Here is a 72,089-nt window from a genome sequence, read left to right on the forward strand (position 1 = left end):
TGCTCTAATGCACTGAAAGATATTAGCATGTCCAGCTAACTAGTTACCGCTATTATTTTTTATGGTTACTAGCTTGGTCATGACTTGTACATGCAGAAGTTGATCCTGGATGCTGTTTTAGCTGATGTCTGCAGCTCTGTCCTAATTAAAAAGTAGCTTAATTGCAGTCAGACCTTCCATTTTTCCTTATCTTACACATGTACTTTTAGGGACTAACAAGCTCTACATTGCAACAAAAGAACAATGCTGTTGCTTTATTTTGCAAGTCCTCATTAATGGTGAGTTTCTCTCTGGGACATGTAGCTTTAGCCTCAGTCTTTTATCACAGTATTTAGATACATCAAGTGCATATTTTTAAACCTGTTTCTTTTTTCAATCTAACTTGTGTTAACATTATGATATATATGTATAACATTATATTAAACTAACAATATGAAGCTTAATCGGTTAGCTTAATCGGCTAGGTAGCCACAGATGATAATATTAATACCGATCTTGTGGGTTGAATTTTTGTCTGATAAAATTCATCAGTTGAAAATGTGAAGAGTGCTTCTGTCTGTAATCAAGGAACCATTGTTTTGAACATTTGTAAAAAAAATTGTAGCTCTGCTCCTGTAATCACTGTAAGCAGCATACGTGTCTTATTTGTAGGCATAGCAACAGTAACTTGAGGTTCATATATTCATGAAGTTTCTGTCTTTCTTGTATATGAAAAGGGGTTCTTTAAAAAATATTTATTTAAATTATAGTTTCATGATTATAACTGCAACTGCTTTTTACTACAGAAAAACATGCACTTCCCTGCTCAACACTGGATATATATATATATATATATATATATATATACAGTATATATATATATATATATATATGTATATATATATATCATAGATGAAACATAGATGAAACATAAAAGATAAAAATTGGCATGTGAAACAATCTGGCACATGTTTTAAAGTGCAGCACAAACTATCTTCCCTGTCAACAACACACACACACACATTCACAGACACATAAATACGAGCACATGAGAAAAAAACTTTACAACTGAGATACACATGCACATGCCCTGACAGAGGTACACAGATGGAGATCCAAGCAAGCATATTAGCAAAGAGGGATATTCTTGGACTTCTTGGCACGGACACACAGAGGCTTCTAATAAAATCTCAGACAGCACCCAGACACCACCTTCTGTTCCTACCATGTGGTCATGTGGAAAGCGCTGTGCTTAAAACACTCATCCCCAGGAAGCCCAAGTGATTCCCTCACCTTGTCTCATGGGCTCACATGTGCTGCAAGAGTAAACTGGCTCTAAAATCAGATGACAAGATCTGCTTAACACAACATACCTCTGTTCTTTTTTTGGTCTACATTTATCTCCTACCTTTATTTTCTCACAATCCATAATTAAGAGATACAGTATAAACTGGGCCAGCTAAGGTGTTTTGTTTTGATATAAAATATCTTATAATAACAGGGCATAACACATCACTGTGATGTTGATATGAGGATTTCATTGAGGAATTTAGTACCGCATTGCCAGTGCCGATTTGCACATTGAAATAACCATCTGTATAAATCTGTGGCACATCTGCTCTTTCTGCAGGATCTCACCACTCTTCGCTTAACATGGTGAAGCAGCTCAGATTACTTTGGTTGCATAAGTGCCACAAGACAGGCACTTCACCTACAGACGCACTCCGGCACGCATGTGAAAACACACACACACACACCAAGCAATGAGTGTATGAACAAGTTGTTACGTTGATGGAATCATATTTTCACACAACAGATTTTTCTCTGAACCATTTCTATGGACACACACACACACACACACACACACACACACACACACACACACACACACACACACACACACACACACACACACACACACACAAATATTGGCACAGAGCCTAAAGCAATAACTCTAAGTGCTTATGGTCTAGAAGATAGACGTGTGTTTAGGAGATCAAGTTGCACTGTGCTTATATGTGTGTGTTTCAGGGGGAAAGAGAGAGAGAGACAGAAAATAGAAACTGCTGTACTGATAACCACCACATGGGGGCAACAGATTGAAGTACATTAAGTACATTCATGTTTGCTGTATTGAGCTCACTCTGAGGCGCCGGGATGAGCGCCAGAGCTCAAACACTAATGCTTTTCAGACTGTCCTTGTCTTAAAAAAAACAAAAAAAAAAAACAAGACCTAAGTCATATCAGAGAGAGAAGATTCAGAGCCAGTCATAACTCTTAAATGTCCTGTCTTTTCATCGCTTCTTGTTTTTTGGATGGGTCGTTTGCGTTATTGTAATTTGAATCCCCACATTTATCATTTTAAGTGAAGGAGGCAGTTTTTATGGAGTCCCAAAAGTGACAACTTTCACTACTGAGCCTTGGGCTGAATTGAAAATATAAATGAATTTGGGAATACATAATTGAGTATAAGCTAAATAATGGAAAGTTGAATTTACCTTTTATTTGTCACAGTACTCATTCAGTCATTAATGTATGTTTCCTCAGACTATTTCATTTTATCCATCTCCGTCCATATCTCTAAGTTATCTCACATTTCACATTTTTTGTTGTTGCTTATGATAATGAGAGTTGATTGATTGCTCAAGGTGCATGTCTAATATCAGGGGTTGATAGTAGTAGTAATAGTAGTAATGAAACACACTGCGTTAATTAATAATTTATGATAATAATAATAAAAAGGTGCTGAAATATTAAATATGTGTTGGGACCAAGAAAAAAGGAAAAGCAAGGATTCTTGGAGGTAAATTTAGAAAAAGAACATGCGTGTTATGTGTTCACTGCTTCTTTTGATTCATCAGATAGCAGGTTATTGACATTTGTCTCCTCTGAGATTCCACACAATACCATAAAGTGTGGTGTAAACTTAGTTTAAGAGGGGACAAATGGAGAAAATCTAGATTTCTAGGATCATTGATCATTAGACTCTGTATAACCTCCTGCAGAAATAGGAGTCTTAACCACTACATGTCTCCAGGGAGCTCTGTCTTTTTTCTTTAACCTAAATATTCCCATTACAGTCACGTAAATGACTGAAGGACTATAAATCACCAGTGGCTCGCAGGCCAGAAATGGTCCTTGTGCAAATATTTTTTTTGCCTCAGCCCACAAAACCCATCAATATGAATTGAAGGCTGCAGGGGTAACTAGAAGTGAATTAATCTTTTTTAGACCCTTTACCCAAGTGTTTTTGCTCACCATGGGACCTGAATGTGGTGGTATGATGGCTCAGTGATTCACATTATCGCCTCGCAGCAACAAGGTCTATTAGCAAACCTGCTGCATGTTCTCTCTGTGTCTGTGTGGTTTCCTCAGGGAGCTCTGGTTTCCTCCTACAAACCGTACACGCAGTGGACTGGAGACTCTAGATTGAATGCGTTGTCTGTCTATTTGTGTATATAGACACATATATGTCCTGTAAATGTATACAGTACATCCTGTGATGGACTGGCAAGCTGTCCAGAATGAACTCTGACTCTTGGCCAATGCATTATGGGAATGGCCCCAGCCCCTCGAAGTAGTAGTTTGTGAGACTTGGGTCTATAACAGGACATTATTACAGATTTAATTTACAATGCTGTTTTAATTTAAGCCAAAAAGGAAGCTAAGACCCATCTATTCCTGCACGACTAATACCTGTAATATGCTGAGAACTTGCACTTGATGAATGGCCCCTATGTTATAACTTTTTGGAAACAGAAGAATAATCTGACCTACATTTACTCTTCGACAAGAGTACAGTGTGTCGAAACAATTGTAATGTGACTTATTGTTACCAGATGACAAGAAAGCAGTACTTTGTTCACAGACACCGGATAAAGTTAAAGTGAAAATGATTGATGACTTGAAAAGTGCCCATGATGTTGAATATGTTTAAAGCCAGACTTTGTTTCAGTCTATTATTTTTGTTGTTAGCTGGTCAAACCCCTTATGAAATATCTAGAATGAAACATCTGTTGTTTGCATCCATTTCACTTCCTTTTAAATCCTTATGAAAATCATTTCTGTGCACAAATATACCTTATAGATAGCAAACATTTGGCACAATTTAAACATTTGATTGAGCCAGTCCAAGCAGCCTTATTGCACAAGTCTTTGTCAAGGCTTTCTATCATTGATATTTCCCTTTTTAGATGAAGCACGGTCACATGATGTATGTATATCTTGCCTGTAAGAATAGGTGAAGGTTTCTCACCTGTTTCTCAGTACATTTTACCTGTGCCTCCTCTTGACCTTGTTCGCCAGGAAGTCGCTGCCCTAATTGTATTTGTGCTGTAGTTACTGCAGTATCATCCATTGACCGGGAGCATGAATATCCATGCACATCATTGATAATATGCAAATTCTGGTCATTACATCCATCAAAAACTGCTACTTTTTCCATTAGTATTTTTATTTTGTTCAGGACACCTTAGCTGGAGCCCCTGCTCCGGAAAAAAAGAGGAACACCTTTGTTGCTGATATATTAAGTCTGAGCTATGGTAAGTGCTTGTGCCTTTAAGTGAAGAGAGGTTTTTTTATACAGCATTTATATACAGCGTCTATACATACAACATTCACACCAACATGGGTGCTGTGGGCATGCCAGTCCACATGCACCCTCCAATTTTTCTTTACTCTTGAAAAAAAACAAAAAGAAAAGAAATAAAGGGCAGGGAAACAATGAGACATACATACACGCATTAACAAGAGATTCCAGAAAGCACCAGGTTCAAGTTGAAAGGAAAAAAAATAAGAGCATGCATATAAATCTTTGGGAATGGCTTCTGTTTAAAACATACATGGTTTATTCTACATTTTTTAGAAGCTATTTTCACCTTGTTTTTTTTTTTTGTTTTTTTTTTAACAGAACAACATACATGAGGAGAGGAACAGGGGATGGAATGTGATGAAGAAAAACTAAATAAACACTGAAGTAAGCACAAGAAATCACAATGTGATAGAAGTCACGTTGCTTTTATCTCTACTTGAATTGAATACAATACAAATAGAAGTTCAGAGTCCTTTTATGGAGTGCAGCGTGGTAATGTTACACTCTGAATGCTATTCCTAGTACACAGGTAATATCTAGTACATTCTAGTATACCAGTTGTTAAAGGTATTGTGAAACACAAGTTAACCCCTTGCTGCCTGCTCTACAGGCCAGCTTTCTCATAAGTCATACAATGGATAATGGGATTTATAACATTTGCCACTGAGTGAGATTTCAAATCTTTTTGGTTAGGGTTCACCTCTGAATTTCAATTTGTCCACTGAATGAATTGCACATATTATACACAATAATATGTTACAGTATGAATGTGAGAATGTATTTGCAATGTTAATGCTTGCTAAACTGGTCCTATGAATGATGTGCTGTGTGTGAGAGCATCACCATAGTATGCTGGTGTTTGCTGTAAGCTGTGTGTACTACTGTTGCACCAATGTCGAAGCTAAATAATGAAAATGATATGTTGTGTTTGAGGTCCATGTCCACGGAAGTTTTGAAATGTGTGCGTGGATTAATGACATCATCATTTGTGGGGAGGCAGTGTTGGTAAGGGGGGGTCAGTGTTTGGTGGGGGTGGCTGTGGTCAAACACGCACGCTTACAAAACTTTCACACACTCATTTACAAACACACACTTCCTTGCAGAGGTGCGCAGGACTCTCTACTTCTTCCTGTAGTTGCCGAGCTGGATGGCGGAGCGGTCGAAAACGCAGCGGAAGGTGATCGGCTGAACTTCCCAGTAAGGCACGGGGTTGCTGAACAGGCTGATGCCAGAGTACATGGCCTTCTTGGTGTTGAAGCCAGGAGGACAGAAGTCCTCTGTTCCCACAGCAGCAATCTTGTTGACATGGAGGTAGACCACCTAGAGAAGGGATTAAAATAATGACAACCTTCGGTCACTGACTAGGATGTGGATGGCAATAATTTAGATTTTCCAAAATAAAGCAGATAAAGAGGATAATAATAAGTCACCAAATGAATAATAACAGCTCAAGGAAGCCAAATAGAGTTTTTTTTTCTCTTCAACATGTTTAACTAAAAACAGTAAAGAAACTTCCTGTATGGTCATACTTCAAATTACCAAAGAGATGATGCTGCTTGATGCTTGAGAACGAGCATGGTTTTACATGCACAGGAAAAACAGAAGGGCATAAAAAGTATATGAACATGAGACTGGCTGAAAACATCATGCAGCACTGAGAGTGATGAGAAAGCTCCTAGAAATAAGAACAGAGGGAGGGAATTGCCACAAACTAACTGAGACAGACAATATAAGGCTAATTATAGATCCAAAAACACCAAACTATACATGGAGGAAGATCATAATGAATTACAACCGGCAAAATATTAAAGAGAGCAGGTAAGAAACGAAAAGATGATCAGAATATGAAAAGAGCACAAAAACTAAACATATCATAAAGTCCATTTGGATATGTAGTTCCTAAAATAAAAACCATGCTGAGCACTTGCTTTCTCTTTGAGGAGGTTTGACATTCTACTGTAATTGTGATAATATAGTTACATTTTAGATTAATTTAGATTTGTATTATATAGTTTTCATATAATACATCTGAAATTGAAAGTGTTGGTTGTTATATTAAAATATTCTCATATTAACACTATGTCTTTTTGGGTAACCAGACACTATTACTACAGTGTCCCAGTCTGTACTGGGAGAAACTTCAGTGTAGAAGAAACTGTACACAACATTTCTCTAAACTTTAAACTGAGTCCTTTCTTCCCACAGTGTGGTTTGTTATGTCTGCTGAGGACAATGTCATTAAAACTGGGGTGCTCACAAAATAACTGCAAAAAGATGGTTGAATCAATATATAATCCCAACCTACTACAGGAAATTACCCCAAACTGCTTTATGGGTATGGGATCGATGCAGCAGTTGCTGAGGCTTGAGAAGCCTAATGACATGATGAAATAAACTGAAGCAAAGCTAAAGTTGAAGAGCCTGGAATCAGGCCTGTTTACACTCCCCCCTACCGCCAAAAATATGTAATACTATAGTATGACAGGCTACTAACACTTTACTTAATAAACAAACTAAATGAATCCATGTGACTGTTGTTATGAAAGCCTTGGTTGACTTCTAATCGGGCAGTGTGATCCCAAACAAACCAAATGCAAAAATGCAACAAAGGAAACTTTTCCAGTATGGTTTAGATCAGAGAAAATGAGCTGTTTGTGATCACACCATAAGAAAATAAGTAACATAACTATAAGGCTCAAGCAGAGTTAATTTGCTGGAACTAAATGGTTGCAATAGCAATCTTCCTGTGATCATGTTGTGTATTCAAAACTGGATCAATAGCACTGACATATACAAGCACTGTACCTGGATGTACTTATGGTCGGGCAGGCCAGGAGGAACACCGGTCAGAGCATTGTTGTCGAGATGCAGCTCTCGCAGGTGGGGGACGTTAGCCAGTGTGCCGTTTTCCACAGAGCTGATCTCATTGTAGCTCAGACCCAGTCTGCAAAATAACAGCAAGTAGATGAGGCACTGAAATGTGCAAATGTGCAGAAGAACAAAGACACAAGAGCACAAAGTGCATGAGCGCAGAAACTGAGATAGTTACATCAGTGTTTAGCCTACTGCCAAAATTATAGCCAGTGAAGTAGTAAAAAAATGAAACAAAATATCAACATACTCTACTCATGCTGCAACAAAGCTCTCTTTGTTCGAACTTGGTATGTCATCGTTGGCACAATCTGAGCAGTGTTACGAATTTAATGAGCAAACCAGTTATTTTGATTATCCAAAACTACTGTTTAGGTCTTAGGTTTTGTTCTTTAGTACATCAGATGGATGGTAATGCCAGAGCTAGCATTTCAAGTAAAATTCATACATGTCAAACCAAAGACTAAAAACACGAGACAGCATGAAAAACTGTGCAATAGCAATACATGTTTTCATTTTTCCAAAGGGGAGTTTTAAAGCAAGACTATGTAACTTTTGAAAGATTGAATAATGCCATGTTCCTATTACAAATGAAAAGCTGAATTCAATAGCTATTGAATTCAATAACAGTAAAATGCACCTTGCTTAGTACACAACTTGTCTTGTATGAGTGGGCAAAGTGGGCAAAGTTAGCTAACCTAGCCAACTGTAAGAAATCAAGTTACATAGTTTAGCTTTAAAACTCAAAGTCAAAAAGAAATGGTAAGGCTATTATGGATTGATGTTTTATAGAAGAGTGGTAAGTTTCAGTACTTAGCCAGGTTCCTCAGGCCTTTGAGGCTGTCGGCTGTCACCTTGGTGATCTTGTTTCCATCCAGGTGGAGCTCAGAGAGAGAGCTAGGCAGACCTGACAAGACAATCCACAAGACAAGGATTACAATCTAAGTAACTAAGTGATGACTCAAGACATATACCTCCGTACCTTGGGAGCTTATATGACATTATGAAACCACTTTTAAATAGAAAGTGATAGTTACCGAGGAGTGGCTATTTCCAAGTCTGTCAAACCAAATTATTTTTCAAAGGCTTCTCATTACATGTATCATTTCACTAAATACACCTCACATGTTCCCACCATGAGATGGGGTAGTTTTGAATTACTATGCAGTACAGTTTGTGTGTTTTTTCACTTTGAGCCCATTGTTTGACTGTAGACTTAAATCCAACCGTGCATTCTTTTGATAGAAGATGGTTATTTTTGGCTGAGCCTGACTGGATAAAACTCAGATTACGCCAAATCCCCTAATTTAGGATATATTTGTGGAAAAAGATATCAGCACTGTACCTTTGGGGATCTCTGTGATGTTAGTGTCTGCAATACGAATGTAAGAGACTCTTTTCAGGTCAGCAAAAGCACCGGCTTCAATTCCGGCGCTCTTCAGAGGGTTGGACCCAAGCTCTGGAAAAAAAAAAGAGAGAGGAATGAATAGACCCCAGTAAGAAAGAAAGAAAGGAAGAGAACATCAGTAGTGGATCACGCCTATGAAGTTAATTCCCCTCCTGGTGTGTTACGGGAACACAGAGCTGAGTCATGAGTAAACAAAGTCTTGGGCAAGAGAATGGCGTGTGTTTGCAATGCGGCCTCTCTCCATGCCAGATTCCCCGATTTGTCATGGTGGGATAATAATTCTCAAATCATTGAATTGTTAGGTGACTGAATCCACATTTTCTGCTTTAGCAATGTCAGAGTGACACTTTTTAATTTATGGAACAGAAAGTTTTACAAGTGAGAGATAAACTGTGCAGTGTAAATCTGGTTTCAACAGTGAAACTTTCAGTCAAACTTTAGCTCAGTTTACAAGAGCCTTTTTTTTCCAAATGAAAACGAATCCCATTGACCATTCCCATGCATGTGTCTTTCCCTTGTTAACTTACTGTATGGTTCGGTTCACATACTCCACAGTAAAGGCCTTTACATGCATGTTACAGCTGTTGAGGTTGCACCATGTGACCTGGTAAGGTTGTATGTTCACATACACTTACTTTCACCGTTTGAGTGGTTCCATTGTGTGTCTTGCAAAATATGCAGCATGAGAGTATCTATGCTGTGTTTTTCAGTTAATCTTAATGGCACAAAGAGGTCAACTTATTTGTAGAGCACTCTGAAAACACTGAACAAAGGCTGAAAGTCCGAGCTCTGTAAAAGCTTTTCCCATGAAAGTTCTGTATGTAGCCCCATCTGTTACCTCGGTGTAGGACTCTGTGCCTCTATTCAAGCAAATAGTTCCAGGAAATAGGGAGCCCCAAGTCAAAATGAAAGACTACAAATTAGATCTTCATGCACATTCTAACTAAAAAAAGCTGCTGGGCCAAAAATGGAGCAAACTATACGAAACAAACAAACGGCTCGGACACTCCAGGACTCCAATTTTCACTTAATTATTGCACCACGAACCGGGTGATGTTTCAAGCACCACTGCTCTTCGTCAGACAGGTCTGATTTTTTTGATCCGGGTTTATAGTGCAATAAATAAGTGAAAATTGGAGCCCTGTAGTGTGTGAGCCCTTTGTTTGTTTCTTAAAATTAAAGATGCAATTTTTGCTAATGAAACTGAGTCATTGTGTTGTTCTCTTTAATATACTGTTGCGCAACTTGAATGTTTCCCGACTATTGCAAAGGAGACATACAGAGGCGGAGAGAGACTGAAAAGGTCTGAGCAGGGACATTTTGTTCTGAGGAATTAATGGCCCAAAAACTAAATTTAGACCCTGCATCTTATGGTTGAAACACAGGTAGAGTTCCTAAAAAGGTTCCTGCCTCCCAGGTAAAACTATTGTGATGGAAACAAATAATGCAATTCAATCAGACGGCCTTGCCTGAACCAACCTAAGAGACAAAATGATCCAAAAGTTTTTTTTTTGCCTATTTTTCAGCAGCACGTTACATCTTCAGAGGCATCAATGTGTTACATCTTTATAATTGACAATACTTAATTCAATATTTACACAGACTGCTGCAGAGAAAGGAACTCTTATTGTTGTGATGCTACTGAAAAACTCACTACAGTCACTACTACAGTCAAAATCATAGACATACCTCGGAGGATGTGACCTACTGCTGGAAAACATGTGCTATCCTCCGTAACTACTCTTCAAACTACTTGTGCTGTCCAAATAAATATCCCCATTCACAAACATATCAAGTGTTTTGCATTTCATACCCATGACGATGACATGGGACATGCCCTGAAAGGAGGCCTTCTTGATCTTGGTGATCTCGTTCTCATGGATGCGCAGCTCCTGCAGGCTCTTGGGCATGTTGGCTGGCATGTCCTTCAGCACGTTCTTAGACAGGTAGAGGCGCTGCAGCTTGGTCAGAGGGCTGAGGGCCTTGGCATGGATGATGGTGATTTTGTTGTTCACCAGGATCAGAGCCTATAAGGAGGAATATCAGGGAGATGGGATACTCGTGTTTAATATGTTAATAAAGTAGAGCTTTTACCATGGTCTCCATGGCGTTTCGGGTTAGTGAAAATGCTGCCGCAAAAGATAAATTCAAGGGATTCATTCTGGCACGAAACATTTAATGCATCAGTGAAGTAAAGTCAAAACTAATGGTATTAGTTTACAGCAGTTTTTTTCAAATCCAGTCTGTTCTTGTTTAAATTCACATTATTATGGAATTTGAACTTTATTTGAAACTGTACACGTTAGTGGTTTTCACTGCTCCCCCGCTCAGAAACATTCATTGCTACAAATGCACCATGGGACTGAAAAAAAAGAAGAAGAAAATCTGTACTTTCCAGATGAGACTCAACAAAAACACGACACTCAGTGCTCAGCAGCTGTTAGATTATCCAACCTGGTGCCTGCTCCGACAAGATGGAGAGCCAACTTCAAAACCGCTATGAGTTATCCCCAGTGCATTTTCAGAGGAATCTCATTCCTGTTGGTCCACTCTTGTGCAAGCGGACATGAGTCAATGTGAGGTATGACGTCCAGTCCCCTTGAGAGGCCATTTACATTGGAGTGGAAACAGCTATGGCCGTCAGACAGAGGTATTTATTGCCAGCAAGAAAGCTACAGAGTGTGTGCTCAGAGGTGTGAGGCTGTGAGACTGTAAGGCCTACGGGTGAATAGTTTCCATACACCTGGTGACTGTTCTGTATGATAAAGGTAATGTGAGGCCCAAATTACTTCTTGGTGAATGATTGAATTGTGCTCTGTGAGGCTGCAAATTGTTTGACAGTGTTTTGGCAGCGCACTTATCAAAGCTTGTTGATAACCGGTGTAACCTCTTCCCAACATCCTGGAAGACTTTTTTTTTTTTCTCTTGTTGCATCTGCACTTACAGCACAAATAATGCTTCCCCATGGGGATCATCAGGTTTTCATACTGAAGAGGGGCTGCGGTTAGTGTAACTGTTACATAAGAACACACATTACATAACTTTAGGAACAATACACAGCGAAAAGACATGAAGCTCTACAGATGGAAGTAAAATGTCTCTTACATGCAGTCCTTTGAGATTCTTGAAGTCGTTCTCCTTGATCTCAGTAATCTTGTTGTTCTGCAGGTCAAGCAGGGTGGTGTCATCAGGGATATCCCCAGGAACTGACTTCAGACCTGATGGTGAATTTTTAAGGAGACATTGTTTAATTAGATGTAGCCTTCTGTACGTGGGTTAACATCCAACCACAATAAATCCACTGGAATGATGGATGATGAAAAGTTTGACGCGAGATGGTGACAGCCCTGGTTGAGGTGATGAGAGGTTAACCACACTCTGACCTCAACAGGAAATGGATACAAAGTGCTAACCTCCTAGTTGGAGTCTCTGACAGTCAGTTTCTATCTGACTGTTCGTTAACAGTGGCAGATTCGACAAATGACATCCATTTTGAAAACAATGGATGTTTGATTAAACACAGAAGTAAACAAAATCAGAAAATTCATTTCTAGCCAGCGACTGTGTATTTTTTCAGCTTAAACAGTAGCTACGCTTGATTTTATCAGCTATAGCTAGTGTAAGCTCAACCCAAATCTGTGAGTTGTATCTCCAGCTTTCCTTTTAATGTTTCCAGCTGAATCATTTTAACATGAGAGCCCCGTGAAATTGTCTTAAATATACACACAATAGTTGCATTCGTAATATAATGCTAAAAGACTAAAGTTACACGCTTCAGGCAAAAAGTCAGCAGTTATGGTGACTAAGCTAATGACTATACAATCACTGTTTGCGGGCAGGGTTTAGTGAATGTAGAGATTGTAAATCAAGTCTAGTGAATGTTATGTCTCATTAAGTTTCTTACGAGCAGTTGGGTTCTGCATGAACTCAAACATTTCTGCCAGTTAAAAGTTAAAACAGTTTCACTTGAGCGATTTATGCATTTGTGTTTTCATCCTTGCTTTTCACAAGTTTGAAGTGGGCAAGCCTGCATTGGAAAAAGGTGATGTCACATATTTCCATGCACTAATCAGAGTTTAAACTGAACTCTGATGACAGTTGTTTGGTTGTTTGCTTTTGCTGCTGGCGTTATCAGTCCAACCAGATCCCACCACACCCACACGGTCCTGATTAAGCAGATTATCTAACTTTATGAGTGTTAAACTCTTTATAGTAACTAAGGGTGTTTTTTTCTGAACTTAAAATAAAAAGTTAATGTTATAGAGAAGCACTGTAGATTTCAGGGGCTTTAAGCACTTACAAACTATTATGGCCTGCACATACTGAAACAGAGAGAATCAAATCTGGAGGAGCAGGACACAGTAATGGGGTTTACAGTAGCGACACTCTGAAATAACAAGGTCTGCTTTGTCAACGTAGCACGCTACATAAAGTCTCAATGATAGGGACTTGTGCAGTGGGTTTTATGGTGACATTCCAAAGGGACCAAATAACTATTTGATGTGCTCTGAGGCACACATGGTGGAAATGGACCTTAAAACAAATTTCCTTTGGAGTAAGTAAGCGACTGCATACCTGGACACTGAGCTCACACTAAGCCGTTTTGCTTGGACTATAGTTTGGCAAGTCATGTGACATAGAAAGACTATTTGGTTGAGTGGACTGTTTAAAAAAAAAAACTGAGCGTAGACAGCTGGGAGTTATTGTGTATGCCCGTATGCATCCGTGGCTACACAAAAAATACACGGAGATTCATAATGTGCAGTTTACATTTCAGAGGAAGAGGCGTAGAGTAAACTGTTTAACAAAGAAGCTTACACTCCGTATCTCCAGTCTATATACGTATGTCTCTGTCCTAAAAGCTTGTGACGACTCCTGTTCAGCTCACCCAAACATTACTTCCAGCTAGGTTTGCTTTTCTGTCAGCTTTTCCAACTCGGCAGTGGATGACCCACAAACCATCACAGCTGTTTGTGGTCACCACCATCATTACAGCACCACACTGCTTACCTCTACAGTTGCACACACATTCTTTTTTATTGTTCTTCTCTCATAGTCAGACTTTCTCGGCCTTTACAGCTTCAATGTTGAGTATTCCTTTTTCAATTAGTATTAAATTTTTATTGAAATGCAAAACCAAAATAGCTGGGAAACCCTTCAACAGACTTTTTCTAGCCACTGTACAGTATAAATTAGTCTAGTGTGTGCAGCATCACTGAGAAGTTAAAGATATCATGATGTCAATAAGGGAAATGGTTTTCGATTTTTATGCAGCTTTCTCAAATAAAACCCGATTTGTGAAAAAAAGGCTTAAAACCAATTTATCACACAGATTTTATGCCCTTATGTATCAGTTTCTAACATCACAAAAAGTGATCAGTAAAATAACATCTGTCATGAAAAACAGCTCACAAATGCTTCCTGTAAGAGAAAATGGAGAAAAACTCAAGAACTGTACTCAAGAAAAACTCAATTTAAAAAAAAAAAAATTAACACAGATAATTTCTGACTTTTTAAGATGAAAAGTGATTGACATCCAGCTATTAAATGTACTCCTTTTTTCAAACAAATACTTGGTCATATGACACCAAACAATAAGTGGAACACTAAAAATCTGTGCAATGACGACAACAACATGAACAGACCAATCAGTATAAATGATTTGAATGTCGTGTTTGGGTCAGCATCTCACTTTTCAGGTGATAGCCACTTGGCAGGAAAAGAACCAGAGAACTGGGACTTTAAGTCTCGCCCCCACTATTATGATCACTATCTATCTCTCATTTTAAACAAAGTAATTGGGATATCAAGCGAATGATTGCTTTGGATTGGATTCATTTCAGCACTTCCAAGCATTAATGACAATGTTTGCGGTGTTTATTTTCTTGTTTGGCACTTGATCTGGTTGTCATCAATGGCCTGATTGCCTAATGGGTTAGAGTAAATTTGGAGTTTTTGGCGGGTCATTCGGAAGTGTGGGAATGTGACAGTGAATGTTACACAATCACTGAACATAAAATATATGTTGTTGTTTTTTTATTGAGGGAATTTGGTGATTGAACAGATGGTAAGGGTGAAACGTTACACTTCTAACCGAGAACAAAAGGTTGTTGTTTTAGTCTGTCCATCAGCAAAAGCTCTTTGTAACAGAACTAGCAATGTAATCACAACTCATTTGAACCTTAGGCTAAATTTTCTCTCCTGAATGTTTTAGCTGTCAACCTGCCAGCAGCAAACTCACTGAGGAAAATCCACATCTACAAAAGCTAAAGAGTGCTTTGGGATGGTGAGCAGACTCTCTCTGCCTTGCCCGGGCCTGTGTGTGTGCGTGCGTCCAAATATATACATGTGTTTATTCCTGTGTGTCTGAGTGTGTGTTTGTGTGCATGCCAGCAGGTCTGGGGAACAGATGGAGGCTTGGGGCCAACATTGCTGATGCAGAAGTTGAGAATCCAGCCATGGAGCTGCATCTCTGGGGAAAGTGCTGCTGCTGATGACTGGGGCCCCGGCTGGAGCGCTGATGTAATGGAACCAGTCTTTTCCTGGACAACACTCTCTCCAACTGTCTGCGTCTTTGACCGCCTGTCTATCGCTCTGACTTTTCAGCCACCTGTCCATCTGGGCCTCCGGTTATTCCTCACACTTTCTGTGATTGTTGCCCTGAATCTGTAACATATTTCACTTCACCGTCCCAACCCTAGTCGTCTTAAAGCTTACAAAAGGAAAGTGGTGATGAGCTGGTTATATCTGTCTTCTCCTCTTTAAAGTTTATCCTTCTGGTTTGTCCATCTGTGTCACTCCCCCTCTCCTTCATCTGTCTCCTTGAAGCTTGTGCCCCTCCCTTTGCAAACAACAGCGGAGCCAAAAAACTATCAAACCCAACTGCGCTGCAAAGCAGTTTTATGTAATATATGAGAATAATTGAGGTCAGGGACTTTTCTGCGACAAAGTTTGTGAGATTACTCAAGTTCTTGTATATGCTATTGATCAGATTAGACAAACAGAAATGATAAACTCCAAACACCGTAGATGACAACTGAGTAAATTGTTGTGACTGTCCTGAAGCAAAGAGCTGACTAAGTAATTGTAGACTTTGTGAATGAGTGTTACATTGAAAAACAAGTTTAGGAACATTTGAGGAACTGGGATTTGTTCAGGACTTTCCAGGCTATCCTTTAATCTTCACTGTTGTATAAGAAAACAAGTTGCCCAGCGAGAGCAAATAATGTAACTGTTACAGGATGTGAAATAAGACCCACATCTGTGAGCATTTAACTTATCAACACTGGTGTCTTGTTCTCTGGGTGACTTCACAATAATGTGTAACATAATACACCCCTCGAATGACCCCGTGGGTTTGGGTGGATTGGTGGAGACACAATAAAAGTACAGTAAAACTAGTGCAGACACCCGTCTGACCTCAGCCTCTGACCCATCAGAGTGAGCTCAGTTGCTTGGAATCCAGGCCAGTACACCAAATGGAGGCGTGGATGAAGAAAATGGATGCGAACAAGAGGCTTGTGACTTTTTTTCTTGACTTTTTAATTCAAATCAAGTCACACTGATAAATTAGTACTTAGGTCTGATAAAGCACACACACATTGTATGTGTCGCTAAACACCAGCAGCAAAGTTTTGAGGTTGTAATTTTAGCATTGCTTGAAAAATCAGTCTCTCCATTTTCTCAAATGTGAATTTGTTGCTTTTCTTAGTTTTATATGGTTGTGGGATTGAATAGACAAATTTTAGACAAAACAAACAATCTGAAGACATCACTTTCTGACACAAGCAAAATGATTGATTCAACAAAATAATAATCAGAGTTCTTGCCCTAATATATTCAGGTAAGAATAACAATAGGAAAATACTGATATATACAAGAATATAATGTAGGACTATCTGTTCTTCCATTATAAATATTGACTCGGGTTTTTGTAAAAATGTTACTTGATTTCTTTTCTTTTAGATATTTTGGATAGGCATGTGATGAGTATTTATCTAACACTAAGGATACTGCCATCTGTTCCTTTGTATGATGAAAATAAGAGATTTCTTATAAGGTAAATTTTTTACCTTTGTTTCCAGTAATTACACCTTTGCCTCAGAATCAGTGTGGTTAATGATTCATTGATGCTAAAATGCTGCACATTAAAACTTTAATTATAGGGATTAATAGTCTAAAAAGATGAGCGAGAATCCCACACATGTTGAGATAATGTGTTGGATCAGTTTTGTCTTTCTGTCATTTCACAGTAAAAGCCCCAAGTCTTTTATTCAAGATCACAGAAATATGCTTTTTATGAGGTATTAATCCTCTCCAATTATACGCTTGCATGGAGTTTGATTTTAACCCTGTGTGACTGCCTCACGACCACTGCATGCTTTGGTATGCTCACCTGTAACCCTAAAGAGGATATTGGGGGAAAAAAAATAGAATGGGATCACACACACAACCATCAACCATCAGTAGGTGTCTTGTCTTACCGAGGTCAGAGCACTGGATCACACGAAGGTGGCACTGACATCTGAAGGGGCACTTGGGTCCAACCGGCATGGCAGGAAAGCCAAAAGTTGTAGTATCTTCCACACCTGATCCCGCCTCATCCTCCATCATGAAGTCTAGGAAGCCCGACTGGCGGAAGGGCAGAGCCCAGCAGGCAGTAACCAGGAGCAGAGAGAGACAGGCCGACCTCATGGTGCTACTAGCAGGGAGCCTGGAGGACGAGAGGACACAGTTCAAAGGTTTGGGTGGATACACTCTGAAAACAGCCTGTCTATGATTACTTTTTAAATGACTCCGTATAACTATCTGTTTCTGATTTAATGTTATAATCGGAGGGAAAGTAGGCAAAGAGAAGAGGGAAAATAGATTTTCAGCATGGCAGTGATTCAAATGCAGACAGACGGACGCTGTGTAAGAAAAAACTGGACAAGCCACACTGATTGAATTCCAGAGAGGCAAAGGGCAAAGGTGAGAGGTGGAGGGTTGGGGGCTAAAAGGTTAAACACTTGGGTGTAACAGTTTAGTGGGGTTGGCCAAATAAGCTATTTAACTGTTACGTTTTTTTTGCAGAAGGTGAAAGGTGAAAGAGGAAGGGTTAGTGCAAAAGCCAAATGAGAAAATTACTTTGAATATTACTTTGTCAGAAAGGACAAGCCTTAGGGATAACTCATTTATGTTATTCAAGAATAATGAGCAAACAAAAACACACTAGTACTAAAAAATGTACTTGTGGACATACAATATCTACTAAAACTGTGGTTCACAAGTTTTTCGTCAGATCCCATTCCATCTATCTAAATGATTTATCCTTTATTTTTTTAGCTATTTCGTGTATTCAGCCTTTACTTTTAGCTAGCTAAAAGTTTCACTATTCCCTATTTCACTATCTATCCCTTTGTATTACTATTAGCTGTCCCTTTTAACCATTTTTTTTTTTTTGCTATTTCGCCCATTACATTTAGCTAACCATTTCACCATTTATCCATTTTTATTACATTTCAGTCATCTGTTTTAACCATCATCCATTATTTTTACCTAGCTACATCCATGGCCTTGACCATGCCTAAACCCAACCAATCCAACCAGCGAAGGCAACGACCATTAGCCAATCAGAGGCAGCGTCGGGCGGGTCATGTCAACTCCAAGTTAGGATTCGTAAGTTTACAACCGGCTACTGTAGCATTGATAGCTAATTGACGGATAAAGTCACAATGGAGGAAAACGTATTGCAGATTTTTTTTTTTTTGGCAAACCACCGGCTAAAGAGAGTGCAAATGACGTCCAGCCTTCCCAGGAGAGAGGCTCCACCAGCACTCAGTCGTTTTCGTTTGGTTGTAATTTTTCCGTCCTGATCTCCAGCTCAAAATGCTAGGCGATGTCACCAGAGAGTCTCGTGTCACCGTTCAAGATGAAGCAACACGTCCATTTAATTTCCATCCCCAAACAAGAGCTCTGTTTACAGAAGCTGAAAAACTCTGTTATGTCCATATCTTTGCTTGCCCATCTCTGTGGCCTCATCCGAGTGGGCCATCTGCACCTAGCATTGCGTGAAAACATGGCTACGCAATACCATGACCCAGAAAAGACAAACTCACCTCTCCTTGATGCATGCCCACACTGACATTTTGAACTCATTGGACATCCATGCCCTCATGAGAGACTTCATTTCCATAACACCTTATGGCAAGGCCGCATTTGGATTATTATAACTACTGGAGCACCTGACCTGCAGCTCAAGGTAAGTTATTTGGTTTAAGCTGCCGCCGAGCAGTTTAATATTCAGTTGTCAATTACTTGTAACGTCACACCGACCTACCTTTTTGAAAAAAAAGGTATTTTCGTATGTGTTTTTGAAAATGCGTCGTTTATGAATTTGCGGCTTGTTTCTCCCAATGGAAATGTTTTGGGCCGTTGCCCTTGTCGGCCACCGTAGTTATCTTTGATGGTGTATTATTGTCAGCTGCCACCGAGCGGTTTGATATTCAGTTGTCAATTACTTTTAACATCACACTGCTATATCTTTGTTGAAAAAATGAAATGTTCATATCTGGATATCTTCTTGTGTGCCATGAGCAATGGGCTTTTGGATATGTGTAGTGCAATGCCATGGCATTATTGCGCAATAGCATTTGCATTACTAGGTGTTTTATACACCTGGCTGCTGTTGTTGTTATTGCTGCTGCTTTTTTGGTCTGTGTTGCAGTAGTATTGCTGTAGGCCTATGTTGTAATTGTATGGGTTGTATTGTATGGGTTGGGGTAAAATGCTCCTCCCACTACAGCACCTGCAACTTAAAACATCTTACCGCAACCCTGGCTATATTCATTGCTTTTAGCTAATTATCTATTTAGCTGTAGTATCAGCTTTTTCTCTTGTAGTTTTCACACACTCTCAATCGCGGCATGTAGTGTTCAGATGTTACAACTGACAATATGCTAATATATTCTTAAATATATTAGTTATATATTTTTTTAAATTGTAGCTTTAATTTTCTCCAGTCAGTTGAGCTACTCTACCATCTACACACTGTGGAAACTGTAGGAGTACCCCAGGTTGAGAATCACTGTACTCAGATGCAGTAACGTTTCCTTTTTTCTTTCAAAATGATCTATATAATTCAATTTTACAACAGAGGAAGAACCAGCGCTGGCTGCTGAATAAGTAACATCTGCATTAGCTTTTACAGTAATACACAGGGGATACACATGAGACATTTCATGGCTGCCACTGTAAACTGCTTTACTACATTTTCTACTCCAAAGTAATGAATCACAGTGATGATTTGTTTGCCAAGTACTTCATGGTGTCAGCGTGTGTCACAAAGTGCAATAAAAGCAGAAGCAAGCATCCGGAGTCACTGGGAGAATCCTGCTTCCTTAGGCAGTTGTCTATTTCTAAACACAACCACAACCCAATTGATACATACACACACACTCTCTCTAACTTAAATCCAGCGCGGACTTCCACACAAACTCCCTGACCTTTTACATAGAGACGCACACACACAAGTCTCAAAGACCTAGCAATCTGCTTGTCATGCATAAAGCCAAAAGTTGCTCCTTCCCTCTTGGTGCCACAATAATTGAAGGGCGGATTTGAGCCACAGCTGCTAACAAATGATTGGGGAGCAGCTGGTCTGCAGCAGACCTTGACCTGAACATCATGACCAGGATGATGAAACTGACCCAAAACCATCAGTTGGCCAGAGCTGAAAGTGTCTCTGGGCTGGTTTATATGGCCTGTGTGCATATGATGCTTATGTGCTGCATCTTTGTTTTACTTTATTTGTGTGAGTATTTTCATGTTTTGAGGCGTACTAAAGCAGGTGCACATGATGTATATATAACTTTATAGGTGCACATATTGTATGTGTGAAAAGCAATAAAAGCACTGTTAAATATTTTTGTGCACTGTGAGAATGAGGGAGAAACCAAGAGAGAGATGTGCTGATGTAGTGTTATCCAGGTTAGGGTTACATCAGGTCAAGGGGATCACGGCTGAGAATGACTCTCAACACAAGCTGTAATTATAGTCCTTGTCCACAAGACAGCCGCCGCTTTGACACACTGTACAGCCTCAGTCCAGTGGTTACAGTGCTTGCATACAGTATGAGCAAGCTTGAAATCATTTCTATTCAGAGGGGAATTGTGTTGGATGGGATATATCTGCCTCATAATGTTTCTCTTTTACTCTTGTTCTGTTGCTATGAAGTGGAAAAAGCTGAAAAACACTCAAAAGGGTGATTTCATAAGTCGGCACTTGGAGACGGGAATTGTGTCACATCAATGTTTAATGCAGTTTTTCCACTTGGAAACATGGAGTATGTACTGTAAGAGGAGGTGCTGAAACAAAGAGCCCTGGTCTGAACATACAATAGATCCAGAGGACATGTTGTTCTAGTCATCGACACACTGAGTAATCTTGGCTGTGTCAGGCTCTCTTATCTAAGCGCAGCTGAAAGCTCTATCCAACAAAAACCTTGTCTGCAGACTTGGCAGGAATGTTCTGCCGTCCTTTTGGATTTAAGGATGTAAACCACTCTTGGGTCAAATAGTGCTTGTGGATGCATTTGAAGGTTTATTTTATCCTGTTTAGATACCAGATGAGTTGGTTTTTTTGTTGTAGTGTGATGCACTCATTTCCAGTACTGGAAAGTATTTGAAAGTCAGTTTATCAAACTTCTCATAGTTGTACGGATGTCGTGAACTCCTCACATCTGGCACATCTTGCAGGCTGAAACATCTACGGAGCCAGTGTACCAGCTCTGTTTGAAGGAACAGCAATGCACACAAAATAACAGAGGTTTCACCACAGATTACTGAACCTTATCTCCCTGCCTTGACCCATGGCCCAAAAGCACATAAACAGATATACATGCACATGTGCATTGTTACTGGATTTCAGGCAGCCCTCCATGTGTCCTGCCATCAATCCATCAACCTCTGTCTATAAACATCTCATCAGCTTTTAATGTGAGCCAGACAGGCAAGAAGAAGAAGAAGAAGAAGATGGCAATTTTAGACTAAGCTCTGGGAGCGTTTAATGGTTGCATCTTTACTGCAAAGTCAAGAATTACTGCTACTCTGTGAGTCATAATCAGACCCAGGAGTTGTTGATGAGAATAAAACAAGATTTTGAAATAAAACCAAGAAAAAGGAATACAAGAGATTTTCAGGGATTATTGTTTGTGACATTAACAAACAATTTGTAACTGCAGAGTAAAAGTGGTACTAATATTACTGAGTCTGGAGATTTTGGTTTTGGAACTGGAGAGCTGTATATTGTGGAAATATATGGCTTTGTATTGTAAGTAGAGCAGTGAAATAATGGGTACATGGTCATCCAAGGTTTGCCTGTGAACATAAAGGTCACTCTAAATTGAAAACACAGAACAAGTAATTACGGCCAAATGTTTTTGAACATATAAATTCAAGGCTACTAGCAGCTTTCCCAGCAGGGATGAACCTCTGAAGAAGATGCATGAGACAACCTGCTGTGCCCCAGGCATCGGTTCTTTCATTACCAGTCTGCTCAGATGTGCCCACAGGCCCTGCAGGATGGCCTGCTCTACGAGGATGCTCCCACCTCCATGTGCACATACAGACCTGAAGAATCTACTGAACACACGACACAGGCTCCTCAAACAACACACTTGTGTGTGTGTGTGTGTGTGTGTGTGTGTGTGTGTGTGTGTGTGTGTGTGTGTGTGTGTGTGTGTGTGTGTGCTCAATCCAGAGGGCTGTCAACACAGCATGCTGGAACATGACTTGACCATGTAAGCTGGTATCAGCTTTTCAAATCCCTTCAAAGAAGATGCAGCTTTCTGCTATGAGATAAAAGCCATTCACCTTATCATTTTCAGTTTCACAGAAGAATCCTAGTGATCACACCAAGCTGGAAATGAAACCCTGCTGTTACAAAAAGTTTCAGTTTTCTTCCCTGTAGCTTAGAAAATATGATCTGACTTAGTTTTTTTTTTTATCAAACGGATGCACTTTTGAGATGAAACATATATTATACACATATTTTGTGGTGATGTAATGTTTGTAGCCTCACCATTGATTCAGTGGTTTTGATATTTGGCTATTAAGGATTTTGAATATGTGAAAAACATCTGTATTATTTGCGTTAATTCATGCAGGAATATTCACAAAGAGTAATTGCATTTAATGTGTAATTTCAGTGTGGCTTCATTCGAACATGGCCAGTATCACGTCGTAGCAAGATGAAAATGGGACAGGCTTTATTCATGAGAAGTAGACTGACACTAATCAGTGCAAATGTGGCAGTAACTGGCACACAGTCAAGATTCCTAATGGACCTTTAAGAACCATGCAAGAAAAAAAAGTCTTACTGTAAAAACCTTTAAACAAATGCAAACTTTGAGGCTCAAGGACAACAAAAGAGCTCATACTGAAGTAAAAAGAAGCTGCACTTCACACAGTGTTGAAGAGACATCCGGTCTACAGTGTCTCACATACTGGAGCTGCAGTAAACACTGGAGGAGGATGCATCTGATGAGCTTGGCCATTTCAATTTTGACCTAATTCGGATACAGTAATGTTGAACAGGATTTGCATGAGGATGTTTATGTACCTGGAGAGTTAGTTTGTAATGTAGCCATTCAGGCATTGGTGAATTGGGGAACATTCAGCTGCACTGAGGCAAACTCTGGTTCAAGGCTCTCCAAAGAGTTTGAAAAGGCTTTGAATTATCAGCAGATGCCTGTTGAAGTGCTGCACATGAAACTATTGTAGGTAGAGAAAAAATTTATCAAAAAATAATAAGCACAGGTGGCTGTGATAAGGTTTAGTCTGTATTTTCAAAAGATTTACAACCTACCATGTTCCAGAAAAGGACATGTGGTAAATGGTACACCAACCATCTCTATCTTTCATTTTTCGTGTCTCCGAAACCTGTGATTCATCAACCCATGTCTGACCAAGAAAAAAGGGGCGGAGGTTGACATTTCCTGCGGCGGCGGCATCCTTGTCAATTCTCCTGTCTCCCTCTTTTGTCTCATCTCTCTCTCTCTCTCTCGCTCTTCCCTCCCTCTACTTTCCCCCAAGGCTGGCCCCAGCATTACTAATGATTCCCAGACAGGAAGCAGAGCTCGCATGAGGGAGTAAAGTAATTTTCCCTCCTTTTGCTTTGTCACTTTCTCCCCTTTGTCGCAGCCTTTCATTGAAACTTTAGAGCCTAGAAAATCAATGAGATACCCGAGGAACGATCACCACCTCAACCAAACTTAACAAATCATTCAAATGTCTGCAGCATGAAGGAAACAAATTTGAGCATTAAGCACCATGGCGTTTTGATTTTAGTAATTCAAATAATGTTGCAATGAAGAAAAAAATACAAGGCAGACACCAACTACCATCCCACCCTGCACCCATCCGCTACCTCCCCCCTCCCATCTGACTCTCCACAGGCCTGCGTCTGACTCTGCAGAGTGTCTGTCAGCAATGAATCACTGGAAGGTATTTACAAGGCCACAGGACATTTAAAACACGTGTGGCCCTTTTAACCCATCAGCAAATGAATGTGAGCTCCCCTCCCACATGGTTGCAAAAACACATCTTCTCAGACTCATGCGCCTGATTGATGACAATGCTAAGATGTAAAAATTTGTAATTTTTATGAGCTCTTCCTTTGGCAGTGGTCTGAGGAGTCAGTGGTCATTATTTTCACTAGATGTCTGATATATCGGGGGATTTTGTGAGTGAGAACATGTACATCTGAAAATATGCATAGACATAGCCAACAAACAACTTCAGAGCCAAAACATTCCTGTAATAGGAGTTTGGCCAAATCTGTCGTGTCTGGAAAATAGCCATCCATGCTCCCATGTCTGCCTGCATGGGAGGATTCTGACTTCAAGTATGCCGAAGACACTCCCTTTGCCCACTACAATCAATATAGTTCCCTTATGCAGCAAAAATAAAAAAGTGTCAGAGCCATAACCATTATTGAAAGATCAGTTTAAGGTCTTTAAAGCATGCCTGATGTTTAGAGCCATAGCATGAGAAAGCCAGCAAGTGGTTAAACCACATTTCAGCTGTTCCATGAGAAGAGCTGTCAGCCTGCCATCAACCTCAGTCCCATTATCAACAGTCTGCACTGCACAGACGTGGACGAACTGCCCAACCTTCTCTCCCTTTCTTCTCTTTCCATCTCCTCCCATTTTAAGCTCTTTCCTTCCATCCTCGGCTTCCCTCCCATAGCTTATGGTATTCCTCTCTTTCTCTGTCTGACCCTAAAAACTTTGGCCAGAAAGATTGACATGTGGAACTTTCTGGTATTCCAGTGAGCGAAGGAGTGGAAAAAACGTTTATGGCTGATATCCATTCAATTCCATTGTTCTATTGCTCTTTTTTGACCCAGAGAGCTGAAGTCCAGATGGAAAAAATGAAGCCCCTTGAGTGCAAATCTGGGCCTTGTCTCCTCCAATGCTTCCGTTCACTCATTCCTGGTCCGAATGCTAAACATCTGCTCGGTTCAACTCAAAATTATGAACTAGTGATACTTTTATTGCTCTGAGTGTATTTTAGTGCAGTGCTTATGCTTCTTTTAGCCTTTATTCTATTCTGAGTTCCACTTTTCTTTCTATTTCGTTTATCTCAGTTTTTCCCTTGTTCAGTTTCCCTCCAGTCCACTCAATGCAATTCAGTGCAGATGAGCCTTATTAGTTTTTTTTTCCCTGCTGGCAAAAAGGATGTAATGAGTTAGCTGGGAGTTGTGTGGTGGCTTGCCGGGAAGCCTTCAGACCTCTCTTTGATAGAGGAAGCTGTACCATTATGGGATTAATGGCTCTCTGCGTTGCCAGGTACAGCTTTTTTTCATCTCCTCTTCAAAGCCTCTCACTTTAAGTTGCCCCTAGCAATTTGGGTCCTGTTCTGCTCCTGTGAAAACACAGCAGCGAACGCCAAAGTGTGCAGAGAGAAGGTTCATACACTGAGAAGTAACAGAGCAGACAGATAAGAGATTGGGGTTAAAGCAGTCTGGTTGCAGTCTCAAATGAACTGCTGAAATGGAACATGTGAGGAGCACCAGAAACAACTTTTCCAATCACAGTCTTGACAAGCAGTAATGGGCTGAATCAACACAAAGAAATCCACATTGTTGTTGCTGTTTTTTTTCCCTGCCCTCATTTCCTTGTAGACAACCCAAACGCCACAGGGAGAGAGAGAAAAAATAATGAAAGGAACAAATTAATGCAACAAAACATAATGTTTTCTCCTGATGTTGGCAAATGAAACAAAAAGAAGAACATTTTCTGCCTTCCCTTCACTCAACAATTCTGATTCTAACACACTCGTGGATCTAACTTGAAGAATGCACTTCTATATGGGTCACATCCAAACAATCAACAAATAAGTGTCCAAACACTGCCACAAAAAAACACATGAAGAAAACTGCAAACTGAAAATGTAAACTGAATAAACTGCTGAAAATATCACATGGCACTCAGTGGTGGATACTTTGGAGATTAATAGTGGGCCAGAAGAATAAGGCTTTTGGCAGAGGAGTGAGGTACCAGCATCAACAGCACCACCACACCCCCTTCCCTAGCCGCTGCTCTTTTCACTGAGCTGTATGCAGATTGGACTGGAAATGATTAAAGGTCTCTCATCACAAAGCCAAAAGTGCTGTGGGAACAAGACCTGGCAACATATCTGGAATATATACACAACACAAACACACACACACACACACACACACACACACACACACACACACACACACACACACACACACACACACACACACACACACACAAGGCTGCAGAGAGAGGCAGAAGCAACATAATGTATGAAGATGTGAAACAAACTTACTCAATCCATTTTACCAAAAAGACAAATGTGCAAAAATAAACAAACACTCATTTCATAAAATAAAATGACATCATCAGCAAATAATGTGACTCTTAAATCATGGATAATATATTTTGTCATGCTTGCATTTATGCAGAAAATCACAATCCAGCAAAAGCTGAGCCACCTTCTCAAAACTTCTCCCTCTCTAAAGATTTGTCCAAAGTGAAACCTAACTCCATATTCCTAACCTCATTTCACCCATTCATATCCCTACTTTTCTCCTCTCCCAGAGTTAAAGGATTAACCTACCTGTTCTCAGTGAAAGCAAGGCAAAGAGAGTAGAAATGGGCGAGATGAGCTTGACTCCCAAAATCCAGTCGAGTGGGGGGATGAGACTGTGGAGTGGCTGCGAGGGCCTATGGGGTAATTGGACTCGGAGCGCGTGCAGCCAAGATCAAGCAGGTGTGCTCTGTCACAACAAGGGGAGGAGAGAGAGAGAGAGAGGGCGAGAGAGGAAGAGAGACAGAGGAGAGAGAGGGGAGAGAGACAGAAGGAGGGAGGGGTCCGACCGCCGAGCTCCTCTCAGGACCGAAACAATTGGTGGAGAACTTCCCCCGTTCTCGCTGCGTGCTCCAAAAAACAGCTGGAAATGGAGAAGGGAGGAAAAAAAAAAAAAAAAAAAAAAAAAAAAAACAAGAGGGAGAGAGAGTGCAGGAAAAAAGGAGACAGAGAGAGGGAACGAAGAGAGAAAAGAAGAAACAAGGAAAGAGAAGAAGAGAAAGAGGCAGTGATTCGGCTGGCAGACACCCTCACTGTGACATCTGGTAATGATAGGTCCTGTGTGGAGCTCAGCTGAGAACTCTGCACACAAACTCTCTCTTTCTCCTTCTTTCACGCTCTCTGTCATTCATCCTCATTCAGGCTCTACACCGACTACCCCCTGGAAAAAAAACAAAAAAAACACAGAACACACACACACACACACACACACACACTTTTTTGTCACTTTCTTAGTCCTTGTGGTCTTTTTTTTAAACCCTATTGCCAGTCCTGGAGCCAGAGAAACCTTCTTGTATGGGCATCTGACTTCCTTGGGCATCCACTTTGTTATTTATTTATTTATTTATTTACCATACGATCATTAATTACAACTATTAATGTGAAACAATGGAAATACTCTAGATGTCAGTAATATTGAAATTCAGAATTGAAGAATTTAGGGATGGATAGATGATTTTTCTTGCTTTTAATTTTGTGAAGCTGCTGCACCTGTTGCATTATGGTCCTTACAAAATTCACAATAATTTTTCGATGTGTAATGGGGGACCCCCGTCCTTTGCGATGGGCCCACCTATCGCCATAAAAGTACTTTGACATTTGATAATTCTTCCAGTTTAGTCACTCAACATAATCTGCCCAGACTGAGGCAGCACAGTGGCTTAAAAGGCTGATGGAAATGTCTTGTCGGTATTTCGTCATCAACCAAAGAATTTTGACAAATTAAAAATTTTATCTGATAGTGGTGATATGTGAAATTCCAGGAAATGACCAAAGTTATTACACTTGACTCCCTGGGGACCATGAATTGGTCTACCAGATATCATGGCAATTCATCCAATAGTTTTCCCGACATTTCACTCAAAAGCACAAATATCAACCTTATGGTGGCGCTGGAGGGAAAGTCTGGGGTTCACCAAAGTTATCGTGATACATCATCTGGGAACCATGAATGAATGTGCCAAATTTTGTGCTCATCCATGAAGTAGATGTTGAGATATTTCACAGGATAAGTGAAATCTTTGACCTGCAACAGTAAAATTATTAGGCCACTACTTCCTGCATTGGCATTGGTAGTTGGACTGGACCTGCCAAAGAAGTATCTAATCAGGGCAACAATGGGGGGCAAGCTTAACATCTGCATTAGCTAATGTCTCGACTAACAGCCATGTGCTCATTTGGTAAAGCGAGATTCTCATCTTCTATCTGCTTCATTGTTGTAATGTACTCTGGGTCATAAAGCCAGCCATCGAACCTTGAATGGAAATGATGATGCCTCTAACAAAGTCTGATATTTCCATACAGTCAGCACTCACTGATGTGTGTCATAAACTGAAGTTATTGCAGGTGCAGTCCCAAGTTGAGATAATGCATTTAGGTGATGTCTCTTGAGGAAGATCTCTTTGAAACATCATTTTTGCAGGAAATGTGATTCTTGAATTCTTTTTAAGGGGAGGTTTAAGGGAGGATAATCAAACACCTGTCACATCTGCATCGGCTGCAGCTGTTACATCCTTTCACATTGTTTCCAATCAAACCCGTGTCTCATCACTTCCCCTCTCGTGTCTTTATTGAAGTCTTGATTTTGATCACTGCCAGGATCAAAAGGACAATCGCTGGATGACTTTTTGCACGGGAAAAAAAAGACAACCTCCCTCAGCTGCTCTCTCCATCTGCCTTCTCTTCATCTTTTGCTCTTTCTCTTCAAGACTACAAAGGATCAGATAGCAGAAGAGCAGGTTTCGTCCTGTCTGGCTTTCCCTCTCTTAACTTGACTATCTTTCCCTGCAGAAGGCAAAGGGCAGACCACACACGGGGAGGCCCCAAATGTGTTGAAATGGTCCATCTTGGTCTCAAGGAGACTGCGTTTTAAAATTCTTGTTCAAAATAATGACCTTAGCTAATGTGCATTTTGTCGCCTGGGGTTCGAGCTGTAATCCATAACAGATTTAAAGAAGCTCGAATTGAGTCCACAGAAGGAAGGAAGGAAAAGAGGAAAACACAAGCATGGAAAGAGGTCAGAGGCCAGGAGGATTACAGCATGATGTGAAGGATTGGATAAAGCCAGGTGTCCAACACAAACTCTGAGATCATACCTGGCGCATTTTTCAATAACGGGGTCGAGAGAGGAGAAAAACCCGTCTGCATCCTTCAGTCTCTGGCAGACGATGGAAAGCAGGCCCCTTATATTAGAGCGGGGAAGCGGTTTTGCCGATGATACGTGGCTGTTGTGGAGACAAGGACGTGTTGTGGAGATCTAACCTGTGACCCTCTGGTAACTGGGTGGCCTCTGTGGAAGAGTTGCAGAGGGAAACTCTGAATCCTAAAAATGATGTTTGACCTTCCTCAGAAAAACCAAAGCAGAATATTTTAATGGGGAATCAAAAGGGTGTCATATTACAGACATATTGGTAAAGATACACTGACACCTTTGTGCTCAGGTGTTAATATCCCACTGCAGAGACAGAAGACGAAGAGAAAGAGAAAGTTTCAAAAGGACAGTAAAGGGTCGGATAGGATCAAGAGGCGAAAAGAAGCTTAGGGATGTCAAACCAAGAGAAAGAGTTATAAAGAGAGCGGTGTCAAAGAAATCTACTTTTTTAAAAGTGGGATTTCAGGTATAGCCTCAAGTTTTCTGTGTTTGTCCAGAGGAGAGAATGAAGAAGCGAGGGGAATTGAGCAGGGTTTTACAGGTATTATTACCTTTTCTTATAAGGAACCAGCTCTCAAGGAGAGGTTGAAGGGTCCCTATCAAGTTGTGACCTTGGTATCTTTACATTTTGCTGTGAACCACAGAGGATTTGCCAAAAGCGAAAGGGCAGTTCAGTGATCTCCATGTTGACAGTTGTGATGATGGGAGCAGTGAAAGAAGGTCCATAATCCTTGAACTTGCCTTAAGGAAGCTACGAGGATTGATGTGTACACTTCATCTCAGGAGGATAAGATCTGAAATAAAGTTTTACAGGAAAGAAAAATTTATGAACAGGATTTTAGACACTTTGTGTGTTTGTTTGGTTATATTGCTGACACAGCTTTTTATTAGTTCCTATGTGAAGAAGTGACGTATACATATTGAGACATATTGGGATTTCTTTAAGTTGCTTTGCCTGTGTGGACGTGTTGAATAGTGGCACAAACCTGCACCTCATTGCCCCATCACTCAACATTCAAACACACATACATAATTTTCTGGAAAGAGCTGTAGGCTGTATGTACGCTCTGTTTCACCTCAATATACCTAGTGGTCTCTCTATTACCTGGCACTCTGCCTACCATTGATACAGCTTTTTTTCCTTCAAGAAGAATCTGTCTGGAATATTTCCCCCCCCATTTGTCTTTATTAAATCTCACATTTTCCAAGTCATACCATTTAAAACACCACCATACCATTCTCTCACACACCCTGTCTCTGCTGTGTAATACAAATAATAGGGCAGAAACAAAATCATTTTAGGCCCATTAAAGTCAGTCAGTGACAGCCTAAAGTGACAGGATGTATGAGAATGTTAATGAGAAGACAACATGTAAAAAGGCTATTATGGGTTACATCTTTAGGTCTGGGCAGGTTTGATGATGGAAGCTAGACGACGGGTGTGGTTCAGATTAGAGACGTAGCCACAGGGCACGTTTAGATGAACAACTTGTTTAAACACCTTGTCCTATTTTGGTATTTCATTTTTATTCATTATTAGAATTAAAGTAATTTTCCCAATATAACAGAAAGACAGCAGTTTTTTTCATAAAGAGTATAAAGAGAAATCGGTGCCTTTCTCAAGAGTAGTTTGATGGCAGCTGCTGGGTGGAGGGAAGGCTAGTCACCCACATGTTGTTCTTAGATTATATTAGCTGTTTGTGGACGTAAACTGGTGGCATTTACATCTGTTAACATGACAGCAGTGCAACCCGCAGAGTCACCAACTCTGGAAAAAAAATAAAGCCTTCGTCATGTTCTCATATACCGAGAGTGACCCTGCCTGTCGTTTGTGGTCAGCTAGACGGCTAACTCTACTTTGCCATAACAAGCTAAAATGATGTTTCATTTACAGAGTCAGTGCAGGAGAAGCTTTGAAGTGGCTTGAGTTACCAGTGAAAGGGGATATGATGGACTCCGAATTGCTGCATGTGTATAACTGTATAGCCAGATGGAGCATGATGGAGTCTCCACTTACAAAGTTTGCTTCAATTAGTTGCATTTTTCTGAAAAATGCCACAAAATTAGCATTTAACGTGATTTGTAAATATAATCCTTCCTATATCTTCAATAGACATCCCAACAAAATACCTACAGCACCTTTATCCTGCATTATAGCTCTATAGTAAACATGCACATTGGTAACATTCCTCTACAAAGACAGTTTTGTTTGTCTGTTATGTGCTCGTCATTCTCATCGACAAACCAACGGAAGCCTTTAAAGTAGCAGAAGGATAGTCTACACAAATCCCATTCCAGACTCTAAGTAATGTAGCAGCAGTGAGGTGGAGGAGCTCTGTCATTCCCATCTCTGACTGGAGGATCTCAGCCGTGATGGACAAAACAGACCCTCTCACACACATACACACACACACACACACACACACACACACACACACACACACACACACACACACACACACACACACACACACACACACACACACACACACAAATGCAGAGCAGAGGCACCAGTGATGGCAGTGACAGGCTGACAATCGGGTTCTGGGCCAGTGGTACTGTGGGAAATGACCTTGTTTGGACCAATCAAAGTGAGACTGTGTGTTGATACTTCATTCATATGATAATTGCTCTGGAGGAATCCCGTCAGTTTGGTTCACTGTTTACACCCTTTTCCTTTAAGTTACGAAGGGCCACACACACACACACACACACACACACACACACACACACACACACACACACACACACACACACACACACACACACACACACACAGCTTGGCCAGCTTTAATGGGTATTTTTCATGTTTGAGGTGAGATGAGTGCCATGTTGCCAGTTTGATTACCATTACTGCAAAAATAAAAACCAGTAACTGTGCCATTAGTGGCCTAGTGAATTTTTTTAACAGGAGAGTCAAAGTACTGAAGGCCGTAATGTTCCCATTAGCAACCATTTATCATGCAATACTTGACCCTTAATATCAGATTCTCCATGTTAGTGTCAAATGGACACTAACATGGAGATTGAACTCACAGTGGATGAACAGGAGAACGTGCAGCTGCTCTGATTCTGTGCTTCATGTCACTTTTAGGATTTTACTCCTAATTAGTTCCACTGAATGTGGGAGAAGGTGGATGATGAAAACACTGAATAGCATCTGCGTAAACTTAGAGAAACATTCATCACCTATTGTCATAACAATGTCCACCCACACAAAGGCCTTTTTGGGGAGGCGACTCATTCACTATTCCTCCTCGGCCCCACATAGCTCTAGGAAAAAAAAAAAAAAAAAAAGGGGTAACGGAAACGCTCACTCAAATAGTGTTTTGGTATAAACGTGGCCATTCAAGGCCAGTGGGACTTTTTGTCTCCATGGTGACAGACTCCTGCTCGGCAGAAAGCGAAGTAAAAGAGGGAACACTTCACAAGCGGCCAAGTTTACATCGGACCCTGTAATAAAGGAGAGGGATATGGTGAAATAGGCAAACACAGCTGCCTGGCTGGTGAGCAGCGTAGCATTAAAGCATTGATTAATTGTGATTGCATGGTTTTAAAAAGAAGGGAAGGATTTGGGTTATTATAGATTGAACATTTAAAAACTCAGCCTGTAGAATAAAGGAGAAAATAGGGACAAATATGAGTTAATGTGCAGTCCTAAGGCAGTACTGTCTGCCCAGTGCAGCCCTAGTATAATAAAATCATCCACGCAGTCTCATTATAAATACCTGGTCAAACACAGCTGCCAGGCAGCTGAATATTATGGCATTAGAGAGCTGATTTAATGTGATTACATGGTTTTAAAATGGGGAAGTAGGATTAGGTTTATGAACAACAAGAGCAGTTATGCAATGTGAAATGGAATCTTTGCTACAGCAAACATTTAAGGAGTGTACAAAGTGGATTGTTTATAAGGAACCTTGCAAACATGAATTTTAACTACCTCAGCACCCTGTTGATCTTTTTTGATTTTCTTAAAACAAAATCCCACAGTTTCTTTCAGGTTATTCCCAGATCTCTTCAGCCTACTTATGTGCTAGATTAAACCTTTATGTATTTTGGATTTGAGTCACAGGGAGTAAGAGGGTGCACAGTCCATACTGTCGAAATATGCTGCAGGGCTGGGCTGAAACTCCAACCTACACATGCAGTCTTCTCCACACAACCAGAATGGAATGCATTCTTCTTTGCATCAAGCAATTAACCAAATCACATCTTGTTAATTGTATATGAGCATGAATCTGTAGTTAGTGGATGAAGGAAGAGGATGAAATCCATTAATGATAAAATCTAAATCTCATGTTTGTTTTAGTTTGATGTGTTGAGAAGCTTGTGTGGTGTTGGATAAAATTTCTGTGCAAACTCTTGATCCCTTTAAAATCTCTCCATCCAAATTACTGGAGTTATTACAGACAAAAATATTGGTTTTATTCAAAACAAAGACATTTTGTAATCAGAGACATTTTTTTGCAGGCAACCTGCCTGTAAAAACGTGGACCTGGAATAATCGAGTCTGCATCTCCTACAGTTCAGTAAGTGCACAGTAGTTAGGGCAATTTTTCACTTTAAGTGCAACAGTTTTGTCAGTTTTTATTTTCTGGATCTCTGGAAGCAGTTTTCAATCTGCAGCTTTGTCTGTTGACAGTTACTGAAAATGAGAGTACACACAGAATCTTAGTGTATTGTCTATTGGATTTAGATTGCTGGTGAACTTATGTCATACATTTGCAGGATACGTTGGAAGATGTCAAATGCCACTTAGGAGGTAGCTCAATTTGCACTCCTGTTACTTAAAATGCACTGTTGCAGCTTCATTAAAGTGCCACCACTGCCAAAAAAAAGTAATTGAATTTCAGTGTGGCTGGGGTTCAGAGGAGTATAAGAATATTCAAAGAAAATACACACATCCATTGGAAGGTGTTGCTGAGGAATTACCGCAAATTAACTACAAAAGAAACCCATACTTTTTTGTTCCAGCAGTTTGAGGCAGCTGTTCCACAATGAAGGAACAGAGTTTATAACATTTTTACACCACAAGAGGATTATATGAAAGACGCATTTTTTAAAAAAGGCAATAAATTGACACCAAGATATTGTGAAATTGCCGGTATGGAGGTTAAACTGGCAAATTGTTCTCCTTATTTAATCATGATGCTGTTAACTTTACTTATGTGGTTTGAGTTGCGTTTACTCTAATCGTAAGCTTAACCAAACCCTTGACCAAAGCTGCTTTATTTCCCCTATAAGCTTAACTGCCAGTTACTCTTTCATGTGACCAACACATAAACATTTGGTATGCAATCTGTGCTGCTGTCAAATAATCCTCTCATAGTGGAGGAACACAATCTTCTCATTACTTATGTCCACAAATCTGCTGTCCAGAATTCATCCTCATTTAGTGAAGTCCTGCACCGTGAGTGCAAATGTTCACCGGGCTTTCGAGCGACTTCATTAATCTCTCGCATGGGTTTAAATATATTTGGTGGGCATTTTTCTTTCTTTCCATCTCAGTCTGGTTCTGCTTTACTGGGCTGAGGTGAGCAGCCAAGCAGCTCCCCTGTTTGCCAACAAAGCGGCTCCGACCCTCCCTGACCGAGATGATACGTTTGCTGCCAAGGTTCTCAATGAAACGAGCTTTGAGATCTATACATCAACATTTTCCCTCAATCCTATAATTATGTGTCATGGAAACAAAAGTATAGTGTTAACACTGTGGTGAATTCACAGATGCTGATGATCCCCAAACTCTGTACCTGCCAAACACTACACCTACTGTTTCTATATACAACTTTATCATCATTAATATCGCACCAGGCAGGAAAATCTATAGGCATCCGAGCTTATACTTCTTTGTTAAAGTTTCATATTGCACATTCGTGACGTAAAACAACCCCACTGATTTTTTACAGACCTCTGTGGTGGAAGTTTATCACTGACTTGTGCTTGAAGGAGCAAAATCAACTCCTCCAACTCCAACATGAAAACTTAGCCCGGGATAAATATTAATTTGTGCTGCTCTATTATCACCTAACATCAGATGCATGTTTTGTAGTTGTGCTTTAAAACCATCAAAGAACCCAACATCAAGGCAGCTTCATGACAGTAATGTATGATCAAATTTGATGGCAGTTAATTCCCTATATTACAAATGAGAAGCTGGTTTCACATCTCTTTTAATAAAAAAGGAAGGACTAAAGTGTGCATACTTTTCCTCTGATGTTAAACAGATATTTTCACGTTGTCAGCAAGGTGGATGTGATCTCTAATGGTCCAGACTCAAAAATGATGGAATTCCATTGGAAGGTTGCATTGATCCGTCATGACGGAGCATATACAGTAGACAAGGAGCAGCACCGAGTCAGCATTTTGAGAGGGTGGGGAATCCGCCATAGCAGGATGAATTCTGTCACAAACACTCACTTCACATATAAAATAAAGATGGCAATGCATTTGAACTTGCTGAGGCAATTCAGCATATCAGCATGAGGTGCACAAAGTGGTGAAAATATTTCCCCTGTGGATAAAAAGGTGCACATGGAAAAGAATCAAAGGCGTTTGCTGATAGCAGCAGCAGAAGCCAATAAACATTGGCCCATATGGTGAATATGAGCATGAAGGCCTTTAGAGAAGATGCCAAATCAGCGCAGTGAGATGTTACAGTGTGGTTGCAGAGGGCTAAGCCGTCAGCTTACACAGTGTACTGGGATATGTGGATATGTGACCTGAAGCATCCTGCTAAAATGAATTAATTCTTGTTATCGTCCAATAACCCGTTAGGATGTTTTCATCCAGGAGTGTCCAGTCCCTCTCCAACATCTACAATATTTAACTCCCCCTGTCAGTTTTCTAGAGCTGGTCAATCAGTCTGATCATGTAATGGTAATGCAAAGGGTTGATGTGATTCAAAAGACAGTTAATGTTATAAATGCTTGAATGGCATTTAGTATACAAAGCTTGGCTTGGGAGAAAGAAATGAGACTTTACAGAGTCATTGATTTATGGTCTTTTTTCCCCTCAGGAGTGTTTTGAGTTGTACATGCACACACAAAAAAGTAAATTCAAACCTATGCCCTTATGTGCTTGATAACAGCACAGTGATCGTACAGTATGTTTTCTCTCTTTTTGCATCACTGTAACATTTTCTCACATGTAACTTTGACATATTTTGTGTGAATCCGGTATTTATTTTCACAAGATGCTGATTTACGTGCTTTTAACTTGAAGTACGGTGAAAATATAAGAGTGGTTTAATGGAAACATTCAGACTGGCTGTAAAACAGGGGATGTCTTCACCAGGCAATCCAAGGCTCTCGGGTGCCATTTGGCCGGCCCGAGTCAGAAAGTGTCTGACTGGGAAAGACGTTAGGAGCCAAACCCTGCCATGGCATCGTCGACTCATCATGGCAGAAAGAATCATCCCTAACAAGGGCTGGTTTGTGTCCGATCGCCACTGTGTATGTCTGAGTAAGTCAGAGAGAGTGTTTATGGACATAAAGAGCGCTAATGTGGTGATGATATTAGGGAAAGAGAGAGAGATTATGTAAAAGACTTAAGTGGCAAAAGAGAGTGAATGAAGTAACGCAAGATTTTTTTTAAACATCCCCTCTGCTAATAACATACAATATGAAATTACAGTGAAGTGTTGTGAGCTAGTGAATTTGGACTCTTGTGAGCCAACTCTTACTTTGGAGGAAACACTACTGCCAAATAACTAGATAAACAGATGTTGACATTACAAGTGCACACACACACACACACACACACACACACACACACACACACACACACACACACACACACACACACACACGCATGCCATTGGTAGTATTATGCAATATTTAATGCACCATTCCATCGCAGATAAGTCCTGTCTGGCCAGTGCAGATGTTCAGATGAAGGGCCAGACATTTGTTTCTCAGTATTTTTCAGCATAGCACAAATGCAGCATTTACATAAAGGACAATATGACGGCAGCATATGAGACTGACATCTATTTACTGTCCATTTGCAAAGGGGATTCCAGCAATCACTGCAGGAGGTCAGTGGAAAAACAAAACATTGCTTGTGCAAATGGCTTAATGGCTGTAAACAAAGAATTATAATATAAATGGAAAATAACACATTATTCCCCTCAAGTCAACAATCTAGATTACTCACTCTCATAATTTCCATTGCAGTCACTGAAGGTGGAAGATATTAAAGATATCGTACTGTTTAGGTCGCAGCTTGATTTGACAAACAACTCAAAAAGGGTGTGGAACTTGCAGAATTTAAAGGACTAATCGATATTTTGGAGATGTGATTATTAGCTACAGCGAGCAGGTAGTTAGCATCCAGTTGCTTAGCACATAGAAGGGAAATAACTAGCCTGGCTCCACCTACCGGCACCTCTAACACTCACAAACATATTATATCTAATTAAAGAAACATGAAGTGTGGTTTCCCCCCACTTCCTGTCTTTCTGCTAAGCTAAGCTAACTAGCTGCTGTTGTGGCTTCATATTTAGTGTACAGAATATCAAGCTATTCTTTTAAAATTCTGGTCTGTTTCCATTTATTATTTTTTTTTATCTCCGTCATGGTGAATGGATTTTATAAGTAAATTAAAGAGCCATTATAGAAATGAGTAAACCACAATTTCTTTTAGCTTAAAGGGTTTAATAGTGTTGGATCCTTGTCGTTTTTCCACCCTTTTCCTGCTCCTCCCCTTCTTTCCTAGAAGTATTGACAGTGAATCTCACAAATCAGATCCACAGCAGCCAAAATTTTCAGGTAGGTTCAAAGTCACGGATGCAGTCAACGCTTTTATGGATGCCTTCAGTTTATTTGGCTTTAGCCTTTCAGTTTCACTGGGATCCTTGAATTTGGAGGTTTTTTTTCCAAGTGTGTGCCACAACTTGAGTGTTCTGGCCTGGTTGTTGCAAGCAGACCACTGCAGGCTCTATTGATTTTATCACCGACTTGGCAAAACATTTGCTACGTTTGGCTAAATTTTCAGCAGATCTGCAGGAAAATTCATAGCAAACATCTGAAACCATTATACAACAACCTGGAAACTGTCTTAATCTATTCATAGACCTAAGAGTAAAAAGGAACAAATCAACTGATGTCATCAAATGTTGAGAGATTACTGCAGTTTTGAGAGATTGTAACTGTTGTAATGTCTAAACTTTTGAAACTTTACTTGAACCTTTTCTTTCCTCTAGTTCAGACACATCCATAACATACTTCAATGTGGTATCTGGCCTACATAGTCCCTCATAAGCTGTCACAGTGTCCACACCCTGCATTGGCAGGAGCAGCTTTCGGTGAATAGAAGGTCAACCATCTTTCTACACTGTGAATTTAGGCCACATGAGTCTTAAGAGTCGGCACTGATCCTAATTGAACAGAGAGCGCTGGGTAACTCTCTTCAGACAAAACAATTCCTTTGTATACGTTGGAGGCCTGTTTCCAGCCAGACTGACACTAAGACAGACAGATGGCACTGTTTGTATTCTGAGAAAGGTTCTCCTGTTCTATCTACATTTATCATCCTGCATGCTAGAGGAGCGGCAGTCCGACTTGCCTTTTTAGCTGTTCAGTTTATTTCTTCAGAGTGTGTGGTGGGAACCTGCCGGTTTGTCACTGAGCAGTGTGTGACTGCGAGGGAAAGAAAGTGAAGGAAAACACAGGAGACACTTTTTGTTGTTATTTGCTACTTCTGAGAATAAAATAAATATTCTGTGACTTACTCTTTACAGCACAACTGACAGAATTAAATAATGTTTGTTTATTTTGGTTAAAGAGCAAATGTTCCTCATTTCCTCTGTTTTTTATTTGATAGGGCATGCTTACTTTTCACTCCCATTTCCTCTGTGACATCATAGCACAAGTATGAAGCCATATCCTATCTCACCTACTGCTACACATACATCCACAGTCACAAATTCCACAACTCACAAGAGGTAGAAACAAGGTTGGTGGGAACCCTCCATATTCCATGTGATTGCATTTGAGGTGGTAGGACCTGTTTGTACAGCGACACAAGGGAACACTCGCCAGACGATAGAGACTGCTTTCTAGTACTTGTAATGTGCAAGACACATGTTTAGGCCGACTTGAAAACAGTGATGGATGCTGCACAAAGCGTTTGCTGCAGAAGAGAAAATGAATGCTGGTTTTAGGGAAAGGGAGTAGCAGGAGAAGGCAGAACAAGAGGGGGAAAAGGATCAGCAGACGGAGAGAGTGTTGGTGGAGCCAATTAGGTGTTGGCCACATCTGTTCTCTTCCAGACTCTTGATAATTTATCTGTGGTCAATGGCAGACCAGCTTTGCATGGAACGGATGAGATGTGGTCAGACTTTTTCTCCAGCGTTCTCATGGCGCTTTCCAAAACGCCCTGAACACTCCAAACCTTTAAACAGTCCATGTGTATTCTGGTTTAAGATGAAATTAAATATTCTTGGATTGGCCATCTCTGACCAACTCACTGGTGCTGTAGCAGCCAGCACATGGCAGGAAATCAGAGGCTCGGAAGCCAATGACTAAGTCTAAGATTTTACTTATTGGGCCCAGCGTTTCTGATCCAGAACTTCTGCCTGACTGGTTGAATCTGGATATTTTAGTTCTTAAAAGACCAGCAGGCCAGAGGATCATTCAGTTGCTCTTGGATCAGTTCGAGTTTACTCTAGAGTCTGCCCCCATTCTTTCCACATAGTTCACATTTTCACATCCAAGTTTGCGTGGCTTTGCAGCGTCTATTCCGTCTAAAGTCTACAACTGATGGGAAAGATGACCACACAAAAACAGAGGTGTGGTCACGGTGTTTCCACCTTAAAAATGTCTGTATTGTCAACCTGGACAGGAGCAACTTAAAGAGCTAGGTGCAGGTGTTTATATCTCCTCTGCTGGGCTGTGAAACACTTGTCTGCACTTTCTCTTGTTATACATTCTACTATTTTGAAGTCATCCTAGCGCAGATGTTGGTGTTATTAGAGGCCTTGACCATAGAAGGACTGAGGTAATGAATGGCAGAGGAACTGAGTCAGAGATCATCAGGTTTTGATAAAGTTCAAGGAAATTTGGAAAAGTACAAGAGGTGGTTAGACCAAAAACAGATTCAGATGCTCCGAAGGTGAGAACATTTAGGGTAATATAAACACACACACACGTAGCCTGAGATGTTAAATGATTACGGCCTCATGAACATAGTGGTGGGCGTCTTTATCCTACAACTTATGCTGCAGATTTTGAAAACTTGTGAAATTTGTCACTGGAAGAACGACTGAGCAGATAAAAACAGCTGTATGATGTCTAATGACTCTGGAGGAGATAAATAGGGTTATCCGTTTGCACAGATGCGAACAGACAGAAAAAAACACTACAACCTGTAAATGTCTGGATCTGAGTCAGTCAAGAAAATTCAACGGTCCACTGGCGTGAGATGAGGCGTTTTCCTATAATCCTTCTGTGACATTCCTTCTTTGAGACACTTTGATACTCCTGGAAGAGAAAAAAATGGGCAGATGTTAAACTTGGCTACAGTATTTTCACACAAAAATGGATGAAATATCTGAGTTAAATAACAACCAGTGTCAACTGTTGTACGAATACTGTAAAGTGTTTGGCATCAGGTGTCAGTTTCACAATAGCTGGCACAAACAGCTGATCTGTCCATGAATCATTTTTGAAAATGCACACTAAACAAGTGCAAGTTTTTTTTTTTTACGGTAGGTTGGCTGTAATGCTCTGTGTTTGGGAACTGTTGAATCAGACATTAAGGCGTTTCCACTTTACTGTAATATGTGTGTATTTCAGTGCTGTGGGGTATAAAACTATTGTGAATTTGATATTTTCAATATTATCATATCTGAACAGAAATAACTATAAAGATACATGAAATGCAGTAAGTCCAGTTGTTTTTAATGGTTTCACTGGTTTCTTGAAATTATAAGGTACGCACTATGTTGTTAGAAGACACTGACATTAAAAGGCATACATCACTAGTAAGAATAAATCATTGGTTTGTATTGAAAAACCCACATTGAATTTTTGCTTTTTAATAGAAAGAAAAACTTGAAAAGTTACTCTGCTCTAGATGAAGATGGCTTGTTCAAATGAATAACTGTTTCAGCGTGAGACATCAGTCACCACTCTGCCCTTGTGTCTATGAGAGTTGTCACAAATTTGACACATCTGTTTTCTGTCTCCCAGCTCCTTCTTTCTGGAAACTTTTCCCCTTGATGAGGAGTTAAGTGTATTATCTGTTGCTGCCAAGTGTTGCTTCACTCTCTGCTGATGCAGCAAAAGTAGTGAATCTTTGAAAAGGGATCAAAGTCGCCATGACACCGGGTGAGTTTGTGCAGTCGGGGTCAATGTATGTATATAAAACATAGGATTAGGAGTTAAACTTATATGTTGTTTTATAACCAAGATACAACCGAATAGACCTAAAGTGCCTAAGTACAGCGTCACAGCTCCTAGCATGGTTGGAGACTCTTAGTTTTGTTAGCATAAGCAATGCTAATGTAGACTGTTAAAGACAATGGGTGCAATGTTGGCTAAATCATATCTGGGTGAAGTAATCTTGAGCTACATGGATGTGTTCATGGTGCCTCATTTCCTCCAAGCACTGACCTTAATGTCTGTTACTGAAAACCAGCCCACTGTTTCTGCTGTTATATTCATGTTCAAATGACTCAGTTCATCAGTTGGCTTTTGTTATAATGGAAATTTTTCCTTTCTCACTAAAGTTGTTGATGGAATTAAAATTAGCCGCAAATTTTTTTTTTATTTTGGACCATCTCCCAAATGAAACAGCAGTGCGTGTGCGTCATACACACCGTTTCATTCCACTTTGTATGGCATCTCCTTGTGTTTAGACTTGCCTCCCTTTCAGCAAAGCTTCCAGTCCCCCGTGTCCTTGCTCCCCATGCCTTCTCTAGCTTGCGTCACATCCCCCTACTGTTCACATTAAAGCAATGTAATACCTGCTGTGATCAGAGAAACAAGTCACTACTAATTTGCCATCTTGTTGCCAGTGTTACTAATTCATTTTATGGCTGTCAAATTAGAGGTAAAACAGGAAGTGGAGCCAACTCTGATGTTTCAGTGCCAGGTGATGACAGAAAATCATCTGTGGTGTCAGGTGATTTGTTGACAACTGTATGAAGGCACTTGTAATGTTTTGGGGTCATGTAATGTGGTGCTGCTGCAGTGTAGGTCCAGAGAAATGTTGGAGTTCTCTTAGTAGTTCTTTCCTTACTTCCCCTTTTAATGACTCAACTGGTTTTGTCTGCCTCAATTTCTGCTCATTGACATTCAAAACAGACATCAGTAAAAATGGGAGTGGGGGAATGATTGCTTAGGTAATGTCTGCTGCTTTGCATGGAAAACCCTGTGTTCCAGTTGCAATCCTCAGGAGACATGCAAAATGAAAAGTCCTTAATTAACTATTTGAATTGCTCATTGTGTTACTTTCACTGTCTCTTTATGCGACTATTTTTAGGCTCTTTTGTTGTTAGTGACCTGGTTTGCCTCATTCTAGACTTAAGAGTAAGAGCGGTACCGTTGGTAATAGTCAACACAGGAAGCAGAAAAAAACAAGGGAAGTGCTTCCTGTGATGACCTGGTTTTATAGTTTTTGAGTGTCCTGTGCCTGGGGCAGACAGATGGCTGAGGACAAATAAGCTCAGTCACATAAAACCAACTGATTTGCTGGTGTCTTCCACAATGAAAAATTATCAGCACAAATTGGCTCAATCAGATCCAACAGGTAGAGACAGTGATATTTTATTGAATGATTAAAAACAGAAAACTTTTCCTTAATAGGAGTTACTAAAAAAGTTGGTCCATTAATGAACCCTATAAAATGTATTACGAGCACCAAGTGGAATGCTATTAAAGGCCGTCTGTGGTTTTGACTTGCTTTCATTCACGTTTGGGGGGGACACCTGAAGGCCTGAGGGGTTTTCAGTTTCACTGGCCTGCCAGTGTAAAGCCAGGAATTTTCAGGAAATCAATAGGGAAGATTAACCTTTGACTTGCAGGTGATCAGATGATCCAATCAAATTAGAAGAAGATAAAGTCTGTTAGACTTGATAGACATTTCAGGTGGGTTTGCTTCAAATATAGATATCAACTCCTTGAAATAAAGAAGGGGTATATACAGCAACAAACTCAACAAACAGATAAAGATCAACTGTGTAGTCTTTATTTTGAAAAACTCATCATCTTTTCTGTTACACTAACAATGAATACTACAAATACTGTGAAAAATACAGACAAACAGAAAAGTGAACAGTTAGAGGACTTACAGTTAAAAACACTTTCAGGCAGGTTAGGTATTATTGAGAACATTCCTGAGGTTACAGAGGGATACTGTAGGTGTTTTAATTCTTCTTGGGTGGCTTTTCAAATTATTCCAACAGAAGAAGAAGTCTATCCTAGATCAGCTGTGGTGTGGATTTAATGAAGCAGCAGGAAATGATTGGGTAAGTTAAGTATGGACCAGAGATCCAGAGCAGCAAAGGAGAGATATAAGATGGGAATTTTCAAGCAGGGTCTCATTTGTGGATGAATGAATAACCACTGATGATATGGAGAGAAGGACAACTTGAAACTGACCACTGAAAATTTAAAAGAGGAAAGAAAAGGAATTTAGACCACATAAATGAAAGTAGGTGGATTTCAAAGTGAAATAGTCCACTGCTTTAAATTTGGTGGCTCTCAATGTCAAAACCTATCAGTGAAGAAATGCAAATTCAGATATAAATCCTCATCTGAGGACAGAATTCTTTATTTTAAGTACTAGTGTAATCAAGTGGGTCTTGCAGAGCATTGTATCATCTGCATAAAGATATGTTTGGCAAATCATGCATTGAAGAGCCCATTTATATACCGTAAATGCAGGAAGACCAATATGCATACTTGTGGCACAACTAACCAACAGCAATTTTCATTGGTCTGTCTCGACCTTTACACACCGTCTGTTATCTTTGGAAACAAGGAAATGTATCAAAAAGCTTTTGGCAAAATACATGAGTATAGAGGCACAGTGTTGCCTAATGTCTAAACCAGTAATCAAATTGATTAAAACTAATGTAACAGCAGAGATGGTGCTTTGACTGACTCTAAAACCACTGATGAACCACACTGATGTGGACTTTAAATAGGCCAGACGTCTGGTGATTCAATGATTTCTATAAAGCAGAACAACTTGGGAATTGGACAGGAATTACTACAGGTCACTGCAATCTGTACTTTTTTGCTGAGGGATCATGTGGATCAATTTCAAAATACTGGGAAAATATGAGCGAATGATAAAATATACATGTGACATACTCAGCAATGATTGGTGCAGATAGAAGAGAGGTAAAGCTCCAAGTTGTGCTCATCCTGAACAGAGAACAGAGAGCTTGGGTTGGCTGCATGCACATACAGTAATTGCTATTTGCAGAAGTCCCTGTGCAAACAGTCTCAAACAAATGGCAGTGGCAGGAAAATCTGTTGAAAACTAAACAGATATTGACTTCATGGTAAACAACCATCAGATTGAGTACTTGGAGGCTGGGAGTTGGCGACTTCATTTTATGTGAATTTAACTGCCATCCACCATTTAGCCAGTTCTGAGATGGAACTTGTGAGAAAGTCCAGCTAGTATTGCTGACTTGGCAGGTCTGAATGTTGTGAATTTAGTCCCTAAACACAAATAAGTTGAAAGTTAATATCACGTTATATTTTATTACTTCAGATAAATTTCAAATAATTTAACTTCTGGGTATTTTTGATTTAGTGTACAAGGTTCTTTGTTGCTGGAAATGTTATTTGAAACTCGTCTCCTCTGACTGTAGGTAGTTTTGGCGCTCTATAATATTTAAATGAAATGAATGCAACCCAGACAGTAAGCAACATTTTTAACAGACTTAAGAATTAAATTCATACAGGGGTGCTGCCAAATAAAGGACTCCAAATTGAAATGTGATATCTCTAGAATCTGCCTCGCCATGTAGTGCATGCAAATCTCAGCAGTAGCAGTTGTTATCTGTAGTTGATTTTTATCTTTATTTGGCTGATTCTTGTGTATTTAAGCTTGTAACCAGGTAAAGAGACTCCTGTGCTCTGCTTTAGAGCAAGTAGTGGCATCTTTGTGCGATAGAGGATCACTCATAGGCCCCCTTGTGGAGCCCCTGAATATCAGAGTGCATATGTGTGCATGGATGTGAATTTTAGCAGGAGACCGGCTGCACCAGAAGTCTTCATTAAAAGTCTGTTAGTAGATTTGTGTATGGAGAAACTGGACAATTTGACAATGCACAGCTTGCTACTCGGCATATGTGCACGACCTGGTACAAAATCCGTGAATTGTACGCTCCTGAATGTGTGTGTTGTCAGTGCAGGTCCAGACCAGGAGCAGATAGAGGTCCCTCTGGCTCCCATGGTTTCTCTCTCTATCCCCTCCTCCCTCTCACTCTCCCCTCCCTCTTTTCCCTCTTCCCTTCTCCATCTCACCCCTGCCTCTCAACTAACTCAAGCGCCACCTCCCTCTCACACGTGCAATAGCACTCTGCTCGGATCCTGAAGGAGCCATTTTAACCCTTCACAAGGACGTTTGTGTCCTTGTGAGATTAAGTTTGAATCTCAGAGGAGGATGAGGTCACAGTGGTCAATCCTAACTTCGGAGTTTGGGTTTAAGGTTAGAGTTAAGATTAGGCTTGCTTTGGTTTGAGGTTTAAGGTTAAGTTAAGCTGAGATAGGTGGGTTTTAAAAGGTTTGGGTTGGGCTTAGGGGATGAATGCAGTCAATGGGAGGTTTTCATGGTACAGTACAGTAAAACAAACAGATGTGTGTGTGTGTGTGTGTGGGACACAAATGGACAGGCATCCCTATAAAGGGAAAATCTACATCTGAATGTGTGTTTCTTACAGCTGCATTCAATTGCTGTATGTGACAAAGAACAGCCACAAATTATATGCTGTCAGTTACAACCATCACTGAAACACGTCCACTTCTCATGTAGATGTTTTCTGTAAAATTCTTGCTGCAGCTCATGAAACATTAAACATTCAACTTAAAATTTGCGTTCGCAAGCTGCCAACACAGGTGAACAAATTTCTAGATTTTAACCAAATGGGCAAATTTCCTGATATTTCCGAGCTCCTGATGCATCTTGGGAAGAAAGCCTCCCGGATTCATACGTATGAAGCTAAATAGTACCACAACCCTGTCTGTTCGTCTGACTGGCTCACATGCAGGGTGTGGTTTAATATCCTGTTCTCTCTGTTCTTTCTCGTCTTCCTATTCTCTTGTTGCGTGGTCAGATTCCTGTAAGAGCTTATTGAATGTGGTTAGCACTGGAACAAAAGAATCAGACGAAGAGGCTCAGATTTTAGATTTCCAGCTACAGTATTTACACCTATGGGAGTTTATGAGTGAGTTGGGAGTTTTAAAATGTTAGTTTGGAAAGTAGAACGTACCACTGAAGAGTTGTGCCATCTCCTTCCAAGTAGGAGAGTGTTGGTTGATTAATAGTGTTGTGCTTTTGGCTGGAGCTTCACACTGCCTCCCCAGTCATGTCTGAATGAAAAACGTAGGCAGACTTAAGAAATGTAACTTACTCTTGCAGATGGGTGACACATACTAAGAAAAAGACAACAGGCTTTCCTGAGCAACCCTTACTACTACTAATCCTGCAAACCTCCTGTTGGGATAAGCTTAGATATATCAGACGGCATCCAGCACAGGATACAGAGGTACACAAATAAATTCAACCATCTGCCAAACTACTTAAATGAGCACATGGGTTCAGACTCTGTCAAGGGAGCAGTTCACATGATTACGTCTGCGACTCCCACGCACATACTCCAGACTACTGTGGAAACCAGTGTGCACACAGGTACTGTGTACACATCTAGTGTAGGTATGCACATTTGCATGCAGGGACACACAACCTTAAGATGATAGAGTGAAAGAAAGAAAGTGTGCAAGAAGGAAAAAAGGGTAAAGAAGGAGAGGAAGAAAGGGAAAAATTGAGACAAAAAGAAAGGAGGAGTGATTCCAGGGGATCCAGGTAGACATGTGGTGTTGTGATACGGGGTCAGGGTCCTGCTGGACCGTAGGGAGGTGCTGGTGAGCTCCCTTGCCCAGCCGAAGCTCTTCCCTTCTGGACATGCACTGAGCCAGCCAGTGGAGCCTGGATCCATCCTTAGAGCCCTCCCTTCTCCTCCCCTTCACTCTCTCTTCTTCACCCCCCCTCCCCCTCCTCCTCCTCCTCCTCGTCCTCCTCCTCCTGGCCCTCCCTCTTGTCCCCCTCCTCCTGCTCTTCTTTCCCAGGCCCTATGGGTGCAGTGCCACGTCGCTGAGTGAACTTATTAGACTGAGAGAGAGAGAGTGAAAGAAGAGAGAAAAGTGCTAAGCACCTCCACGTGGGCTAATGCTCTTCCTCCTCTGTTACTGTCTTCCTGCTTTTCTATTAAAGAAAAAATCCACTTCTTCACTTATTGTCTCTGATGTATATTTTTTCCAGGCTTGTGGTCAAATCAAATCCTCTCACATTATTGAAAGAGAAGTCCATAAACATCTTACTTGTCTGTGAAAGCCTCTCTTATGACTCATGCCTGTGTGCGTTGATGTGTGTGTGTCTGAGTGTGTGGCGCTTGCATTGATGCATTTCCAGTCTGCTGAGAGTCTTAAATATACCATTTTTCCCACAAGTTAAACTTCCTGAAGCAAATGCATTTTAATTGCGACAATTTTGTATTTGCTGACTGGAAATGAGCCAAATTCAAGTTCCTAATATTTTTGTATCTCGTTTTACACACCTTAAAAACAGACACAGCCCTCATGACAACTATTTTCCTATACATTATTGCCATCTAGTGGATATTTTGTTAACGACACATTTAATTCTACTTTTATTTTGGCGTGTTTACAGCTGTTTCTTGGACTTCTCTAGAATGGAGGACGATTATATTTTATACATTTATAAACAGCTGCTGAACTTGTAGATTGGACAAGGTATAATAACATATTTCAGGTTCTTTTTAATCCCATATACTGCATTATGTAACCATGTGTATGATATTGTTTGTTCCACACAGTCCTTAATGATTTCCATCATTTGACAATGCACAGCTCCTGACAAGTTAATGATGTTGCTGTTCTCATGGGAATCCCCTGAGGAATTTGCTGCACAAACACGGTGTAAAAACAACAACAACAGCTTTGAGTGGTTTGTTTATGGAAAATGGTGAAAATGCTCAGCAGTAGAACACTTGAACCATTTATCAGCAGAATTCGGAGCTTTACACTGGAGCATATCATGGCTGTCAGTTATTTTTTCCACGGTTTCCCACATTTCAATAAGTAGCAACCAGGGATGATAGCACAAATCCAAAGTTTATGAAAGCTCAAGAACAACAAAAGATAAGCACAGCTCAAATAACACACAGCAAATTTGTGTTGGACCTTAGTCTGTTATAAAGAATGCAGCTGTTTGGAGGTGGTTTTGTGAAAATAATTTCATGCAGAAACATTTAACGTCTTATGGTGGTTGTTTTATATGATTTGATAGAAGTGGGGCATGAAGTGTTTGGGAGGACATGTCTCCCTTTGTCTGTAGAACTGAAGGAAAATCTATTTCAGTTTCAGTGCCAGCTCTAAGGAGGACAGAGCAGCACATCTGTAATGTTGAAAGTCTTCTAGTTTTCATTCTGTGTATCCAGATCACATGTTGTCGTCTAGAAGAAAATGCAAAAACCCAAGCAAATCATTTGAGCAACACATATGGAGTTTAGGACAGGTGAATCCAATCAGTGAGCTCACATGGTAATCAACATGAACATAGAAATGAAATCCATAGAGAGGTCATTCATAGCCCAAGAAAAGCCATATCCCCACAAGAGAGAACATCACAAAGTAGAACAGTGTTAATTAGTAAATATCTGAGGGTCTACACTCTGTATCTATATATAATGTGACTTCAGCTGGTTTTGATAATGTTTCTTTCTGGGTTGGCCGTACACCCGCTTGATAACTAGAAATCTGCAGGTCCTTTCAGCATTTACTGACAGGACAATGATATCAAGCGTTCTTGTCTTTTTCTTACTTGCATTGAAGTGCCTGTCATTTTTATAAACTGTAGCATATGCTATTTTGACAGGGTGCATTAAAGCCTGTTCTTGTCATTTTTTTTCTCTGTAATTTTTGTCTCGTGACTGTATTGAACATTTGCAGTTATTTAAAGATCTTTTAGGACACACATTTGCTCATACTTTTGACATTTCAGATATTATATATGTGACTGGGATGCATTGGGTGTTCAGTAAATGTAATGTCTAATTGACCAACATGCACCTAAATGGTTTTCTACTTTAGAATTTTTACTCAGGGTTTTTTTTAAATTTTTGTTATATTTGTTATTGTTGTATTTGTTGTAGTTCCTACAGTGTGGACTTACAAACAATTGAGAACTCAAACTCTATTTCTGTGTTCATGTTGATTACTAACTGATTGGGATCACCTGTCCTCTGCTCTATTTATATCAGTCAGAAGACTTGCTCGGCTTTCCTTCTCAAGGAGGCAACATGTGGGGAAAAACTTTGATTCATGGGAAACAAAAAGAAAAATACCCAACTGGGAATCTTTTTGCCACAGACATCAGTAGACCTCTATTACTCAGAATCATTCTGTTTTTCTGAAAGAGCTCACGCGCAGATCACGTCACTCAGACAAGAGTCTTTCTAGTTGTTACCTTTGGGAATGTAACAACTAGAAGAGCTTGTTTTCACATGAATGTTTTTAGAGAGCTGTTTGGTCAATATCAAATTTACAATATCTACAACATTAGATAAATGTAAAGTCACATGTAAAGTATATGGCATGATCCATAGACTATCCATACACTATAAATGGATAACTTGAAGAGCTAGTTTGTACATCTGAATTAGTCAGGGAACTTTATTGAATTCACATCAACATTACATTTACAGCATTGACTTCAAGTATATATATACATGGCTTTATTGTGTAACTGAGAGAAATAATCCAAAGAATGCAATTTTTGCAAGTTTTCAGACTGATTTCTTAACTTACAGGGAGTCATTAGTGTGAAAATCACCTTGCAGACACTTTAAATGTGCTTGAGAGAGAATCCATCACATCAATATATATATTCTTTTGCGAAAGTGTGAGTATGGCTGTTTAAAAACTCATGCTGGAACTGCAGACACAACTGTAACAACATTTTAAATTCATGTTATGATTGGAAAAAATAATACTGAAAAAATACCTGCACTGTGGTACCAGAGGTAGATTAAAGAAAATTTATAGATGAGAAATGTGTTTGATTACCAACTTCATGCAAGTTTGAAGTGATTTTTTTTATTTATTTCTAACCCTAACCCTACCCCCAAAACCCGCAATGAAAGGAAACCAAATGTTGCCAGTTCTGCTTTGTCGTGACAAAACCACCAGTAAGGTCCATAATGGTTTCAATAGCTTGGCAGTCACATAAATTTGCTTTTAGGTTCACTTGGTTAGAGTGTTCCTGTTTCATGTACTCAATTGTTCTCCAACTTTTGAGGCATGTTAGTAAAAGAAAATAAGATGTGCGAGGAGAATTATTGTCATAAAAGCTGTCAGATGTTTGGGTGTGATACACACACATAAAATAAATTGAATTTCACACACATTATATTTTTATTTTGTTGGTCAGTTTCACCATTGATTTCTGGCATAGGAATGGATAAAGTAGGGGTGTCAGTCCCATTAAAAATAAACTTTTTAAAAAAACATGTGCATTAAGAGTCATAGCTCAGTTTTTTTTTGTTTTTTTTGAAGGTTCATTGGCTCAGTAGAAGTGCAACACCTGGAATCCCCGTAAGCATCTAAAAGCCTGTGCATCCAGCTTCCCCATATCAATTAAATTGTGTTCCAGCTGCACTCGTATGAGCCTGCTGAGAGTCAGACTTTTATCACCCCAGCAGAAAGCATCACGAGGCACTGACTGAATCTTGTTGTTGCTGAGTGCTACTGAATGCAAACCCTGCGGCAGTTGTCTTGGAACTTGGCGCAAGGTGTTGTGGCAAAGGTCTAACTGGTGCAGGACAGGCAATGTCCTGAATGCACCTATTGCAACTTTGAAAATCTTATTCCTGGCCAAGCCCAGGTGTTCCAAGTTTTTCAAGGTGCTGAAAGCTGCTTTCTTTATGGACAATATGAGGTTTCCCTCCAGATTTAGGGTTTTCAGTGAGCGGGGAAGGTGTCGTGGCACTTGTTTCAGTCTGTTCCCCTCCAAGTTGAGGCTTTCCAAGTGTGTTGCATTGAGGAGGGACTCCCTGAGAAGACCTTTGTTCGTCAGTCTGTTTGCACTCAGGTCTAACACCAACAGCTCTGACACCCCATTGAAGGCTCCTCCACGAAACTGCCCAATGAGATTCCCTTTAAGATACAGCTCCTTGATGGACAGTGGTAAACCCTGAGGAACCGATGTTAACTGGTTGTGATCCAGGTTCAGGGTACGCAGGTTGCACAGAGGAGAGAGCACTGCATTAGGAAGAGATTCAGATCCATTCCCCAGGCTGTTGTTGCTGAGGCTCAGCACCAGGAGGCCGGGGCACCGGGCCCAGGCTGCCTCCGACATCACACCCAACTGGTTATTGTCCAGACGAAGCTCCTCGAGAGATACTGGAAGGTCAGTTGGCACACTTTTTAGGAGGTTCCTATCCAGGTAGAGGCGTTTCAGAGCTGGGACCCCCTCAAAGGCTCCTTCTATGGTACCATCTGTGAGCCGATTGTTGCTCATTACAAGGAACTCCATTGAGACATACTCATTGAGCAGGTCCAGCTGGATGCTGTCGATGTGGTTATTCATGAGGAGGATGTAGCGAGCATTATAGGGAATGCCGTAAGGAACTCTATCCACACCTTTGTCTGAGCACTGAACCACTCTGGAAAACAATGAGACTCAAGATGAACTTAGTGATTTCCAAACTATTCTGAGACCAAAGCTCCCGATCACAAACTGACTGTCATAAAATCAGAGCTGCAACTTTTGGGAAATATGCTTATTCACTCTCATTGAGAGTTAGATGAGACTTTAGATCACCTCTAAAGTTATGTTAATCCTGTAAGTAGTTGTAGTTTGTTTATGCTGTTAAGTCTAAGTATTCCTGGAGTTGCCTTTTAAGCTTAAGGTGATGAGAAAATTCCAAAAATGTACTGTTCCTAGCTGAGAAATGGTCTGGAAATATACCCTTCGTAAAATGGCTATTTGATATTTCAATTAGATTTTTGTATGGAATGAACAAATGAGATACAATGTGTTAACTGGTATTCTTTAGAGGTGCTGGTGGGTGAATATTGTTACCTTTGGACAAAGCTATGCTAGCTTTTTCCCTGTTTTTAGTCTTATGTGCTACACTAAGCTAACCAGCTGCTGACTCGTCTAACTCTTGGCAAAAAGCAAATAATCTTATTTCCCAAAACCTAAAACTATTCCTTTTTAATAATTAATATTTTCGTTGCTAGTTTGTCTCATCCTAAACCTCAAAACATTCAAAGTATATGAAACAGGAAAAAAAAAACAGCAAATATTCATGATGGAGAATGTGAATGCGGTGAATGTTCACCATCCTTATCGTCTTACCTTCCATAGCAGGCACACTCAGGTGGACAGTAGTTATCCATAAAGTAAGGAAAGTGTGTTGGCGTGGCGACCTCCTCCTTCTTCTCTTTTGGCTTTTGGGTTTTATTGTCCTTTTTTCTTTTCTTTTCCTTGGACTTTGTAATTGTCTTATTTTTACGACCTCTGTTGATTTTCGTTGGCCTTGTTGAAAGTGTTTTGGTAGTTGTCAGCTGTGGTTTGGCTGAAGGTTTGGTCAGTTGTGGTTTGGGAAGAGATGCTTTATTTCGCTTCCCTGCAAGTTTGCTGTCATTTTCCACCAATTTAACTGTTTTGGGTTTGCCTGTCGACTGTGTCATGTTTGGTTTATGTGTAAGCTCGACCAGTTTAGCCGTGGATATATTTTCATTTGATTTTGGTGTAGGATTTGGTTCTTTACTGTTTAAATCTTCAGTTATAAACTTTGCTTCTTTAGGTTTTGGTGTTGATGATTGCACCTTGGGGGCAGATTCACTCTCTGGTTGAACAACAGTGTTTGCTTCTTGTGCATCGTGTGTGGTTTGTAGCTCTTTCTGTGCAGGTTTCAACCATATATTTTTGTCCATTTCTTCCTTTAAATCTGGGCTAGCCTTGACTTCCAGTAGATTCTGCTCGAGATCATATCCAGGGCTCTCTAACACCTCAATGAGGAGATCTTCAAGCAGCGAGACAGACCTCACCTCGCCAGGAACCGCTGTTGAGACTGAAGGGTTGGGAATAGTGACAGCGGGAGGAAAGAACTGAGAAGTAAATTTGGCGTAAACAGTGGAAGGGAGTGAGGAGGCTGGAGGAACTTGTGTGGGTGTAACGGGAAATGGTGGAGGGACATTATGATTATGATGATGATGAGGAGGAGGAGGAGGAGTACTCGGAGGATTTTGAGCATGAGTGAGAATTTGTTGAGAATTTTCCGCTCTTTCCCTGTTTCCTCCTTTCTCTGCTACTTCCTGTTTTACAGTTACTATCTTTTCATCCTCAGGAGTGTCTCCTCTTGTCTCATGAAGATTCATCCCTGCAACCAGCCTGCTTTCTCTCTCCTCTTCCACCATTCCTTGTCTCCACTTCTCCATTTGAAATTTCACATCTGTTTCATTATACATTGCTCCCTTTTGTGTCCCTGGATTATGACTTTTGACAGTTTTGACTATTTTCCAGTTTTTTGTGTTATCTGACAGCATTGTTTTTACCATTACGCTCTCATCACGCGCCTCTCTCTTTGAGTTTGGAATCAAATTTTGTCCATCCTCTGATTTCTCCTCTACAACCTCTTTATCTAAATCCCTCACTTTGTATTGCCCTCTTTTTGTTTCTTCCCCTAAAATAAGACTTTTAGAAAATGTCTCAGCAGTCATCCCATCAGTCAGACTTCCTGTCTCATATCCCTGATTTGTGTCCAGGATTTCTTCACCTTTCAGCCCGTCTTCCCTTCTTTCCTCCACAGTCTTTTCCCTCTTGACAGGCATCCTCACAGGGTTTGTCTCTGGACTCACTCTTTCACTCCTCTGTTCCTCCTCTTTCCTCTCAGTGGATTCAGCAGCTTTGTTTTCCCCATTTCCTCTTTCCTCTGCTGATATAAAAGCATCTCTCAACACAGACCGGTGGTCTTTGTCCAGCGCAGCTATCTGCGTGTCTGTAGAACAATACAGACAGCAAACGCTTCAGTTAGAAGATACATTAGTCACTAATTTTCTTAATAGAAAAATATAAAACATGTTGCAAACAAGTAAAAACAGCTGGTGTCATCCTAGCATTACAACAGTAAGCATTCCCTTTGAAAGGCTCATGAAATAATCTGCATGGATGTGTTTATGACCTGTTGATTGTAGGATCATCATTAACGTAATTACGGCGATTAGTAAAGTCAAAATTCTCACTAGAGTACATTTTGATACAAGCTTGAAATGTTACATAGAGCTAATGTGATACTTACTTGGCTGCAGTACGTGTGAATAACCAGGAAGTGTGAAGAACACGAGCAGGAGTGTGAGCGTTTCCATTTTATCTGTTGAAGGACACGGAAAAAGTATCTGAAGAGTTTAAGAGAGAGTTTAAAACAAGAATAAGCTCATGAAGAATAGCATGTTCTAGACTCTAGGCTTTAAGACTGAGATTCTGTTTGGGGTCCCTGTTTAACAGCTTAATAAACCTACTTAACATTGTTTTATCACCTTGATACTTTATGATTTTGCCTAATTTTAGAAGAATTAGAAAAAAACCAAAAACATTGATAACATGTTTCAGAAGTGTGCTACAGAAAATTACACACTACTTCTGTGTGGCATCTCAGAAATTAGCTGTTAAACACTTTTTCATATATTCTATGTTCTTTCATATGTTCTAGTAGTTTTTAACGCAGCACTACCCATAAAAACCCCCAAATAACTCTGATTTCTGCTGTTGCAGAGTTTATTCAGTTAGTCTTCATTGGGCTCTAATTAACCACAAATATAAATATCAGACTGATAGATGGATGGATGTATTAATAGGTGTGCAAGATGTGTTTTTAGTGAAAGAAAATCTAATTATGTCATAAATTTGAGGGGAAAAGGGTTTTTTGTCAGGAAGGAAATCATCAAAAAAAGACATTATTACACAGCCTAAAAGACATAAGTTTCATAGATGATACAACAAAGCTTTTGTTCAACCAGCTTGATTTATGAGCGCTGCTTACCTGCCATGAGCGTGGCCTCCTCGTGTGTCAGAGCTGACTTCTTGCATTTGTCAGTGTTATCCGCTTGACCCAACACCTGCCTCTCTGTGTGGATTGAGAGAGCCAAGAAGAAACGGGGGCAACCTTTGAACCGCACTCACCAACCACCGGCAGCAATAGATGTCTTTAATGATCCATCTGAGTGCCCCCTCTCTGTATGGTGAGTTTTCACACACACACTCTGGATGAGCCATAGTTAATGACTCCTCACATGCCTTTACCTGGAAGAGAATTCTCACACTTACCCTCAACGTCGGAGGAATCTGAAGGATCAATAGCGGGAAAGAGGGGCAACTTTAGGAAGAGGGGTCAGAGGTGACGCTTGGTTTTTACAGTGGTTACTGTTTGCTCCACTCAGGGGAGACATTAGCATCCCAGTGGTTATACGGGGGGGGGATGGGGGGTGGGGTGGGGGGGTGACAAGTAGCTCCTGGAAACTGCTTGGCCTTTGACCCTTATGCTAGTACCCTGCAGGACGTCTAAGGGCTCATAATGCTAATGTGTAACTTAATAGAAATCAGTTTCTTGTGGTGAAGGTTTAGTTCTGTTCCTACTGCGTTAAGATGGATTCTAATGAGTTTCATCTCACTCGGGACCCAACGACTGAACTTAGAGAGAGACATTTTATCTAATATGCCGGGTCTGGTTTTTAAATGTCCAAATGCAGAAAACTCGCAACGATCAAACACTAAGTTTTTTTTCTAAGCCACAGAATTTGTATGGAGTAAGGTCTACACTGACTTTTACACCATTTACATACAACGGATAATTTCTTCCTTGAAAAATCAATTGTAAGTCTGGATTTTTGCCACATGGCAAGAAAAGAGCAACCCATTCATCCCTGCCCCCCACCCATGAATAATCATCTCAGCTCTGATTAGGGCTATAACGATTACTTTATTGATTAATCTGCCAATGTTTGTTTTCAATTAATCATTTATACTCAAATGGGGTCTCCACAATTTCTCAGTCCAAGGCAACGTCCTCAAATGTTGTTTTAACAGTCAGTGAGTTTACAATGATGTAAAACAGAGAGAGGAGTAAATCTTCATATTTGAGAAGAAGTTAACTGAATAACCAGTTATCAGAATTGTTGACTATTTAAACTGACTAATCGTTAAGTTTTTCATCTTTTTTTATCAAATGTTTGTGAATCCAAACTTTAACCTGTTAGCAATTTTCTCAGACTCATTATTATAATCACCACAGTCTTCTGAAAATCCTTTATTCCACTGCTGTGTGGCTCATAAAACACATCTAAGATAAGAGAGCCTGCAGACAGATGGTTTCTTTCTGTCTTTCTTTCTCTCTCAGCTTCATTCTTTTTATATATATTCTTGTGGGAAGAAAAGGTGGATTTTCTAGTTCCAGCAATCACATGTTCTTTTTACAACCCACTGACTCACAGAATATCAAGTTCCCATCTGTGTTCTTTCACGTTTTAGTCACATCGTGCATCATGTCAGCTCATATGCAAGGCTGGACGTTCCCTTCAGAATACCCCGAGGTCTGATTCTGTCATGAGTATGCGTATTTTTACACAGACATACTGTAGATATCTATCAGGGTTTGCATGCGCTAAACCAAAACAGATTTTCTTTGCGTGAGTACTTTTAAAAGTAAACTTCTTCCCTACAGCTTTAGTCCAGAATATGTGAGAGTTGAGGGAAAAACAAAATCTTCTGCTACAGTTTTACATCTTGTCATTGAGGTGACTTGTTCGTTTATTGTGTTGTGAAACAAGGTCATCCACAGTTGGATATTTGCTCTAAATCTTAATGAGAATTGGACTTTGATCCATTTGGACTTTGATTTTTTTTATCTGGAAAACTTTGCTGAGTGAAACACAAACACTTCAAATCTGCAACGTGTGGTTATAATGAGTTGACTACCTCTAAGCGTATCTTGAAACAGAGCCGTCCTACCACACAAAGACACACATCCCCTAAATGCTATCTAGTGTACAAAACATGAAGTGTGAAGATTTAATTAGAAAGAACCTGAGGTGTAGTACCGTTTAATAGCCACAGAGAGGCAGCAAATCCCCACACATAACTGCATGAGTTGCCCCTGAGAGAGCCTTGTGTTGCATAACATTGCATGGGAAAACACAGCAGATGGGTTTTAATGTTTTGTCTGTGTCTGTGCCCTAATCGATTCTGTTCTTCTGGAGCATGAAAAGGGTTAGAGCAAATCCACATGAATACTGAATGACAGGAAAAGGGAGACTGATTGAAATAAAAGCCCACAAGGAGAATTGGAGGAGTCTGTCTTAACAACTCGAGCTGTGGCATCTCATTTCCTGTGAAGGTGACGTAATGTACAGGAGAGGAGGTGTGAAAGGCAGCAATAATGGAAGAGGCAGAGAGGTGGGGGTGGTTTCTTATTAGACCTACACCTGTTTGAGGGTAAATAATACCAGTGTCTTTCTGTATATGTGGGCCTGCTGTATGTTGTGTGATTTTGAGGGATTTAAAGTGAATGTTTTCTCCCCTTTTTTTTCTTTTTTTTTTTTTACCACAAATAACAACTCACATCTCCAGTTTTAGATAGGAATTGAGGGAAAGGACATTTACAGATGCAGTTAACAGCTATAGGAATTAGGTTCTGATCATTTTTCCCTTAAAAATGAATTACTCTTCTGTTCTCTTTAGTTTTTTCCAGCCTGGCCACAAGGGAAAAAACCCATTTGTAGGACAAATAATGACGTCAGTGGTGAGGAATAAACTTAAACAGGCATGTGTCAGGTGTTTGTCACTGAAAAGCAGAGGTCAGGAGGGCAGGTAAGTGGCCTTAGATTAGTGTGGAATTCTCATTGGGTTTTGGTCTGAATGGTTATGTGTGTGTGTGTGTGTGTGTGTGTGTGTGTGTGTGTGTGTGTGTCTGGTAGATATGAAAGAATGAAGGTGTGTGATTATTAGTTAAGTGTGTGCAGGGGCACTGTACAGCTTCTGGTGTGTATCGATGTAGGTTATGGTAATTGGACGGGTAATTGATGACAACATTAACTCTGTTTGCCGTGGGGTTTTTATTTTTATTTTTTGTTGGAAGAACACGTGATGTAATTTACAGAAAACAGACCAAACATCAATATTATGTAACTAGAGGGCATAAATCCATGAAGGGAGGGTGACAGAGAGAAAAATGGAGTAAAATGAAGTACTTGGAAACGCAGGCAGTAGAAGGGGAAAAAAACTTGAGTGACAACACGGCTGTGTAAAACAAACCCTCCCCCAAACTATCCCATCTGCTCGGTGCCTGTCTGCTGCCAGTAGCAGAGGCGGCAGCGTTGGTGGGTTAACAAGGGCAAAGGGCAGAGGTCACAGACTGTGATCAATTTGTTGGCTGAGAGCGTCAGACACACACATTTGTGAGGTGTGCGTGACTTACTGGCCGACAGCGCACAATAGAAGTTGTGTCCTGACGGATCATATTCCTCATGTTCATATGTGTTTCTCAGTGTCTGAGCTGAACGTGTTGACCAAACCTTCAGTACTGTACAGTACTGTGCATGCAGAGTGTTTACACTGCAAACAAAACCAGTGCCATTATGAAAAACTGGGTCAAGCCCAGAATAAATGCATCATCCTCTAATGTACCATCTGATTTACCCTTAAAATAGTATCTGCCCAATCAACTTTCACTGAGGCTGTTGTTTGTTCTGCTTTGTGCCTGGTGAGGATCTAATTGATTGAAACAACATGCAAATTGTTGCACACCTTCTCATTCTAATGTAATTTCTTTAATAGTCTTCAAATTATATATAATTAATTGTGGTATCAGACATGTGAGGATAAATTAAACATTAACAAACATTGAAAATTCCAGTTCAAAGGGCATTTGGCAATAGAGACCTGATAACGTCAAGGATGATTCATATTTTTAATGAACATCCAAAATGCCAGACTTTGCTATTCTATACTATGTGTTATTCTTTGGTATACTTTTCTTTCTAGGAACATCCAAATATTTTTTCTGCTTTATTATTTTTTTTCCCAGACAGGGTAGTAGTCATCATAAGGGGAGGCTCCACAACCATCTGTTGTCTTAACCCTGCCTAGAATAGCTCCACCAAATTAAACTTGTGTTTTTGTTTAAGAATGAAGTTTCTGCGTCAGTAAGCACAACATGGCAAGAAGCTGAAGTGAAAAGAAGGATGAGGAAGGGAGGAGAGGTGGAAGAGGAAGAGAAATGGGAATTTCAGGGAGAAAAAACATAGTTTCACACCAGCATTCAGGCTGTTTTTACACTCAGCTTTGAAGATAAACTGGACTAGAACTTATTGTTCTGATGTTAATGAAGTTTATCTAACCTTCGGGTCAGCTAGCTCTTCAAACATAACATCCACGGTCAGGACAGACTGATCAAAACAAGGCCAGGTCGGCCGGATAGGGACACTGAGAAAGTAAAATGTTATCTACATGGTTTTCTGCACGACTGAGTCAGGAAATCATGGAAACAGGATGGAATATAAAGAGAAATACTTTTTTAAATAGAAACCTAATTTATCTATGAAAAAATACACATTTTAGCTGTTTTATCTTCCTGTCTGTTTGCCCAATAACACTCATCTCTAAAATGGATCCTCTCTTTGAAGAACACACTTCAGGAGGCATACTGATCGTTCACACACACTCAAATGTATAAGCCTTTGCAAAAATGCTCAAAACTGATGTTTCCCTTGGAGAAGACAAATGATGCATTTAGTCTTTTTCCTCTCTATGTATAGAAGAGGAGCGCAAAAGCAACAATTTGAGGTAGCTTTGACATTTGGCCGCCACATATTGAGCTGAAGCAGGAATACTGAACCACTGTAGCAGAGCGGCTCCTATTGTTCTGTAAATTATTCCATTGTTCCTTCAGAGTGACTCATATGTTGCTGAAATCTCCATTTATGATGATGATGATGATAGTTCTTAGTGTGTGTGTGTATGTGTGTGTGTTTGTGCGTGTGTGTATGCTTAACCGATTATTGATGCTATCAGCCAAGAAAAGCTCACCCACCATATGCTACGTGACGCATGTGTCAGCACGACATATTCCAGTCGATCGACTGGTCTGCACTGTTGAACTTCTACATCTTCTCACTTCTGTATTTTTTTTTCTTTCCTCCCCTCCACACCAGCATGGATTCACTTTAAACAGGATTTTGCAATAATGCAGACGCAACAAGTGTGAAGAACGTGGGTGGAAAAATGTACAGGATGTATACAGAGGTTGTATTGTTTCAGCAGGACACAGGGACAGATGGACAAACAATGTTTTGCTGGGTGATGTGGGTCATTGGGCCTGGTTTACAATTCTCCAGCACTATTAAGCAATCTGTCACAGTGCAAAACAAGGACTGACAGACAAGGTCAGAGTTTGATTTGTTTTGTCATATTCTCACTCCTGGTTTTCTCTTTCAGAACAGCATGACAATTTATAGCCAATGTAAACAGATATATTGTCATGAAAGGACTTAAGGGTCTTATATTATTCAGTATTGTAGTCAGTCAGTGTTTGATTTGAATCACATCTTTTAGTTGATTGTTTTGAGTGTTGTTGTTTTCGGTTGTTTCACTCTCGCAGCTTTCGTCATTGTTTCTTCAGAAAAAGAGGCTCTGTGAATCAGACAGGGGATCTGCTACCTACCCAGCAACAAATGGCAGACAGATACTGTAAAGTTAGTGAGCATTAAGCTGTTAAAGATGTTGCTCTGTAATAAGAAACTGTAAGTGTTTCACCTTATCAGCTTTAAATGAAACAATCGGTCCATGCTGTGTTTACAGCATGACTGCTCCTAAGTGGGAAAAAAAATCTGTTCATGTAGGTTAAAGCTCAAACACCTTTCTGTCTGAATAAATAACTACACTTTTCCTTTAAAAACACTCTAACTAAACTTGTAAACCCTTTTATTTAGTTTGCTGCTATTTACTCTGAATTCAAATCAAGATTTAGGCTGCCCTTTAAAAATAAAATCTTCACTTTGCTTGTGAGGTCGCCTTGTTGGCTTTTCCCTTTTTATCACATTGAAAACATGAAGTGAAAAAGCAGAAAAGTCCAGAACAAACTTAAGTCCTCTCACCTAAAGCTCCACTGTGAAATTAATGATAACTTTTTTTTTTATTAAAAGTCCAAATCGGCCTTCTTTGTGTGTCTTTGTGTTTTTTGTGTGTGTTTTTTGTGTGTGTGTGTGTGTGTGTGTGTGTGTGTGTGTGTGTGTGTGTGTGTGTGTGTGTGTGTGGTGTGTGGTGGTGTGTGCGTGCATGGGCGAGGGGCCCCTGTTATTATGTCCTGCTGCTTTTCAATAGAACAGCTGTGCGAGTCTCCAGCCGCCTCCAAACAAGGCACAGGCTGCCTGGCAACTGCCCTCCCATTGGCCAACTTTCCACCTCCTCCGACCAATCGGGCGGGCCACACAAGAGGAAGTGAATGGGGGAGAAAAACACAACAGAGAGAGGGAGAGAGAGAGAGCAACAGAACAGAGAGGATTGTGAGAAAGTTTGCTGTGAACAAAAAAAGAAAAAGAAAAAAGGATTGAGAAAGCAGAATGTGAGCGTAGAGACTAATCATACTCAGAAGAGAAGACTTTTAAAAGCTTTAACCTCTTTAGAGACAGATTTGCATGGAAAGCTTTTAATGTTTCTGAAACACTGTCTTCTGTAAATTCCAGCATGCTGCCCTATTAGCTTGGACCTTTTCTATATACAATGAAACAATCATGAAAGTGAAGAAATCTGTGCAGAAACTTTCTCAACTTCTTTCCCTTTTTATGTTACTGAATACAGCTTTAATGGATGTTTGCTAAAATCAGTTTTAACAATAAACACAAATCAGATATGAAAAGTTGTGGCAGACACAGACATAACTTCTGGATGTGGTTGGTTAACAACTTATGAAAGACCCATTTGTGCACTTTTCTTGAGATTCTTGGAGCCGCATCGACTCGAGGTGAGGCCCATTTTTAAAGGGACAACAAGAAAGTGGTGACTCGTCTACTGATGTTGTCGGCTTTGTGTTTGGCAGGCTGAGACATGCCACTGCAAAACCTGCGTTTCCAGGGCTTTGAGTGGGATTACAGAGGGGATTTGAGTCACATCTCTTGGGGATAATAGGTGTTTGTTTTACAGTAGCTGTGACGCATGCGGTTGCTAGATGTGAGTTTGGCAGACGAGGAAAAGATTGGTTGGGACTGTGGTGGGTGATAAACATGAGTTTGGGTATATGTGTGTGTGTGTGTGTGTCTCTGTATCTGTGGGTGTGTGTGCGTGTGCAGACATAATGTTCAATCTGATTTTCTTTTAATTACCTGACCTTTACACACAGCCTATGTGGGTCTACAGTATATAGTGTTAATGGTGTGTGTGTGTGTATTGAAGACAAGTGGGTGGGCGCCAGGCTCAGATACATCCTGTAATTACCAATCAAAGCAGCAAGTAGATCTTTCTGAGAACCTCCAACGCAACACGTAGTTCTTCTCTTCCCCGGAGGTCAGACTTCCTACGAAATCACAATTGCAGTTCTCCTGAAAACAACAACACGACCTGTGAAGCGACGCAGACATGAGGACGGAGCGAGGTGGCCTGTGTGATGTGGTGAAGATGAAGGCTACAAACAGACTTAGAAAAAAAAAAACATGTGCAAACACTCCTGTAATTACAGAGAGACTCACCAGCAGAGATGCAAAACTACTGCACACACACGTAAACATCAACAGGGTCAGCACCCACCGACATTTGTCACAGTCTGAATTACGCAGCCGCATAAAAACGGTACGATTTTGCTGACACGGCCAAGTGGTGGGCGACTCTGAGCCGGTGGATATGATAACCACCAGCAGCAGCAGCAGCACCACAGCATGGTGATATAGCTGACACAGTTCTCACAGCTCATAGTACACACATTACATAACTATCTGTCATAGAGATTTTATAAGCGACCTAAATGTGCTGCACAGATGGAGAAGCAGAACATGTATGATGGCATTTTGCATTGTTCATAGCAGTGCAAAGTTAAGTTTAGAACATTTGGATTAGTCGGCTTATATTGAATTGTGTATCGCATGTATGTATTATATAGCAACTATCATAAGTGATTTAGGTGATTTATCTATGGAAAAGCCAAAACTCTGCTGCTTCCAGCTGCTAAAACATGAGGATTCACTGCTTTTTCTCAAAATGACTTTATTGTAAATTGAACATCATTGGTTTTTGGACTGTTGTTCAGATAAAACATAAAATGTGACCTGTTTTCTGACATTTTATATACTGAATAATTTTTGTAGTGTAGACCTGAGAGCATGCTGAGGTCCTCAGTTCATCCTAATGTTCTGTGCTGTAGCAGAGATGCCCTGACATGCAAAAAGATTCATAAATGAAGGCAGGTGATGAGAGCTTGCCTGTGGCTGGTAATTTTCACGTTGAAGTAAAGCAAAATTTACCCCACATGTCAGAGTATGATTACAGACTAATGAAACCTCAGGCCTGCGGCGGCTGCAGCTGAAAATCCTTCATTTCCTTTCTTGCTCCTAATAATTGAAGTAGATTTCTGTACGTCTTGGTTTTTCAGCATAAAGGCAGGTATAATTAAATTTATATTTACAATTCTTAAAAAACATGACATTTACATTTAGCCATTTACATTAATGCTACAACTGCAACATCTTGCATCGACACAGTGAGGTATTTGTGGCCAAGCCCTGTCACAAGGACCCACTCCAACAGTTGTCATCCATCTTGATGAGCTGTCTTACTCTGAAATGACAGCCACTGCAGCCTGAGGCTCTAACAGGCCTCAACTTTGAAGTCACCCCAGCTGTTTAAGAGGGACACTGGCAAACTGCCATGAAATATAGCAGTGCTTCAGCAGGGACTTTTGTCTCCTGTATGGTTAACATTGCTGCTCTGTCCTGCTTCCTTTCCCACAGTGCTATTGTTTAGATGATGCTCCTGCACAGTGTGGCCCCTGGCTTTACTGCGTCTCCCTCAGCTCAGCTCAGTGTTGGCAACAGTCGCACACTCACAACAAATTCTATAAATCCCCAACTGGATGTCGACAATGTATAGCTGCCATGAAGACTGCTCACAGTGAGGTCAGTGGATTACTCACAGTAACCAGGACGATTGTTGAAAGACGACCAAATTAAATGTTGACAGATCGCTGTAGCCCACACAGTGTAACTGCAATAAATTAGCCAAGTTTTATCAGGTCAGAATCAGATCTGTGTGATTTTGTGTGTTTGTGTTCATAAGAGATTATTCTATATTTAGGTGGTTGTGTAAGACCTGTTTATTTGTACCAGAATAAATTAACAGTTGGCATCATTTCTGAGGCATCAGTTGGATTTTTTTCAAATCATCTTTGTGTTTTTGCATTTGAATTTCTTACGTCGGTGTCACTGACGAGGTGTGTATGTCTCCTCATGTTATGTTTTTTCATTGTTTGTATAGCCTGTCATCCATGGGGGGGGGGGCATCCACAGGGCATCAACCTAAAATATCCCTCATTGTGCAATGTTGCACAAAAAAATCTGAGGGGTGTGTCCCCAGACTGACCAATTGCTGCTCAGATCAATAATGACCCCAGCTCTGCATGTGTGTGAAAACAGCTTCAATCTGCTCCCACTGTGCTGCCCAGACAATCCCAGCCTAATCCATAGAGTCCAGTCCTGGATTACCATGTCTGCCCCACCCACCATCTCTGCATTATGGAAATTAGACAGGATTACAAGAACTCAAAAAAAAAAAAAAAAAAACACACCAGGACACAGACTCTCAACACAAAGCCTGAGCAAAACTCACCAGACATCTTTCTGTTTTCCTGAAAATAGTGATTACACCTGTCATTTCCTCAGATTAGTTGGCACAGAGTAGATTTGAGAAGATCAGCTCCCCTCTCTCTCTCTCTCTCTCTCACACTCACACACACACACACACACACACACACACAAACAAAGCATTTAGACTGATATCCTCTTATCTGACAGGAGTGGGCACAACATGGCAACTCTCAAATGTAGATTTGTTTTGTTTGGTTCATGGGAACATGTTGCCATAGTGACTGTGATACCTATTTCTAGGTGGATGTGCTATGCAGGCTGTGACTTCAAGCCCTGGCAGATGGTTTCAATTCAGTGTCACAGGAAGTGTGTGTTTTTGAATGGCTGAGCACAAGTGAGTGAATGAGGGAGATTTTGTGAATTTGTATTATACATCCACACCTGACGACAAGACCTTGTGTGTGTGAATGTGCATGTTCTCGTGTGTGTTAACGGCTCTGAATTGGCCGATCTACTGCAGATGAAAGACGTATTATTAGCAGATGGTTCAGTGACTGTTTCTGAGGCACCGGCGGCTCCGGCAGAATTTTCATTAGCCATGTGATCTCTCCGTTGGTCTTATTTTTCTTTCTCAGCCCAGCATGAACGGGCTAAACCACTGATGTGGTCTCTCTTCACATGCATCCCTCATTTTCCACCAGCTTTATTCCACCCTTTCACAGCTGGTAGGAAGTCTCTGCGAAGAGATCGTGCAGAGACTTTGAAATGAAAAAAAAAAGGTGAATGGCGTGTTGTGTTTTTGTTTTGTTTTTTGTTTAGAAATGAATGAACATGCAGGTGAGAAATTGCTGCTGTTCAAAACATCACACTTGATAGAAAAGGTGCTCTGACGTGTGCTGCATGTGTGGAAGCGGGAGGGAGAATATAAATATTGTCGGATTGTTTTGTGGGTGTGATAGGTACCAGGCTAGCAAAATGTTTTGATAACTGGCTATGGGTTAGGGCTGGGTGTATCAAAGATGAGAGTGCAGCACAAGCTAGCTCGTAATCCCAGCTCAGAACAGCGACCCCGTCCCATATACAACTTCAGTGACAAATAAAAAGTATTTGAAGCTTTGACATGCAACAGGACTGACACACCGGCTCGTCTAAAAGCATCTGCTTAACAGCCTTAAATGTAAAATAGTGCTCTCATGCCACCACACAAATGTGCACCTAGCATTCCCAAAACATAAAATCATCCTTTCCTTTTCCAATTTTCTAAATAGAGTTTCTCCTACTTGCATTTTCCAGCTGGTTGTGCTCTTTCTTGCCATTATCTTCTAAGCGCAGAACCTCAGTAGAAGTGGATGATGAGTGGTTTAGTGTAAATGATCCTGACTTAAACAGTGATTTACATCCCTGGTGAAAGACTCAGTGGTCCAGACACAGAGGCTGTATTTTCCCCTTGAGTCTGCAGGCTCCTGCAAACCTCTGCAGGCAATAGACATTAAAGGGCAATGTATTTCTCTGTAATTAAACAGTGAAACGGCACATTGAAAATAATGAGCAGTGTGCGTGGAAATGCGGATGTATGTAAATTAGTTTTATGCAAGCGATACCACGTCCCCTTGTACATTCGAGCTGCAGCAGGATGAGTGGTCACTTTGATGGGAGCTAATGTTGATCCTAATGAAAATAAATCTAACATGCATGTTTTCTTGAGAGGTTGCAGTGCTTGTGCAGTTTTCAGTGTTTAGTCGGCGAGTGCCAAACTCCTCGTCCTCACACAAGGAGGCCTTCTTTACCAAATAATTTGAGAGCAAATCTCAGCCAATTACTGTCAGAGTTAAAAAAAAAAACAAACTCTGGTGCTGGAAAAAGTCGGTGTGATTTGTGAAATTGGCTGTGATCAAGGCTCATACACGGAGGCCTCTTCAAAGAGGCCGGGGATTTAAAGTGTTGCATTGGACTTTTGAAGCAGAGTTAACAAACACTGTTGGGAACATGTACATTGCCCTCAGTCATTTGCCTTCATTTACGTGAACACTCAAAGTTATTTCTCGCATTAGAGCCGTGGAGGATCCATCTACGCTTTGCCATTAAGGTGAGAGTTTCTGGTTTAGTGCAGGTATTTGACTGTTTACAGAGGAGACACAAAGTTTCTATTAGATATTTATCTTAATGATTTCCTGTGAAATATAGATTATGCTGCAGATAGGAGATTCACTACAGCTTTTTTTTAGTTTAGTATTAATGATGTTTTTTGGAGCACAATCCACCATCATGTGTGGAAAATATTCTTTGTTTGACTAACTGAGTTAAAAGTGATGGGAATGGTGTTTACGCTGAGCTCGGTATAATCCTGGCAAAATATTGACAGAAGGTATCAGTGGTGGTATGACCGCCGCAACACTGGCAAATAAAGCAGCGCACGGTATGTTATTGATGTGTACATAAGCCTCTCCAAGTACCTCCAGAGAGACGCTAACTCACTGTTCCTCCTGCTTCTTGGAATTATAAAGCAATAACCTGTTGGGTGTTTTCCATTTACCTCCATGTGTACAGTCTGTCACGGTGCCAGGAGAGTCAACAGTGTTACAGATAGTGTACATAGATAACTGATATGAAGGCATTTATATGGGTCACCTAAGAGAACCATATGTTGTAGATTGTGCAATGTTCGCTCCATCGACTGTATGACCTCATAATATTTTCAATAAGTAAGTCTTTAAACCCTTTGTTTTCCCCTAATTCAACCATCATTGAAAGTAAATAAGCTGCATTTTATGTTTCACTTACGTTGGGCATTTGTGTGATTCCATACTTTCTGAAAATGATTCATACACCTCTGCTTTTCTTCTAAATCCAGTGTTTCTTTGTAAAACTGCAGCAATTTTCAGCCTCTAAACTTCAGCAGGCAGCTGAACAAACGTGAGATTAAACAGGCTATGCGTTCAGAGCTTGAAAGCGAACAAGAGGCAGAACTTCTGTGTGTATTTTGGTGTGTTTGTTTGTGTATGTCACTCTGTCTGTGTGACTACATGTGTTTATTTTCCCCATTGGCCTCCCACACACTCAAAACACTATTTCATAAAGGAGCTAATATTGTCTCACGTTCCAACACATTTGTAAAATGAAAACCAGAGCCTCAAGTCATCAGATCATCTTTCCCTTCTTCCAGAGGCCCCATACAGTACTGCCTGGAGTTTTCCCAATAACTTTATGGTATATATCTTTTTACATTCATGGAGCCGTCTTTCTCATCAGTCGTATCACGCCATCAGAAATGCAATCAAATAATCTTTAGTGAGGATTAATTCTCAACAAAGGATTATTTGAAGCAGCGACATGGCATGTGGAAATGTGATGCAAACATGGAAATGGAAGAAACATGTTGACAAATTGTGAAAATCCTCTTAAAAGGGAATTATCTGAACATATAGGGGGGAGAGTTTAAATTGTGGAAATTTAGCTGTTATCTCTGGTTGCTTAGTGACTAATTCACCAAGCAAAAACCTCCTTTAGGGGATATTTGCATATGCAAAATACAGAGATAGGGGAATAAACAATCTCTGGGTATTTGGAGGTGTGTGTGTGTGTGTGTGTGTGTGTGTGTGTGTGTGTGTGTGTGTGTGTGTGTGTGTGTGTGTCTGTACCGCATGGAGCGCCGCATCACACAACAAGGATCGAGTACCGCGGACTCGTTCACACACCGACATCCACGCTCACACACATCCCGCGATAACACGCTACCCCATCTCGCGCACGCCGCCCTACCACTCCTATCCACCTCACTTACCTAGCACTCACTCGCGGATACGGGACAGAAAAGCCGGCCGCTCACCCCGTGTGTCCTTTGCGGTGTTGTGTGGTGTGCTGTTGTGTGTGTGTGTGTGTGTGAGAACAGGACTGACATGGATCACAGAATACAGAGGAGCAGAGTGCATCAGCAGGTCTTCCTGCCATCCTCAACTAAGTGCTGCATGTGGGGAGATAGCATGTCAGTGTGTGTGCTCCACAACTTTGATCTGCATGAAGTTCCTCAGTGAATCACTCCAGTGTGTTTGTGTGTATGCATGAGTGTATGTGGGAGTGTACAGCCCACAAATTTGGTAGAACTCAAATTAGTTTTTAATTAAAGATTGTCTTGTTTGAAGAGTAAATACGAGGAAAGTTTGTACAAAGTCATCTGAGAAGTCAGACATTCAGTGACTCAGCTGTGTAACGTTGTGAAGGAGACTGTTATTGAAATAATAAGAATAGACTCAGAGTAGCTGTTTTCCTTGTGATTCTTGTCCTGGTTGTAATTACTGGTCGTAACAGGAAACAGGAAGGGTTTGATAGCAGCAATGTCACAAATTCAACAGAGGAGCAACTGACAAACAGAAGTCTGTCAGTACTTGTTATGATCATGATCTAATTTTGCGCGGCATATGGCGTGAAGAGTTTTCCACATGACAGCGGAGCCCTTGCAAAGATTAAAAACAGGGACACAAAACAAATATCCTCCGAAGGTCGGGCCGTGTCATTACGGTTCGGCCTTCGTCATCTAGGACGGCTACGAAGGGCCACACATTCGTAGACCGCGTCCTTCGAAGGATGCGGCCTCTGAGTTAGGACATGAATGTTGTTTTGAAGAGACATTTTTGATGTGACTGCTTCACAATAAAAGCCAGTTGAACTCATGTGCAGCAATGGAGCAGTAGGAAATGTATTTGCATCGGCAATAACTTGACACACCTTTGATATGACTGTGGGAGAATGAACTGCAGACAGTGAGGCTGATGTGAACAAGGTAAAACTACAAACAGTAATGCAGGATTTCATGCATGTGACAGCAATTTTAATCCAGTGTGTTTCCTCACTCGGCAATAGATAGTGAATTAAAAGAAACTTATTCAAATGAAAATCTTTGAGATTTCCACTGAAAAGTCCTGCATTAACTACGTCAAGATCACAAAATACAAGCCTTCTTATTATTTTATCCTTCGGTGAACTTTGTCACTGTAACTGTGCACGTGCTCCACTGGCTGCAACAGGTGCCTCTGACCCAACTCACATCTACATGAACACTTGCACCTACCTCAAGAAAGGGAGTGAATCAATATAGAAACAAGTTTGTTCTGTCTTATTGTGGCTTTCACAGTGTGCACTGCCTCAGAGGCACTTCATTATAACATGTATTAAATACAGGCAGAGGCAGAACATCCTGTCCCCATAACTGGAACCTGTATGCGTGCGTGTGTGTGTGTGTGTGTGTGTATGTGTGTGTGTCAGAGCAACGACAAGAGAGATAGTCAGTTTTTTTTTTTTGTTGCACTCTGATAAGACAGAGAATAGGACGTGCAGTCACTTTGCATACATGCGTGTGTGTGTTCTCGCGTCAGTGCGATCACGTAACTTGTGATGAACAGAAAACAAAGAGCTGAAGTGATAGATGAACACTGGCAGGCTTCACTGACTAAATGCTGGACCATTAGTGTTTGCCTGCTGTATAAACAGCAAACGTAACTGCACTTTGGATAATAGATAATATATTACGGAGCTTCCATTATAAAAGGGTCTCTTTAATCACACGCAGCGCTGTTTGTTCAACCAGCTCTGGAAAAGACAATGCTTGTATTTTTAACAGGAAGAGCAGACCTTGTATGGAAAATGATTTATCACATGGAAAGTTGCAGAGAGAGTGGTCTACACATCTGGAACACACATACACACTGTTGGCTCCTTCCTTGTTACAGTAAGCAGAGGGATGGATTGGCCATCTAAAGAATTGTCCTGCATGGTGAAGGTCAGCAGTGTGTAGGTAGTAGTGTGTGTGTGTGTGTGTGTGTGTGTGTGTGTGTGTGTGTGTGTGTGTGTGTGTGTGTGTGTGTGTGTGTGTGTGTGTGTGTGTGTGTGGTGATGTTTACCACAGCTCATGAGTCCATCTTTCTTCCCTGCATTCTTTTCATTCATTCTTCATTTTCTTTAATACTCTTGAGTTGAGGATGACAGACTGATTGTACTGGCCTGAAGTGAGTTATGCTGCGTTCAGGTGACTATTAGAAATACCTGTATTAAATAGTTTTGCATGCTTAGATGTAGAGTGTAGTCACCTGTTATTGGCCAAAATTTCTAGGGCTGTTTTAGTGAATGTATAAAGTCGGCCAGGTTCTTCTCTCGTCGGAGTTCACCTCGCTTTACTCAAAGTGAGAGGCACTGACTCTGAGTGTGTGTGTGTATGTCCGTGTGTGTGTGTGCATGTGTGTGTGCATGTGTAGGGACAGAGCGAGAAAAGCAGACACATGAACAACCACAAAGGATGATGACAGAGAGAGAAACACTAACATAATGGAAAGCTCATCATTGTTCCAGTTTTGTTCAGACTCATTGAGCCTGACAGTGTGATCACTGTGGG

General features: G+C 40.5%; 2 protein-coding genes and 1 long non-coding RNA gene across 3 annotated transcripts in view; 1 reads left to right on the forward strand and 2 right to left on the reverse strand.

Moving 5' to 3' along the window:
• Positions 1 to 4,835: 4,835 nt before the first annotated feature.
• dcn (decorin) lies at positions 4,836 to 27,251 on the reverse strand. Its single transcript, XM_022749051.1, has 8 exons — positions 26,978 to 27,251; positions 17,333 to 17,562; positions 11,955 to 12,067; positions 10,663 to 10,876; positions 8,787 to 8,900; positions 8,255 to 8,348; positions 7,376 to 7,514; positions 4,836 to 5,890 (listed from the first exon to the last, which is right to left on the reverse strand). Exons 2-8 carry the CDS (start codon positions 17,541 to 17,543, stop codon positions 5,690 to 5,692), a joined length of 1,086 nt encoding a protein of 361 aa, XP_022604772.1. The 5' UTR covers positions 17,544 to 17,562; positions 26,978 to 27,251; the 3' UTR covers positions 4,836 to 5,689.
• Positions 27,252 to 51,425: 24,174 nt separating this feature from the next.
• On the reverse strand, positions 51,426 to 53,263 carry LOC111224571 (podocan-like). Its single transcript, XM_022749115.1, has 2 exons — positions 53,223 to 53,263; positions 51,426 to 52,524 (listed from the first exon to the last, which is right to left on the reverse strand). Exons 1-2 carry the CDS (start codon positions 53,261 to 53,263, stop codon positions 51,426 to 51,428), a joined length of 1,140 nt encoding a protein of 379 aa, XP_022604836.1.
• Positions 53,264 to 67,742: 14,479 nt separating this feature from the next.
• LOC111224980 overlaps positions 67,743 to 72,089 on the forward strand; it is a 13,970-nt gene continuing 9,623 nt past the window's right edge. The window contains exon 1 of the long non-coding RNA XR_002665251.1: positions 67,743 to 67,793. This is a non-coding gene — a long non-coding RNA (uncharacterized LOC111224980). The remainder of the gene's footprint in view (positions 67,794 to 72,089) is intronic.

Source organism: Seriola dumerili, unplaced genomic scaffold (assembly GCF_002260705.1).
Source record: "Seriola dumerili isolate Sdu_G_001 unplaced genomic scaffold, Sdu_1.0 BDQW01000138.1, whole genome shotgun sequence".
NCBI classification, from domain to species: Eukaryota; Metazoa; Chordata; class Actinopteri; order Carangiformes; family Carangidae; genus Seriola; species Seriola dumerili.

Bases quoted from the DNA above. Each gene is read 5' to 3' on its own strand.
- LOC111224571 (XM_022749115.1), bottom strand. From the start codon at position 53,263: ATGGATAACTACTGTCCACCTGAGTGTGCCTGCTATGGAAG. The intron at 52,525-53,222 runs GTAAGACGATAA...ATTGTTTTCCAG, and splicing joins GAGTGTGCCTGCTATGGAAG to AGTGGTTCAGTGCTCAGACA.
- dcn (XM_022749051.1), bottom strand. From the start codon at position 17,543: ATGAGGTCGGCCTGTCTCTCTCTGCTCCTGGTTACTGCCTGCTGGGCT. The intron at 12,068-17,332 runs GTAAGACAAGAC...ATTCACCATCAG, and splicing joins GATCCAGTGCTCTGACCTCG to GTCTGAAGTCAGTTCCTGGG. The intron at 8,901-10,662 runs GTATGAAATGCA...TTTTTTTTCCAG, and splicing joins GTCCCATGTCATCGTCATGG to AGCTTGGGTCCAACCCTCTG.